Source organism: Bombyx mori, chromosome 12 (genome assembly GCF_030269925.1).
Source record: "Bombyx mori chromosome 12, ASM3026992v2".
NCBI lineage: Eukaryota > Metazoa > Arthropoda > Insecta > Lepidoptera > Bombycidae > Bombyx > Bombyx mori.
The window spans coordinates 7,982,646-8,054,734 of record NC_085118.1 but is presented as its reverse complement, the minus strand read 5'-3'; the positions used below and the strand labels follow the sequence as shown (position 1 = coordinate 8,054,734).

The window sequence follows — 72,089 nt, the reverse complement described above, 5'->3', positions numbered from 1 at the left end:
GTTTGATTTTCAAACTATTCAACATGGGTGTGCCGGATAGTCTCGTGCTCATCATACGGGACTTCTTGTCGAACCGCTCTTTTCGATATCGAGTCGAGGGAACCCGCTCCTCCCCACGACCTCTCACAGCTGGAGTCCCGCAAGGCTCTGTCCTCTCACCCCTCCTATTTAGCTTATTCGTTAACGATATTCCCCGGTCGCCGCCGACCCATTTAGCTTTATTCGCCGACGACACGACTGTTTACTATTCCAGTAGAAACAAGTCCCTAATCGCGAAGAAGCTTCAGAGCGCAGCCCTAGCCCTAGTACAGTGGTTCCGAAAATGGCGCATAGACATCAACCCAGCGAAAAGTACTGCGGTGCTCTTTCAGAGGGGAAGCTCCACACGGATTTCCTCCCGTATTAGGAGGAGGAATCTCACACCCTCGATTACTCTCTTTAGTCAATCCATACCCTGGGCCAGGAAGGTCAAGTACCTGGGCGTTACCCTGGATGCATCGATGACATTCCGCCCGCATATAAAATCAGTCCGTGACCGTGCCGCGTTTATTCTCGGTAGACTCTACCCCATGATTTGTAAGCGGAGTAAAATGTCCCTTCGGAACAAGGTGACACTTTACAAAACTTGCATAAGGCCCGTCATGACTTACGCGAGTGTGGTGTTCGCTCACGCGGCCCGCACGCACATAGACACCCTTCAATCTCTACAATCCCGCTTTTGCAGGTTAGCCGTCGGAGCTCCGTGGTTCGTGAGGAACGTTGACCTACACGACGACCTGGGCCTCGAATCTATACAGAAATACATGAAGTCAGCGTCGGAACGGTACTTCGATAAGGCTATGCGTCATGATAATCGCCTTATCGTAGCCGCCGCTGACTACTCCCCGAATCCTGATCATGCAGGAGCCAGTCACCGTCGACGCCCTAGACACGTCCTTACGGATCCATCAGATCCAATAACCTTCGCACTAGACGCCTTCAGCTCTAGGAGCAGGCTTAGGGACCTCGGTAACCGTACTCGTCGAACTCGACAAAGAGTTCGCCGTGCAACCTAACCCATGAATCAGCTCGCTGAGTTTCTCGCCGGATCTTCTCAGCGGGTCGCGATTCCGATCCGGTAGTAGATTCATTCGCGAAGCAGCTGCTCTTGAGCTGTTAGGTCTCCTTCGGAGGCGCTCGGGTAGCTGTTAGCAAATCCCACCCCTCCTGGCTGAGCCTTTGCTCGCCCACCTGTCCTGGTGAAACTGGAAAGGCCTCCGGGCCACCAGTAATCCTTCAATCATAAAAAAAAAAAAAAAAAAAAAAAAAAAAAAAAAAAAAAAAAAAAAAAAAAAAAAAAAAAAAAAAAAAAAAAAAAAAAAAAAAGTTAACATTAAAGTTTAGTCTACCGAGCCAAATCACATACTCGACGGAAGATCTTCTTTATGTTATTGCTCCCAAAAACCTCAACCTTCGATTTTCAAACATTTCTGGAAGCTATTGGAAACCCAAGAATATGCGCCAAATGTCACATAAATATTATGTAATGTTTTGTAAATTTTCATTTAAAGTTCACATTAAAACCTTGTGTGCATAAAACTATTATACTAAATCGAATAATAGAATTTAATAACAAACAAAGACCATGGATACAATAGAGTGAATAATGGTAAGACACCAGGTAAAAACTCACGCAATAAGAGCTCTCGAGCGGAATGGTCGGAACATTGTCGCATTAGTCATCAGAGTGTCGACTTGCTGACGTTTGGACAGGGCTGACAAATGATAGCTTTTATTGAATAATTATTGTGAAACTCGATGTCATGAAAAACGTAGCGAACGTATTTTATTATTGATTCCATCAAAATACAAGGGAGGTTAAACTTTTATATTTAGTATGCCTCTATATCTACACTATTATTACTATGACTATTAATCTATTTAGTTGCCTTATTACTTCAATTATTAATTATTTTATTATTATAATTAACTAGTTTATTTATTACATTTATCTTAGTTTTTCGGTTCCTGGTCGCAATAAATATCTTGTTTAAAGATATTTGGTATTCGGGTGTACGTGTACTTGTTCTTATCTCATATGTGGTTCCATTTTCATAACCCTCGACCTCCTAACACAAAATTAATTCTGCTTTTTGTCTTTCCCTGGCCTTTCTTGCATCCATATACAATGACAACACTGTTCGAGTAATGTACTTTTATCTCTTCTTATCACATGTTCAAAGCACACTACTACACATTAATCTCTCTCTCGGAGCGTGGTGTAGGATAGACGATCAAAACTTGTGTCCGAAGCGGAGAACTCTCTGCGACGAGTCTCCGAGTGGGGTGAATTGAACTTAGTCCAATTCAACCCGTTGAAGACACAAGTTTGCGCGTTCACTGCAAAAAGGGACCCTTTGTTAAGCCGCCACAATTCCAAGGAGTATCCCTGCAACGTTCCAAGAGTATTGGGATACTTAGGGTCGACATTTCGAGCGATGTCCAATTCCGGAGTTATTTGGAGGGCAAAACCAGGTTGGCGTCAAAAATACTGGGAGTCCGCAACAGAGCGAAGCAGTACTTCACGCCTGGAGAAAGACTTTTGCTTTACAAAACACAGGTCTGGCCTAGCGTGGAGTACCGCTCCCATCTCTGGGCCGGGCCTCCCAAATATCAGCTACTTCCATTTGACTCCATATAGAAGAGAGCCGTTCGGACTGTCGATAATCCCATTCTCACGGATCGTTCGGAACCTCTGGATCTGCGGGGGGACTTCAGTTCTCTCTGTATTTTGTACCTTATTTTCCATGGGGAATGCTCTCAGAAAATTTTTGAGATGAACCCACTATCTCCTTTTTACTATCGCACCGCCTTCCACTGGAGTAGAGTTCATCCATATTACCTGGAGCCACTACGTTCATCCACAGAGCCTTTTCAGAGATATTTTATGCCACATGCCATCCGACTTTGGAATGAGCTTCCCTCCACGGTGTTTCCCGAGCGCTACGACATGTCCTTCTTCAAACAAGATTTGTGGACAGTACTTAACGGTAGGCAGCGGACGTCGCAGCGACGTGCAGATAGCAACGTCGTCTGCGGATTCATCTATGCAGACGACGTTGCTATCTGCACCGAGAGCCGCACAGAGCTACGAGAGGCACTCCTGTTGTGGAAACAGCAGTTACAAGCCGGTGGCCTAATATTGAGTGTTGCGAAGACACATTACATGTCTTTTAATGACCCAGATCCAGGTGACAACAGTCCGATTTCCATTGACGGTCAACTTGTAAACATGTGCGATCAATACAAGTATCTGGGTACTATGATGCACAGATCTGGAAATTTAAAATGCAACATTCAACACCGAATAGCCGCAGCGTGGCTAAAATGGCGAGAAGTAAGTGGTGTCACCTGCGATAGGAGGATGCCCGTTAAGCTCAAGGGTATGATCTATAAGACTATAATAAGGCCTGTTCTTATGTATGGCAGCGAAACATGGGCGGCAACCAAAAGGAACGTACATACCATTCAAGTTGCTGAAATGAAAATGCTGAGGTGGATGTGCGGCGTGACTAGGCTCGATAAAATCCGCAACGAGTACGTGCGTGGAAGTCTAGGTGTACGGGACATCGCCGACAAGATGCAGGAGAGTAGGCTGAGATGGTATGGTCACGTGAAAAGGAAGCCACCTGACTACGTCGGAAATTTGGCGCTACTGCTCGACCTCCCCGGTCGAAGACCTAGAGGCAGACCCAAGACAAGGTGGAGGGACGTAGTGCTGAAGGACAAGAGAGAATGCAATGCTGCTGACGAGGATGTCGAAGACAGAGCGAAGTGGAGGAGTAAAGTCAGGAAAGCTGACCCCACCACCATGTGGGATAAATAGCTGGGAAGAGAGAGACTTAACGGTAGGCAGCGGCTTAGCTCTCTCTGGGGTTGCTGACGTCCATGGGCAACGGTATCCACTCATCATCAGGTGGGCCCCATCTGCCTACAAAGACAATTTTTTTTTTAATAAAAACTTATATTTCTAATTACATATATCAATAACGGAGGCCTATAACAGAGAAGGTATATTTCAGGAGTCAAATCCTCAAAAAATTCCTTTTCTTTTCCAAGTAAGCACACCTAACTTGTGCTCATGAACCAGTTCCACTCGGTCGAGGAATAACAATATGTTACCATAAGAAAACTCAGAAAATATATATAATTGTTCATATTTACTTATGGAGTGGTTTTCCACCACAAAGCGAATGTTTCAATGTTAAAGAATGGATAGCTATCAATGATGATGACAATGATTATAATATGATTCTACTACGAGTATCATATGCTATATTTACTATATAAACTATGTTAATATGAATCTAAGACTTCAAACTCATATTTCAATGTGGGGAATCCAATAAACGCATATCGTGTTGGCCATGAGCGGTTCCTGTACGTCAATTGTAACAAATGAAAAACAAATTACAGTTAAAATAAGAACTAAAATATCTTAAGTAATCCCCGATATTTTAATCAAAGAGGTTAAATCTCCTTGTAGTCTTCATGAATCCATAATTTACAATCTGTTTGAGCTTTACAAACCTTTCCTCTTTTACAAAGCCTAGCTAAACATAATCCTCATAATACATAAGTTAAATAAATAGTTATTATAATAAATATTTGTATATGGATTTCGCAAGACATAGATATAATTAAAACTACTTTTATGATTTAATCTCGTTTTATTAATTCCGACATTTTGAATACTTTACATATCCCAGGATAACGTTGTGTTTATTAGAAACAGTTCCTAATAGTTTCATTACGCTGATTGGAATTAATGTAGCGATGCACCGGTGTTCGAATCCCGCAGGCGGGTACCAATTTTTCTAATGAAATACGTACTTAACAAATGTTCACGATTGACTTTCGATGAAAAACACAGCTTAGCTATAAGCTCATACTGAATTCCACCATTTTACTGGTGGTAGGACCTCTTGTGAGTCCGCACGGGTAGGTACCACCGCCCCGCCTATTTCTGCCGTGAAGCAGTAATGCGTTTCGGTTTGAAGGGTGGGGCAGCCGTTGTGACCATACTGAGACCTTAGAACTATATCTCAAGGTGTGTGGCGCATTTTACATTGTAGATGTCTATGGGCTCCAGTAACCACTTAACACCAGGTGGGCTGTGAGCTTGTCCACACATCTAAGCAATAAGAAAAAAAAAAAAAATAAGAAATTCAATCACATAATATCGTATTTTATACGGCTATAAAGCTACGATGCAGAACTGCAGTAAATTCTCCGTAACAACAGACATATACATACCGCTACAGAAGCGTGTAGCATAATGGCTTCCAAAACTTCCAAGCTGCCGCCAAATGCAAAATGTTGATCAGTCTTGTTTTGAAATATATATGCACTATAATATCTTCTCGGTGGAAGTTGCATTAGTAAATGACGAGTTTTACTTGTGGAAGGAGGTAGTATTTTTATTTTGCTACATTTGGGGATTACGGACAGTCGAACCCGTTACCATTCACATGAGTCGTGGCTTTTTTTTTAATTGCTTAGATAGATGGACGAGCTCACAGCCCACCTGGTGTTAAGTGGTTACTGGAGCCCATAGACATCGACAACACAAATGCCGCCACCCACCCTGAGACGTGAGTTCTAAGGTCTCAGTATAGTTACAACGGCTGCTCCACCCTTCAAACCCAAAATGTCCTTCAAACTGAAAATGGCTGTCCAAAAATGACAAAAAGTTTTAAAATTAGATTGGGAATGTGATGATTGGATTTATGCTTATTTTTCTTATTTATTGCTGAGATGAGTGGACATGCTCAATGACTAGCTGATATTCACTGATAAGAAGAACCCGAGGATCATTCTCAGTGGCGTGCTTATGATAGGATAGGCAGCAGTGGACTTCTATAGGCTGATGATGATGATGATTCACTGATTAACTGAGTCCATAGAGATGAATAGCACCACCCACTTTAAGATTTAAAGTAAAAGTCGCAATTGTATTGCAAAACGTCTGTTTTCCACCTTTCAAAGGCATGACTGATTCGCGGCAGAAACAGGATGGTAATGGTGGCACCTGTCCGTTTGGCCTCACAATATGTCCTACCGCCCATAAACTTTAGATTATTAAAATTCAAAAGTGAATGCTTCAAAAGCGTGTTCCATTAAAACCAAAAGATACCACAAACCAGTGCTGTCTCCAAATTGCTTATTTTGACCCGGCATATTAATTATGCATGAGGATGCAAAGAGCTGAGGCTTCTGTCGCAAACTCCGCTCTGTAGCATGTAAAAAGATTATTATGAAGATAACGGTGTACTTAACGCTTGGAATAAGCGAGAACGTGGAGTTCAGCTTGAATAATATTACGAGTAATTATTAGGCTTTGAACTCGCTTGCGAACTTATGTAGTGTAAGTAATGTAATTAAGTACATAATTATCAGTAGCAGGTTATAAAAATCATTTAGACTGTCTAAATATAACAAAAATAATGCAATATATAACAATATAACTATAATAGCTAATATAAGAAGCTGAGAAGTGCGCGTTTGGGATGGTATAGACATGTGATGAGACGAAATGAAAATGAGGTTGGTAAGAAAATGTTAAGTATGAATGTGGAAGGATATAGAGGAAAGGGTAGACCTAAGAAGAAATTGATGGATTGCGTGAAAGACGATATGGGTAAGAGGGGAGTGAACGAAGAAATGGTATATGATAGAAGAGTATGGAAGGAGAAAATGTTGCGCCGACCCCAGGTAACTGGGAGAAGGGCAGGCTAATGATGATATAACAATATAACTATAATCCATAAATAACAATATAACTGCACTAATTACGCTTAGATTTAAGAAGTTAAATTAAGAAAAATGGAAATACAGATAAAATTGGATATTTCTCCTGTCTAAAAACTACATAATATATATTTCATCCCTCAATATAAATTTGCCTATCCATAATTTAGGTCACATATTTTAACACATTGACAGTCCCTATAAAAGCGTTCCGAAACACGCCATATGTCCAAGTTGATTATATATTTTTTGGCCATTATTCGATGCCCACTAATCGACTGATGCATTAAAAGTAACAAAATATAGTCGTTGACCCCGGATATACCCGTATACACCGAGCCGTACACGGACTTATGAATTAAATTACCGCGTACCCTTAACGTGTGCCACAGACTCATGAGTGTTCCAGTAGACGTATGTACGGTTAGTTTATTACCATATCGATGGTTCACTACCGCGGCAGACTACTTTTCTGCCAATACATACCCTCGAAGACACATAAATATGGCATAAAGATCTATAAGTTATGCTCTGCAGAAGGTTACACTGGGGGATACCAAATTTACAGTGGTCAAAGTGTGCAAGTTTTTGGTTTGGATACCTCCGGAAGTATAGTAGTAACATAGGCAGAAGGTCTACTTGATGAAGGTTGCTGCATTATAACTGACAACTACTACACGAGCATCCCTTTGGGAGAATTTTTACTTTCTCACAATATAGACCTACGTGGCACAGTCAATAAAAAGAAAAGAGGCTTACCGAAAGATGTGATGGATGCTAAACTGGCGATCGGTGAGATTGCTGTGAAACAAAATAATGAGAACGTGACAGTACTGAAATGGAGGGACAAAAGAGATGTTTGTACATTGTCGACTTACCACGGTAAAGAAATGTCTTTTACATCTGGACGTGTTCCAAAACTCAAGCCGAACATGATCCTAAGTTATAACAAAGGAAAAAAGGGTATAGATGCGGCTGATCAGATGACAAGCTACAACTCTGTTATTAGAAAAACCATTATGTATAAAAATGTTGCTACGATTATATATAACGAGATGCAACTTGGAAGGAGAGAAAAGCCAAGCATGCTGGCAGCACATAAAATCATTGTAAAAAGGTCTTACAACACGAACATGCACACCCAGTGAAATATGCTTTTTCAGCACGGGAAGAACACCGCAATCAAATGCAAGGTCATCAAGACCATTAGGATTATCAGAACCATCAGGATTACAAGCGCCATCATCAGGAAGACCGCTTTCTTTTAGTTCAAGTACGCCGCTGAGACACACATTTTTTGGAGTCTTTGGGCAAGAAAGGATCCTGATTCATCCGTAGACGATGCGTGGGATGCTACCAAAACCTCCTTGATGAAGGTCGACTTGTTCCATATGCACGGGCCAAAGCCAGAAGGTTATCAACGTAATGTAAAATTTGCAAAAAAGCATATTGCGTTGTTTGTTTTTTTAAACTTTACCAATAAAAATTTGTTTCTTTTTTTTAAGTTGTTTTATTTTATGTTGTTATCCCAAGAATTAAAAAATATATATACTTTTTTACTTTTTCCATTTATTAGATCCTTGGTCACAAGTCCACAAAGAAAACACTAACTAATTTAAACTAGTCCATGGTTCCAGGGAAGTAAAGAAACACATCGGCTCGTGTACCTCATAGGGAACACAACCTCGGCGCGTCGAACCGCTCACCGTGTACCCTATACGTAACATCGGACTGTTAACGTGTTAATTATTTATAAAACAAAATACCTTGCGTAGCGAATTTGCTAACTGTTTATTTACCGATCAACAAAAGTTTGTATTTTAATTTTGGTTATTTCCAAAAACTCCTAAAACAACACAATTGCTGCTTGTTTTTTTAATTAAACAAACCGCAGTTTGTTTATAAACGAAAACTTTTCATTCGTGAATATTTAAATCATACAAATTTACATTGTTTCGATTATTTCGTATAATTTTATGTTTCGGGTCAACTACGAGTATGTTAATAACTTTAGTGTTGAAATTTAAATTTAAACTTAATTTAAAAGTTCATAATTAAAAGTTTCAGGTATATTTTGCTATACATATAATAAATTTCGAAACTTTTGTTCTAGTACATATAAGAAAAAACCTTAAGTCGCTACCTTCATATTTGAAAGGTTGTAAATAAGTCGCGGCGTTCCTTATCGCTAATTACCAGAATTGTTATTTTATTATAATATATACATATCAATCAGCTTATTAACTAAATTGGTAGCTAATTAAAGCATAAGTCTAATTTTAATACTAATCACAAGTTTATTGATTTTATGTTCATCATCATCACTTTTTGATATTCTGTGCAGCAAGCACTAGGGTGAAAACTTTCTAAAATATTACGTACCATCAACAAAATAAGTTTTTATTTATTACGCCTATCGGTAGACGACCTCACGGACCACCTAATGTAAAGTGGTACCGTAGCCAATAGACATTAAGATGTGAATTTCGCCACCCACCTTGAGACATGAGGTCTAAGTCTCAATTGTAGTAAAACGGCTGTTCCGCCTTTAAATCTGAAACATGTGACTGCTTTGCGACAAAAATTTTGGGGGTTGATTGCTTCCCGCTTCCGTAGGTTTAACCCGCGATTCCCTACAAGTGACCCCTGGGTGGTGCAAAACGGGAGCCGAACACATAATCGGTGGTAGGACTTGTCCGACTGGCTGGCGACCACCCTCCAACTAGAGTCCGCCGCCAAATAGCCTAGCTGTGTTCCGGCGTGTGGGTTGGAGAGCCAGTTTTATTCCTTCCCTTTCCTCTTCCTTGTTCGGGGTGAATCTTGATGATGCCTGGAACATGCGGAGCAGACGTGCGTGCGAGCTCGCGGGACGTGATTGTTTGACGGGGGTATAGGGAGACCCAGTGAAACGGTGTTCGCCGCCGCCCGCCGGTCAGTTGGGGACCTGAACCCGGGTGTCTCTACTAAACTCCGCCCCGGGAAGCTGTCCCGCCAACCGGTGTAAAATCCTGCCGTGCGGTCGTCGTGCCGGAGTCGGAGACCGGAGTGGATCCCGGCGATCGCACGCAGGGTGGACTGGGGGCCCTTCCATGCCCTGCGTCAGTCTCTCACGCAACCCGTGGTCGAGCACGTACTGTGTTCCGCGCTTTATTCAGGTATCGTCATGATTTCGCTTCGAACTTCCTACCCCACCCATTCCCACTCTCCAAACAAAAAAAAATCAAACATGACAGTACAAAAAAGGAAAAGGGTTTTGTCGGCGATGCCCCATTCCACATTTAATGTGGATTTCAGCAATGTAAGGGGCCTACACAGCAACCTCGACGCCGTACACCACCATCTTGAGACGGCGCAGCCTGCCCTCCTTTTTCTGACGGAGACGCAGATATCTGCTCCGGATGATACTTCGTACCTTGAATACCCCGGCTACGTATTGGAGCACAACTTCCTGCGTAAAGCCGGGGTGTGTGTATTCGTCCGGGCTGATGTCTGTTGTCGCCGTCTACGAGGCCTCGAACAACGGGACCTGTCCCTCTTGTGGCTGCGCGTAGACCATGGGGGTTGTACCCGAGTCTACGCGTGCCTGTACAGGTCCCAGAGCAGTGATGCAGGTTCAGCTCTGATAGAGCATGTGCAAGAGGGGACTAGCCGCGTGCTTGAGCAGTACCCATCTGCGGAGGTGGTGGTTCTTGGAGATTTTAACGCTCACCACCAAGAGTGGTTGGGGTCCAGAACCACTGACCTACCGGGTCGGGCTGCTTACGATTTCGCCCTGGCCTACGGCCTCTCCCAGCTGGTGACACAGCCCACCCGTGTCCCAGATATTGAGGGGCACGAGCCTTCTCTGTTGGACCTTCTGCTGACCACCGATCCAGCCGGATACAGTGTAGTGGTCGACGCTCCGCTTGGATCGTCTGATCACTGCCTTATCCGTGCTGCCACACCACTCTCTCGTCCTAGTCGTCGAACGACGACCAGGTATCGAAGAGTTTGGCAGTATTTGTCAGCAGATTGGGATGGATTGCGTGAATTTTACGCATCCTACCCATGGGGGCGGTTCTGCTTTTCCTCTGCTGATCCTGACGTCTGTGCGGACCGTCTTAAAGACGTGGTGCTCCAGGGGATGGAATTGTTTATTCCCTCCTCTGAAGTGCCCGTTGGGGGTCGCAGCAGACCCTGGTATAACAATGCCAGCAGGGATGCTGCACACCTCAAGCGGTCCGCATACGTGGCATGGGATAATGCCAGGAGACGTCAGGACCCTAACATCTCAGAGGAAAGGCGGAAATATAACGCCGCTTCCAGGTCCTACAAGAAGGCTATTGCCAAGGCGAAGTCGGAGCACGTTGCTAGAGTTGGCGAGCGACTAAAGAGCTATCCCTCTGGGAGCCGTGCTTTTTGGTCGCTCGCCAAAGCCGCAGAAGGAAACTTTTGCAGGTCTAGTCTCCCACCACTGCGAAAGTCCGATGACAGTCTGGCCCATAGTGCGAAAGAGAAGGCTGACCTTCTGGTCAAACTCTTCGCCTCGAACTCGACCGTGGACGACGGGGGTGCCACACCACCGAACATCCCCCGGTGTGATAGTTCCCTGCCGGAGATCTGCTTTACACAGTGTGCAGTCAGGCGGGAACTCCGACTCCTGGACGTCCATAAGTCGAGTGGGCCAGACGGCATCCCCGCAGTGGTTCTGAAAACGTGCGCCCCTGAGCTGACGCCTGCGCTAACGCGTCTGTATCGCCTCTCTTATTGCGCTAACAGGGTTCCGTCTTCATGGAAGACCGCCCACGTCCACCCTATCCCCAAGAAGGGTGACCGGTCGGACCCATCGAGCTATAGGCCTATCGCGATAACTTCCTTGCTTTCCAAGGTGATGGAGCGAATAATAAATATACAACTCCTGAAGTATCTTGAAGATCGCCAGCTGATCAGTGACCGACAGTACGGTTTCCGTCACGGTCGCTCAGCTGGCGATCTTCTCGTATACCTTACTCACAGGTGGGCTGAAGCCTTGGAGAGCAAGGGCGAGGCTCTTGCTGTGAGCCTTGATATCGCGAAGGCCTTCGACAGGGTCTGGCATAGGGCACTTCTGTCGAAGCTACCATCTTACGGAATCCCCGAGGGTCTCTGCAAGTGGATCGCTAGCTTTTTGGATGGGCGGAGCATCATGGTCGTTGTAGACGGTGACTGCTCTGATACCATGACCATTAACGCTGGCGTTCCACAAGGTTCGGTGCTCTCCCCCACGCTTTTCATCCTGTATATCAATGACATGCTGTCTATTGATGGCATGCATTGCTATGCGGATGACAGCACGGGGGATGCGCGATATATCGGCCATCAGAGTCTCTCTCGGAGCGCGGTGCAAGAGAGACGATCTAAACTTGTGTCTGAAGTGGAGAACTCTCTGAGGCGAGTCTCCGAATGGGGTGAATTGAACTTGGTTCAATTCAACCCGATAAAGACACAAGTTTGCGCGTTCACTGCGAAGAAGGACCCCTTTGTCATGGCGCCGCAATTCCAAGGAGTATCCCTGCAACCTTCCGAGAGTATTGGGATACTTGGGGTCGAGATTTCGAGCGATGTCCAGTTTCGGAGTCATCTGGAAGGCAAAGCCAAGTTGGCGTCCAAAATGCTGGGAGTCCTCAACAGAGCGAAGCGGTACTTCACGCCTGGACAAAGGCTTTTGCTTTATAAAGCACAAGTCCGGCCTCGCGTGGAGTACTGCTCCCATCTCTGGGCCGGGGCTCCCAAATACCAGCTTCTTCCATTTGACTCCATACAGAGGAGGGCCGTTCGGATTGTCGATAATCCCATTCTCACGGATCGTTTGGAGCCTCTGGGTCTGCGGAGGGACTTCGGTTCCCTCTGCATTTTGTACCGTATGTTCCATGGGGAGTGCTCTGAGGAATTGTTCGAGATGATACCGGCATCTCGTTTTTACCATCGCACCGCCCGCCACCGGAGTAGAGTTCATCCATACTACCTGGAGCCACTGCGGTCATCCACAGTGCGTTTCCAGAGGTCTTTTTTGCCACGTACCATCCGGCTATGGAATGAGCTCCCCTCCACGGTGTTTCCCGAGCGCTATGACATGTCCTTCTTCAAACGAGGCTTGTGGAGAGTATTAAACGGTAGGCAGCGGCTTGGCTCTGCCCCTGGCATTGCTGAAGTCCATGGGCGACGGTAACCACTCACCATCAGGTGGGCCGTATGCTCGTCTGCCTACAAGGGCAATAAAAAAAAAAAAAAAAAGAAATAGGCAAGATGGTGGTATCTACCCGTGTTAAATATGGAGTAAATGTAAATAATTTTACTTCCAACTCATGTTTTCTCACGCTGTCATGTTTACGCGATCATAGACATATCTAAAGGAACGTAACGTTTGTATGAAATGAAAACATTGACTAATGTTGTATTCTATTTCCGCTATAATTACTACATTTTCGGTAGGCAGCGGCTTGGCTCTGCCCCTGGCATTGCTGAAGTCCATGGGCGACGGTAACCACTCACCATCAGGTGGGCCGTATGCTCGTCTGCCTACAAAGGCAATAAAAAAAATTTAAAAAAAATCGTGTTTCTATTTCCGCTGTAATTACTACATTACATATTAGATTACACGCGATTAATTAACATGAAAGATGAATTAGAAATTTTCACATTCCTGTCATATTTCACATCAGGAACACAATACGCCGCGTCTCACATTACATTAACGACGTGAAAGATGCCTCTAAATATGGAAGGAAAACATACTATGCGAAACAGAAAAAGAAATGAGGCAAAGAATAAAATAATAACACAATCGAATATTATCGCATCGTGACTAATGTGCTTACATAAATAAAGTTAATCTGGTGTATTAATGCATCACTGGGCGTGCCCAGTCACCCTTGATTCGTCACCCAGAAACCGAAGCAGGACACCAGTCAAGCGAGCCGTCACCCACATTGGCTTCCATTTAATTAATTTTAAACAATATCTAAAAGCAATGTTCTAACGCGATTTCAGACTTTAAAACAACTTTAACACAACTTGTTTTAGTTAACTAAAGCATAATAAACTTTGAAAACTATTGTTGTTCTTTTAGAAATTCAATCAGCGTTGAACGGTTCTCGATGTAAAAGATAATACTTAAGTGCTTTCAGCGATTTACAAATTATAATATTTTATTTCTAATGTCTATTCGAAAGTGCGTTTATTTAATAATGTTGTGTAACATTTCTTCACAATATAATATGTCTTCGTAACTTTATATACCCATTTTTTTTAAATATAATCCGTCTATAGATGCAAAAAACACTAAATAGTAAGTAGACAGAGGACGAAATCCCAAGAGATGTCGTACCAAATTCGACGATACCACGACAATACCACGATGCCCTTCAGGAAGCGAAGAATCGCAGCAGATGGAGGAAAATCTTACGAGAGAAAATGATAAAAACGGGGGAGTTATTACCCCCAAAAATGATGAAATCTATGCGAGAAGAAAGATTCTCAGTTTCAGATTCTGAGGGTCGGATCTCCATGATATACTTTTTTTAATTAAAATCGGATGCAATCTATACTAATATTATAAAGCTGAAGAGTTTGTTTTGAACGCGCTAATCTCAGGAACCACAGGTCCGATTTGAAAAATTCTTTCAATGTTAGATAGCCCATTAATCGAGAAAGGCTATATAACATCACGCTAAGACCAATACAAACGGAGCGCCAATAAAGAATGTTTCAAAATCGGAGTATTTTTACTTTTTGAGAGCTTCCGCTGCGTGCGCTGCGGAAACGGTTAAAGTTTCGCTAAAATAAATTATGAGAGAATTGTTCCCCTTTAAAGGATCTAAAAAAAGCGACATATGTCTATATATTAAGGTTGGCTTACTATAACATTTTTTATGTTAAACAAATTTGTTCTAAAATAAAGCATTATTTGTGAAGTATTCCACGCGGACGAAGTCGCGGGCAAAAGCTAGTGATTAATATTTCTATGCGTCCATTTCCAGGAAGAAGTTTCTTGACTCGAAAAATCTTTAAAATGCTTTCCAGAGGAGATTCCAAGAATGACGGAGAAAAAATTCACATGATTCTGTATATTTTTCACTAACGATTTTTGGAAAAGCTAATCCTATGTTTTGCATCTGAATTGTACATAATAATATAAATAAAAGCAAAGGACACTAGTTGTCCTATATCAATATTGTTACGATCACAAGGCGTCTAATAAAGACATATCGAAAAATACTGTTATATTAAAAACGTGACAAAAGATTGCATAATATGGACACACCCCAGTTACGTAGTAAGAAAATATTAATGCCTACATCCATAATACGTTCACTTCGTCTTCATAAGTCGGCCGCATACATACGACGCAATTTTTATTACGCCCACTATCTCTTCAAGAATTTACTAAACAAGGAGCAGCAATTTCCCGTTGCTAATTCATTGCTGTTATTAATCTTGCTCGTTTTGATCCTTTTTTCTTGTTGTGAATGTTGTAATGTTCGTATGTCAACCACTTTGTTCTCAATATTCGTTATGATGTTTTAACGTTTTGCAAAATTCGTCAAAACCTTTGTAGGAAATGGTTTAGTTTGGTCCTTGACATTGCTGTAATCTAAACCAAAAATTTACTCTAATAACATAACAAAATCTAATAGAGTTTTACTATAGTTTAAGCTTAAGATGCATAAAAAAATATTGAAAACCGTTCGGTATTGTGATATATTCTAAAAACACTGCTGTATTTTATTGTATGCAATGTTTATTTTATTCGAAATATTGGAAAATTTAATTTTGGGATATACTTGTTGGAGTTTACTCCTTAAGAATCGATTTACATATATAGGCCCGGGGTATGAAAATTATGGGGACCAAAATCGTACTAGAGAGTATAGCATGTCACACGAAATGCGTTATGCGCCTGATTGGCTCCTGATTGGCGCGCGCACGCATCACCATTGCCAGGTGATGCGTGCGCGCGCCAATCAGGAGCCAACGCGCGGCCGCGTTATCGCAGGTGACGCCGGGCTGCTGCGCCGGCAGTCCGCCACAAAGAATCGTACTGATCGCGCGTTTCTCTCATTATTGTATTTTCATATATTTGTTAGTCGTTTGTTTTGTGTCTCGTTAATTTGTTAATAATCTGTAGTGTATCGTGTTGTCGTAATATAGAACTATTTCTCGTATTGTTTCGTTTAATTTACCGACATCGTTTTGCTTGTGGCCGGACGCCGTTCGGGTTCGATTCCTGAACGTATCAACTGTTAGTGGGTTGATACCCGAATATAACCCGCTACAAATCATTTATTAATAAAGCTTATTAAATATAAACAATTCCTTCTATCAGTGAATGGACAACTTATATATTAATTGTAAAAGTGAATTATATAGACTTACTTAATTACCGCATCCACGTGTTCCGCAACTCCCGGATCATTCTCACTAGAATACGTAACTTCCATATTTTACTGTATTCAACTGACACAAATTTATATTTATAGCCAGTAAACTCCAGTCGTGCGTCGGAGCGGACACACACACTTTTTTTACTTTTAAATTTTAGTTTAATTTATATATTTTTTATTTTTTAATGAATTCTTTATTCTCGTGGCGATTAGCTGATAAGTGATATCCCATTGCATCGCGGTACCACAGATTCAATGTAGGTAGTATTATGTTAGTCAAGTAGTCCAAACTTAACATTCCCACAGTTTGTTACAGTACTGATACCATACATCAGAATCCTTGAATAGCCTCAGAATCTAGGCTATTTCTAAGGCATGTGCATACTGATTATTACTACCATAATGTACACTATAATATGTACATTCTTAAGTTTCTTTAAAGCAATAAAAGTCAATAATGTACACAGTGATTAAAATGTAAATAAAGCAAAACTGAATCAGGCCAGAGTAAATTAATTGAGTCGGGAGAGAAACCGCTAGAAATGTGCCGAACAGCTATATCTCTGACATCGCCCGTGATAAAATAAAAATTGTCTGATGAATTTTACAAAGCGAATTTTTTATTTATTATTTTCGTTTAGAGCGATCAAGTGTGTAAAGAAAGGAGGGTATTGGCAAAGATTGTTGGTATAAATCATTTTTCAATTCAATTTAAACGACACAGAGTGCTGTTGTTCCACGATATGGTGGCGAGAAAAGTAAGTATGGATTATTATGGACGTCCCCTCAATACCTTTTAAATCGTTCTTCCTTATTCAAAGTTTTTATATTTTATTATTTGAGTTATTGCGAGCGTATCTATGTTGATTCCGTTTTTTTATATTTTTTTTATTTATTTTTATTGCTTAGTACGGTGGACGAGCTCACAGCCCATCTGGTGTTTAGTGGTTACTGGAACCCATGGACATCTACAACGTAAATGCGCCACTCATCTTGAGATACAAGTTCTAAGGTCTCAGTATAGTCACAACGGCTGCCCCACCCTTCAAACCGAAACGCATTACTGCTTCACGGCAGAAATAGGCAGGGCGGTGGTACCTACCCGCGCGGACTCACAAGAGGTCCTACCACCAGTGTAAAACCGTTTTTGAATTATTGTTAATTCCTTTCAACGAAGCTGAATTACTTGTATAAAATAAACACATTCTCGATGTGACGGTGCAATTTTTTGGCAGGAGCAGTGCTTCGCAGTATCTACCACCGGATCGGAATCGCGACCCACTAAGAAGACCCGGTGAGAAACTCAGTGGGAACCAATCCATGGATTAGTTCGCTTATCGAACTCTTCGTCGTAATCGACGAATTCGACGAGGACGGGAACCGGGGCATGAAAAGCTTAAAAGCACCGAGTAGAACCCAGGCATCCGACAAGACATATTTCCAGTGACAGGGGCTTTGCGTTGTCCCTTTGCCTGGGTCAGATATGTAAAACATTGTGAAACAAGCTTAGACATAATATGGTAAACAAATCGCTTGGACATATTAGAGATTTTCTTGTTGCATGATGTACTTTTGACTGTGTGAAAATGTCTGATTTTGTACGAACTAAGCGTAATCTGAGGGAAGTATGACTTTTCTACTTTCGTTCGAAGAAAACCGCAGCTGAAGCGCTTGAGGAGTCCTGAAATGTTTACGGCAATGCTGCTCTGAACGAAACAATAAGCCGTGGTGTGTTCCGTAGCTTCTAAGTCGGTGATTTCAATGTATTGGGTTCCTTATGAGTTGAAGCCAAGAGATGTTGAGCGTCATATTTAATTTTCAGCCTGTGAACAACTGGTCCAGTAGTAAGAAAGAGCTTTCTGCATTGCATCACGGTTGATAAAAAATGGGTTTAATACATCCTGCAACCCAAAAAGAAAAAAAGCCTTTTTTAAATACGATGTTTAATATGGTAGTACATATTTACCAGAAACATCCACACTATTCTCAACATATAAAGCAATTTCGACTTGCAGTTTATCAAACTGAACATTTAAATGACCAAAGTCGGCGTCTACCAACGACTTGTTTGGTTGATGGGATGGCTCGTATTGCATTTGTTTGGATACAATAAATCTAATGCCAACTCCTTAAAGTGTTTTGCAGTATCGTCTGAGAAACCGATTTTATACATGGAATTGTTGCCAAGTGCATGTCCTCTATGGTCTTTAAGATTTTTTTCCATTCCTATTTTGATTTAATACGTAACTTTCAAATTTTGTTGTGTGGCAGTTACTTTACCAAAGTAAGTATATATATAAGCTACCGCTTATTTAATTATTATTTTTACATCCAGATATATTATACTTCAGTTTGAAGAAAGAACTATAAACTGGAACTCTAAACCGTAGCTTGAGATGAATATCATCCTACATACTATTCATTTCGGCAATTTTCTAGTTAATAATCACAGTTAAACATTTTAATTCAATGATCATCAATCCTTCTAAATGTAAACAATCACAATCATGAATTTCTCAACGCTACGGCTGCTGCACGCACCAAAGGACACCATTAAAACGATTAAAACGATCCATACGAACAAAATATATAATGGAGATAAATTGTTCTAAGTAGATTACTTTCAGACGTGAAGGAACATCTTAAGAGTTTTGTGATTGGGCATTGAGTTACAGGAATCTGTCTTTCGTGTTAATGTTTTTACTTTAATTTACTAATTCTTACTAATCAAATGATGTAATTAATCTAAATATACAATTATTTTATTGAGACACACACACAGATATGAAAATCGCCGATAGCTTGTAAACACAGGCACGAATAAAGAAATCAATTTGAAAGTTAAGATCATAAATATTTGCATTCTATTGCATGAAATTCGTTTCTAATTTAAGTTATACTTAACTTAAGTCTTAACCATAAATAATGGTTAAGAACATTATATATTCTAATAATTTTCAATTGCAAGAATGATGGACCCACTGGAAAAAAAAAACAAAATAAACTACCAGCTGTTTTCCATCGAATGTTATTAACGTTTTAAGAGATTAGTACATATTATCAATGAACGTATCACTTGGACCACAAAAAAATCTTTAAATATTAAATTACCGTACATTTTTGATAATGTTGCTATTACGTAATCAAGTATTGGTATTGTTCCTGCCATACCAACAATTTAGCTCAATGTATTACTCTAACAGCAGCAGACCCCGAATGTCATCTTAAATTCTATCTCACATCAAGAACGTCTGAATTTTATTGCGGCTGGTTAGTTCACGGATAATAACATTCAATTTTAGTGGAAGTATTTACGTGTCCCGCTAGGTCCCAACACTGACGATATTTATGGCGGTCTGTACCAGCCTTCCCAAATTGAAATACATTAATATTTTACCATAAACGCGACACTTTCATGCGGAACATAACGTTATCGTAATTGGATTCTTCCCTGAAAACAAAATATATGTTCGCATTGGGAACTGAGCACAGTGTACGTCATTGGGAACATCTAAAGTAAATAAGTAGATATTAAATATAAAGCTGCAAAGGGAAATGGTATATATTTATGTTACGTACTTCATATGAATTTTGTACAGGCAGAATTTTATTAAAAATTTTGACAAAAAGCTTCTTACCTGATCTGATGAGTATCTCTTGTTAACACTTCTAAATAAAAAAGATATACATAGATATGGATATAGGAATTTTACGAAACACTTTCATATTCTTCCTCAAAAAATTCAGTATCGTTTATAAAGTTAATTTATATGGTACACCAAATTTCGCGACATTTAAAGTTAGCTATCAATTCTTATTCATAATATTAAATATATTTTGTGAACAGAAGCTTTTTGAGACCTCCTTCACAGTTTCATAATAATATAGTATAAACGAATACTTAACAAAGAGTCCTAACAAGTTGTCTAATATGAATATAACATAGCTGAAAGAAGTTAAATCTTTATAAAAATGCTAGATGTTTTATCCTTTGTGCGCATATTCATTATATCATAAAATGATAGCCAATTTCTCAACCACGATTACACCTAGCCATTTAGAATAGTAGTACTTACGTGTCGAAAGCACATACTTATGAAATTGCGGCCACAGCTCTCTTTCCTTAATAAAAACTATAACCGTTTTATCAAAGAGAACTTTCCTCGCAAATGAGACTGCAAAGTATGAACATCGAACGAGTTTTGATCCATTTTAGTTGAAACCGAAAAGTTATATGTTCACGCAACTACTGAAATGTATCCATAAAGCTTAAAGAGATACTTAACGGTGACATTTATTCTTTATTTCTACATAAAGCACATTTTTCATATCATCGTTTATCTAAGCTCTTATGTATTATGTACCTTTTGGAAATTTCAAAATTTGACTACTGTTTTAATAGCCATACTATATATAGTCATAAACACTATAATTTAATAGGTCCTACCAAAATTTAAATAAGCTCCTCATATTTCGATTTTAAATGAGGTTCCAATAATAATAGTAATAAACAATGTATTATATATAGATAATTTCGAAAATTTAAAACTGGCTATAAAAGTCAAAACATTGACCTCTGCAGATCCCGACATTATGACTAGCTGAGAGTGACTACTTTTAAACTACTTTTACGGTTCAATCTCGTTTTTTTTATTGTTTTGCTATTCGCGAACGCTTCGGATATTTTATATTACCGAAAATTAAACTGTAACAATAATTTGAAGTCTTCGACTGATATCAGACTGTTATTGACTGATAGCAGAACTGACCATAATACTTTATCTACTGATACTTTCATTATATATTTTGTAATTTCCATTCAAAGTAAAATAAACAATTAATCATTTTTACAGACAGACATTATTTGCTGTACAGACTCCTTATCATTGTATTCGAGGGATCGAAAAGCTCACAGTCCAACTGATTTTAAGTTATTATTGGGGCCCCTGAATATTTTAAACCTAATCACTGAACCGATTAGAGACATGAGTTATATATTTCAGCTGTCATGTACAACAACTATACCGATCTTTAAGCATGAAACATATTATTATGTATATAGTATAGTAACATCAGGAAGAAGATAGGCAGAATAGTGTTACCTATCCTTTGGGGCTCGGAATACATTAGTAACAGTAAAAACAACTAATAACTTTTACTATTTTCCAAGAACAGGGAGTCAGCCAAAAAAACAGCGTCCAAATTTTAGTAACAAGCGAACCAGCAGTGTTATTGAATTGATTCTTACATTCTAAATTACAGACAAAACTTATTTATTTATTTGTTCAGGTGTAGGTATTTACTCAACAACTGTCTAAGATTATAAGAACAGAGCTTCACGTTAATCTGCAGATTATCTACTGAAGTTTTATATTGTATAGGAAAGGAGCTTAGTCTGAAACCAAATTACTGCATTCTAAATCTAAATGATAATTTAAAACGCTTTAAATATCCTCGGATTAGTTAAAACGCAATTATGAGATTGGATAACTGTTCTTTTCAAATTCAAATATTTGAGAAAAACTCAATTATTTTTAATCTGTATTTTTGAAATCAAATTCAGGCAATCCAATCGATCCAATCACCTTCAATATGAACAGTAGTATTCAAATCTAGTAAAGAACATACATATCCAAATTTCATCATTTTGTCAATAAAACTACATACATACCTACCTCAAAATTTGCCTCTTACAGTTCAATGTGCAAATATTTTTTTCGTATCATATAATAATAAAGGAAAAAATTAAATGAAAAAGATTTCTCTTAGCGAATAAAAATCAAGTTCTCACTGGTGCCTACACAAAAAAAAATCTTAATTTACGTCGACAAGAAACAACTTTTAACAACGAAGCTACTTACGAATATTTTAACGAAACACTCATTATCGAAGACATCTACATTCAAGCGTAACGTCTCAGAAATATTTCAGTTTTACGAGAGAATGGCGAAATATATTTTTTAAGGTCAAGCAGGTCCGCCGCGGAGGGCCATTAAATCACAATTAGAAGTAATGCGGGTGGATGCGTGAGAGAGACCGAGGGCTTAGCGAGACCGGGCTCTGACCAAAAGGCTTTGTTAGACTTACGCGCTTGTCTCCTAATACTTATATTTTAGCCCCCGATAACCATTACGAAGGTAATTTGTTTCTTATTAATAAAGAAACGATACCTAGGAGCGGTTCCCCGAGAGAATCAAGGAGATAAAATTTTATTGTTAACGGCCATAACAGTTAACCTACATATTTAGAGTAAGCGTGGGAGGTAGCAATTTTAGGAAATTACACGATACGTCGGACAATAGGGATGTCGGATATAGCTATCGTTTAGCTAGAAATCGTTTCGTTTATCAGTTGTGGTTTGTTTTTAGCTCGATTATCTGGAAAAGCATTTCCGATATGTGCCATACAAAGAAAACTTTAGTCGAGAATCGAACAGCATCGTATGTTTTTTTTTTTTATTGCTTAGATATGTGGACGAGCTCACAGCCCACCTGGTGTTAAGTGGTTACTGGAGCCCATAGACATCTACAACGTAAATGCGCCACACACCTTGAGATATAGTTCTAAGGACTCAGTATAGTCACAACGGCTGCCAGACCCTTCAAACCGAAACGCATTACTGCTTCACGGCAGAAATAGGCGGGGCGGTGGTACCCACCCGTGCGGACTCACAAGAGGTCCTACCACCAGTATTCCAAATGTTTATTTTATTTAGCGCTTATGACGAGGGTTGAAGGAAAAGTAAATTTTAGATAATTAAACAACAGAAAAGTAGGAAAGTCATGAAAGGTCAAATTCAGCGTAAATTACATCCTCATTTACTTTTCGATGAAAAGGAACGTTCAGCGGAATAATGATTGATTCCACCCCAACGTCTAACAGAAGTGGACGTGGGAGAGAATTAAATATCCGCTACTGAAGGGCTCGTTTGTTCTTTACAATCTCATTAAACGTAAAATACCTCAAACAGCGACCAATTCACCACGAAAATCTTATTATCCTACATTTTGAGATTCACAAAACCAAGCACAGCGTAAAAGAACTTACAAATGAAGCTACAAAGTATCTTAGAATTATAGAAAGCTTTAATTATTGAAAAAAAAAAAAACTATAAAAAAAGGTGCACGTATACATAATTATAAAATATTCTTTTCAGTTTTTATTTTTGCGGATTAGATGCAGGTACTATTTGTTATCACTTAAACTTACTTTTCATTTATGGCCTATGCAGCTAATAAAAATGACCAAACTATTTTATAATCTCAATTGGTAATTTCTGACGTTTTTGATAGCCATCATCCGTCACCATGATAGTTGTACAACAAATAAGTAACGTATAATATAATTCCATTCCTATTGTGAACAAAATCATTAATGTAATATAATTTTTTTTTATTGCTTTGATGTGTGGACGAGCTCACAGCCCACCTGGTGTTAATTGGTTACTGGAGCCCATAGACATCTACAACGTAAATGCGCCACCCACCTTGAGATATAAGTTGTAAGGTCTCAGTATAGTTACAACGGCTGCCCTACCCTTCAAACCGAAACGCATTACTGCTTCACGGCAGAAATAGGCAGGGCGGTGGTACCTACCCGTGCAGACTCACAAGAGGTCCTACCACCAGTAATTACGCAAATTATAATTTTGCGGGTTTGATTTCTACTACACGATGTTATTCCTTCACCGTGGAAGTCAATCGTGAACATTTAATTTTGTTAAGTACGTATTTCATTAGAAAAATTGGTACCCGCCTGCGGGATTCGAACACCGGTGCATCGCTCGATACGAATGCACCGAACGTCTTATCCTTTAGGCCACGACGACTTCGAATAATAAGGTTTTCAAGAATATTAAGACAGATTAGAACGTCATGTTTCGCCAACAAACTAAGCAGTTTAGCGAATGCTAAGTAAATAAATCTCAGTTGTGTATTTGCTATGATAGATCCAAAACACGAAACAAAATAAATAATAAAAACACGAGTATAAAAGAAGGAGAGTAAAGTACACTATGATTTATACACCAAAATAAACAAATGCAAAACATTAAATAGAAAAGACCAATGCACCGCCCATTTTCGCCAACAACGATCTCTTCCTGACAAACATCAGGTGGCCAAGAATCATTTCAGAAAAGAAATTAATCACGGTTCTGTCAAGAAACTTTAAATTTAAAATTAAATATATAAAGATTAACATCGTTTTAGATTTCTCAATAAACATTCTAGAGTCATTAACACTGAATATAATAATTGTTCATCTCGTCCGTATGGAGGAAAGCGTCGGGAAATTGGCGTGATTTTTCTGCTATATTTTTTTATCGCACGTACAATGTATATTGGTAATATTTTCATCACAAAATATTGAAAAACTTTAATACAAAATCACTGTTGTTTCAACGTAAGTGAATCGTAACATCTTCTGAAGTGAAAGTAAGCGCTTTACGAAAATACTTAAAATTAATTTTAAAGTACTTGTGATAGTACTTAGCCGGGAGTGTACTCAGCTTGGAAATAATGTATTATATTGCGAGGTGGTATATCACAGTGGCGACAGGTGTGCGAAGGCAATCCTCTTTCACCCGCCTCCAAGCTTTTCGACCCCAAAGGAACCCCTTTTAAGTAACATGACTTTTAACTTTGTGACCCATCTTTGCTTTGAAGTTTATAGACTTATCCAATTCTGGATTTATGCAAGGAATTCTCCTAACGTTTTTCTAATTTACTTCAAAATGAGATATGACGTTACTTGGGCAAAGGTAAAATATATGTTTTCTAATTTTTTCAAGGCTCGTTCACAGATTTGTGGTAACTGCAAGACAAATTGTCATTAGTATGTACTTTTACAATGTACGAAATGAAACGTCATGACAATTTAAGAAAGGAATCTTTCAAAATGTTTACTGCTTTAATATAACGAAAATGCAACATTTCTAATGTTTGTAAAAATATGTGCGTGTGTAATATTTGTGGGCAAATAAAACATCTTGTTCAATTAACCCAAATTAATTACTATCAAAAAAAAATTGACACGCAATTTGTCACAGTGCTATTTACTTGTAAATTTTTCGGGACGCTCCGCGGGCCGTTTATTATGCGAACCTCGTAACTATGTAAAATTGCTATCTCATAAATAAACAATCTTGGCTGGCAGAGAGTGGTGGCCCCCAGGCGTTTTATTTTATTCTGTGGACATATTTTCGGCGGCCATTTTCCATTGCCGATCAACCCTTTTGACAATTTATCGGGACATCACATTTTCATACAAGCGGGCACGAACTGCGCGCCCGCCTCATACATATTCAAATAACGGGCCTGTACAAAGCAGAAACACGCTGCGCCCCCGACGTGTTAGAATTACAAAAAAGCATACCGAATATGCCAACTGATAAACAATCTATATCGAGATAGCCTCGTTTGGGCCCTATTTGAATTTGTTATAAATTTATGTAAATAATTATCATAATTTATTGAACTATCGCCTAAGGTATAGAAATTACAAAGGTTACATGTCGTCTCCATCTCTCGATCAGTTTTGTTCTAATTTTTTTTTAGTATCGGGAATGAATTCGAAAATAAATCTAACGTATTCTAAGCTGCTTATTAGCAATAAAGATTAAGAGAATATACAATAATATTTAAAAAAAAACTAAGCTAGTAATAACAACTTTACAGTTCTAATAACATTGTTATTAAGCGTAGAACACATAAAAATGTTTCCAAATTTAAAAACCATATAGTTCCAATAAAATTTTTCGCCACAGCACTTTGTAAGTTAAACACCCATCGTACATGTCCGTTGCCGCAATAACTTTACAAAGTTGCTAAATATACGACTCCCATCGTCCCCTGGTGACGTAGAGTGGAGCATCATAAAAGTCTATAGCAGTTTTCCGAACGCTTAATGGACGCTTCTGAGTTGCGTGAAAACTGTTAGAACTTTTAGCGGCAACCGGTTTGAATTTCAGTCGTTATTTTTGTTTCGAAAGTTTGCGCTTCAGCCGATTTCACGTTATTTCAACTCTTGCTTTTATGGTGCGAAATAGGAACGCTTTGTTCGCCACAGCTGGAGGCGAACGGACAAACATTTCCCCGAAAAATAATATATACACAATTCATAACACTTCAGTTTTTTACTGGTGGTAGGACCTCTTGTGAGTCCGCGAGGATAGGTAGGTACCACCACCCTGCCTATTTCTGCCGTGAAGCAGTAATGCGTTTCGGCTTGAAGGGTGAGGCAGCCGTTGTAACTATACTTGAGACCTTAGAAATTATATCTCAAGGTGAGTGGCGCATTTACGTTGTAGATGTCTATGAGCTCCAGTGACCACTTGAAACCAGGTGGGCTGTCAGCTCGTCCACCCAACTAAGCAATAAAAAAAAATTGTAATCAGCATTAAATCTTATTATATTCAGAACCAAATTTAAAACAATTTTAATTCGAATTAACACTCATAGTCGTCATATGAATAAAAATTATTGGTTGCATTTATTTTATCTACAGATTAAATGTTCACGTGTTCACGTGATTCACGTGATGTTCACGTGATTGAATGACATTTAACTTAATATACATTTTTAGTCACGTAATTTGAAAGCTTACCAAACATTAACACGAATGAGACACCGAACAAATGTAGTGAAAATCGTAATTAAACAGTTATGTTTACAGCCATGTAATTTTTTAAAATATCCGAATAACTTAGATCACTTAAACGGCCGTCTGGTGTAGTGGTAAGTGACATGGTCACTACACAAGGGGGTCGCGGGTTCGTATCCCGCCAAGGGAAGATATTTGTATGATAATATAAATGTCTTTCCAGGGTTATGGGTGTATATTAAATATATGTATGTGTATAATAAAAATATTATATTTAATTCCGTTATCTGGTACTTGTAACACAAGTTCTTCACGAACTTAAACGTGGCGTGATTGTTAAAAAAAAAATCATTATATTATTATATAATAAAAAAAATAAGCTGCTTTTTTAAAATTAATAATAAAAACAAAGTGATCCAGGCTTTTATCTTGAATGAAATCGTCAATAACTGAGCTTACAAGAAAAAAGCCACACCTATAATTTTAATGAACGTGTTAATTACAGGGTGCTTGATTTCAGTGATTTTATTAGTTATGATTCATAGACAACAAAGTTTTATTAACAAAATATGTATTTCTAAAAATACCACATCACGAAAGTTTCCCGAAATTACAGGAAATTGGTAGGTACGGCTTCTGTGCACAAACAAAATCCAATACACATAACACATCAACAAGCAGTGAAATGTCTTCGTGCGGGAACAGATCTTGATCGTAAAAAAGATATTATCTTCGCGTCGCAATAAAAATTTTAACTTCTAAAATTTAACGATACCATGTCCAATAAAAAATAACCTTAACACTCTGTTGTGTTGAGTTTATGAGATACGTACATCTAATTTAAATTACACGTGATTTCAATCGAAAGCAAAAAGTTAAAATGTAAATAATGAATGGAAATAATGTTAAAATGGAAATAATAAAACTTATATCTCAAGGTGGGTGGCGCATTTACGTTGTTGATGTCTATGGGCTCCAGTAACCACTTAACACCAGGTGGGCTGTGAGTTCGTCCGCCCATCTAAGCAATAAAAAAATAATAAAAAAAAACTTTTTTCTAAATCAAGGCACCAAGCCATCACCCTGCCTTGATAGACAAAGAGCTCATGCCCGGGCAGAGTGGTTTGCCCCGAGGCCCAATCGGCACTCTTGTGAGAAGACGCGACAACCCGACAGAAGTGACACTACCATTACTGCTGCGAACACAAGTAGATACATTGGTACCAATCAGTGTATAAGTATCCAGTAAATTTTTCGCCAGCAGCGTTTTTGTGTCTCGTCTTAAAAAGCGGTTACAATAAAATATTGACTTCGACCTCGTGTGTCCTGATGAGTAGTAGAATTCACGTTGCGTTTAATGTCTATAGGTTGTAATAGCACCTCAAGACGAACTGATTCCTGTTCTGATCCACAAATATGTTTAAAAAAAAACGAATAATCTACAGAATGATCAGCTTCACTTTAGCATCTCATAGAAGACAATGACATATTACAGCATTAATTTTTACAGTCGTTGTGGCCTAACGGATAAGACGTTCGGTGCATTCGTGTGGAAGCGATGCACCGGTGTTCAAATCCCGCAGGCGGGTACCAATTTTTCTAATGAAATACGTACTCAACAAATGTTCACGATTGACTTCCACGGTGAAGGAATAACATCGTGTAATAAAAATCAAACCCGCAAAATTATAATTTGCGTAATCACTGGTGGTAGGACCTCTTGGGAGTCCGCACGGGTAGGTACCACCACCCCGCCTATTTCCGCCGTGAAGCAGTAATGCGTTTCGGTTCGAAGGGTGCGGTAGCCGTTGTAACTATACCTGAGATCTTAGAACTTATATCTCGAGGTGGGTGGCGCATTTACGTTGTAGATGTCTATGGGCTCCAGTAACCACTTAACACCAGGTGGGCTGTGAGTTCGTCCATCCATCTAAGCAATAAAAAAAAAATAAAAAAAACATATAAGTGATATGTAAATTTTCATTAAGCCCAACTATACAGCATCCGAATAAGTTTATCTATACTGGCGAGCGCTATCCACTCAAAATGATTAAACGTCGTAGTGGTAACACTCTGATACGATAAACATGATCGGAAGCACGGGGCTATTCGAGTTGTGTCCGACGGACATCCTCTACAGCTTTATCAGCTTCACTTTAGCATCTCATAGAAAACAATGACGTATAAGTAATATTTAAATTTTCATTAAGCCCAACTCTACAGCATCCGGATAAATTAATCTATACTGGCGAGCGTTATCCACTCAAAATGATTAAATGTCGTAGTGGTAACGCTCTGATACGATAAACATGATCGGAAGCACGGGGCTATTCGAGTTGTGTCCGACGGACATCCGCTCCGTGGGACGACACACCTCTAACTATGTAATAGATTTTCGATAAACGAACTTACGAGAACCTTCACAACTAATACACATTTTATATTTGGTCAGCTACTTTAAGTCATTGAGAATAATACTGGGTATTTCCAAAACATTTCATCTTTTACTACAGTGCTATTTATAGCCTATCATTTAGAATATCATGCAAATATCACAAGTTGCTTCTAGAATGCTTTTAGAAATAATAAATAAAAAGAAGTATATTATAAGTGTATTTTGTCATTTAAAATTATATTTTTTTTCTTTTCTAATCACTATAATATAATATTATTATGAATAAAAAAATATTGAATCAAGAAACTTTATATTATGTTTTTATTTAATCATAGATTTTCCTTTCAGTCCTTTCTATTCAAGCAAGTATAACTATAAACCGTGAAATATCCGATAAATTGGTCCTGCTTCGAAAATTAGAAACTATGCATACAAAGAAAACATTTACCTATCTTAGTTCAATCTCGATTGTATTATCCTCGGCAACTAGGCACTTTCCCATTTTACTATTCTCGAAGCTGTGTTATACCAAAATACAATTTTCGACTGACAATAAGAGCTCATACAATTTCTCAATTGCTTGGTTTGCTTATGGGATTCACAAATTGATAGAAAATTTCTGAAACCTTTCAAATTAGAATCTCCGTTTGGCTTAGAACCAACAGCAAAATTATGATTTCCGTAATTACTGGTGATAGGACCTCTTGTAAGTCCGCACGGGTAGGTACCACCGCCCTGCCTATTTTTGCCGTAAAGAGCAGTCATGCATTTCGGCTTAAAGGATGGGGCAGCCGTTGTAACTATACTGAGACCTTAGAACTCATATCTCACTGTGGGTGGCAGCATTTACCTTGTAGTACCTATTGTGTACCTATGTGCGCCGGTAACTTAACACCAGGTGGGCTGTGAGCTCGTCCACCCATCTATGCAATAAATAGAAAGCTAAATAATATTACTAATAATATTTATATTAATTACTGCATATAATTTAATACTACGACACCAAAAGTTAAAGGTCAGTTCCTATTTTTAGAAAAGTTTTTTTTTCTTCAAGTTGTTAATGTTCTGACCTTTATACTTTAAGTTTTCTATCAATTAATTAGAGAAGGCCTAAGCGAAAGTGATTGTTTTAATATATACCTTATTCATATTAGAAGCAAAATAACAATTTGAATAGTTGAAAACTTAGATCATCGTCTTTTTGCTTCGAATTAACACATAATATAAAGTCTGAAACACCGAACACTTTTAAAACAATTAGTTAACAATAACATTTCCGATAAATACTATTAAAACAGTATAGTTTGTGAAATGCTTAAAATGACTATGATAAATTTTCGGAAACTTTAATTGAGTACAATTAATGTTGTCCAAAAATGACTATCAAAATAACATACCGTTAAAAATATACGCTATAAATTTAAGCACAATCGAGCACAGGAATAAAATTAAAACGATTTCGTATGCACTGAATCATATAGTTCGGTATATCGGCCGTCCCCCGAGGATTTGGCAACCGATACACGACTGTGCACTTAGCCAGGCAGCGCCGGTCAGACCTATGTGTAATAAAACCCTTAACATCGTATGTCCATTGTTTGGTCAAATGCGATATTGTGTATTTCGTTACGTCTTTTACATTCGCCAACATTATTATTACGGTTTTATCATTTTCGCACCGATTGTCACGTGAAATCACATGTGGGGTGTGCCATTAATTTAACCAACACAAAACGAGTTTTGGCTCTGTTCCCTATTGTATTCAAAAATAAATCTTGTACGTATGTTTAGGAAGAATTTACGGTGTATATTTATAGTTGGCTTCGTCTGTGTTAACTTCACATTATACTGCCTGGTAGGAGACCTCTGCTCAGTAGTGAGATAAGAGGTAGCATATATTTTTACCAGGATTTCTAGATTCTCAGATTCAAACTATTGCTACAGCGTATTTCATCTAAATCGGTTCAGTGACTTGAACGTAAAAACGTAACACACAGACAGAGCCACTTACGTATTAATATTATTTGCTATGTAACATCTAACATAAAAGGAAAGATATAAAAGTGAATTCAAAATATATCTAGTTACCTTTTTTTTGTACTTTTGTACAAATCCCAATTTAAATAAACAAAGTCTATACTCTGCGCTAATCTCTACCAATTTGTGGAGGTATATGAAAATCCTTTCAGCAGTTTTGAAGATGTACGGGGGAACAAACAGATAGACCGACAGAATAAATATCAAAATATTGGTTTACATTCTTTGAGTTTTCTTTAGTTATCCTCATTTATAAAATACAAAGTATTTTAATAATTTTCTTCAATTAATCTACGTACTGGGTTCTGCTATTTTAAACCAGTGAATAGGAAACATACAAGGAAACACTCTAAATGAAACAAAATACGAAAATATAATCTTTGAAAATATTAAGTCCGAAAAAAGGCAAGCGGTTATTTTAACAATGTTTTATTAATTGCAAACATTAAAATTCCAACGATAGAACCTTTTTGTTAGATAACAGGAATCCTTCCAATGTCCATCGCATATAATTAAAAAAAAAACAGTCTTCCGTGCTCCATAATTGTCGTTCCGATTCAGCGATCCTTTCTTCGTTTTCCGAAAATACCGTTAATAGTAAATTATATATTCCAACGTCGTGCTTTCCCTATTACAAGGTACAAATACAAAGTGACAATCTAAAAACAAAACGCTTTTGAACGCCCGCCCCTGAAATTGAAACCGAATGTACTGTTCCATTTAATAACGCTGTTGATCTTTCGTTAATATTTAAATTCTTTCCGATTCAGCGATCCTTTCTTCGTTTTCCGAAAATACCGTTAATAGTAAATTATATATTCCAACGTCGTGCTTTCCCTATTACAAGGTACAAATACAAAGTGACAATCTAAAAACAAAACGCTTTTGAACGCCCGCCCCTGAAATTGAAACCGAATGTACTGTTCCATTTAATAACGCTGTTGATCTTTCGTTAATATTTAAATATGCAAACGACGTATTCTTAGAATTAGTTCATAACAATTTCTAGTAGTAATTATCCTATCATTTAAATTACCTACGAGTGTCTTCGCAGAGTCCTTGAATACTTTGGTCACATCGCACGAAAGGATGGTAGCAATCTCGAGAGGCTCATCGTGACTGGTAAAGTAGATGGGAAAAGACCTCGGGGGCGCAGCCCAATACGTTGGTCCGACCAGATCCGCACCGCTCTTGATTCCACGTTTCACAACGCCCTCCACACCGCCAGAGACAAGAATGGATGGAGAAAAATCGTGCGTGCGAAGGTGATACAAAAGGGTGGTCACGACCCTCAGCAATGAGGAATACGATGCAAGGAGGAGGAAATTACCTAAAAAAAATTTATTTATGAATATTATTCATCGTGCAGTATTTCAAATTATAGGGCAAGGGCTTATACTAAGATGGGTATTTTTTTTTTAAATCAAAGTGTCAAAAGTTATTGGCTGTTTTAAATGTGTCGCCCAGAATTTATGAATCTCATTGACAGTAATAATTTTACACAGGTTTAATTAACAAACGGAAAATTCATTACTTAGAAACATTATCGCTACAAAGTTTGTAGCTACTTAATTTTGATGTTAGAATTGCTAGTATTTATATATTATATTAGAATCGGTCATGTGCTGACGGAGTATTTGCTAAGTAATGTATGTTATTTATAAAACAGCTGTTAATCGCTTGTAAATAGCAAATATCTTGTCAATCATTGTATCACTAACCTTTGCTGTAAATTTCTTAATCAAAGAATCTGATTATCCTTAATCTTGAAGCTACTAATACTTTCTGCCATTAATTCTAGTAGTTTAACTTCCTCGTTAAACTTCCTCCAATTTCCAGATACTCTAAGAAAAGCTATTCATTAGTCCTCAACTAGTCCAGATAATCTTACAGCCTCCCTGAGCTTAAGCATTTAGATGTCAAGCATTTATTCCTAATGTTCTCCAACAGCAATATGAGCACATGATGCGCACAATAACAATGGAAAAATGACTTTCTAACCCAACAAACCACAACGTGTGATTGCTTCGTAACAGAAAAATATAAAGCGGTGGTACTTAAGCTCATAGCTTCTTTTTAATTACCGTGTTCGTTTATGGATGAAGCCATTCGTGAACACAACTTAGTACATTAGTAAGGAATGAAAAATAGCATTTGGGCATTTCTATAATTCCGTATAATTTTCAAGACAATCATGGTCAAACTTTAAATTTGCTTTTTTATGGATCAATAAAAATAGAGGTTAAACAACGGCGCTTAAAAAAAATCCTAATAATCAACAATCGATACATTAAATTGCAATGAATCTTGTTCGACAGTTAGAATAGATACATAGATAGAAACCTCTAGAACCAATCTTTTCCTCGTCAACGTCTGTCTGTCCGCTTGCGATAGAAGAAACCAGTGACCCAGTTTCATACGCCAGTTGCTTTCGTTTAAAACTAAGCGATAAAAAGCTCCCGAGTAATGTTTTGTGAAGCATACTCTTGTTGTGTTTTCAATTGAAAGTTCTGAATACATGAATGATATTTACCACGTTTCTTTCGGACCCTGTCACACTGTTGCTCAATGAAGAGTACTGCTAGAGGATGCTGACATGAAAAATACTGAGTTCCAATGCGTCAATTGCTGATTTAGTAATTTAAATTTGTAATAATACATAACGTCATCGAAAACTACTAGTACCTATAACAATACCACTACCAGTACTAATAAGTACTCGAGAGATCATAATGGGGAATACGATTTTGAATTATCTGTTTCTCGATACTAATTTGCCACTAAATTTTAGCATATATTGTATCACTAAAGTTGGAATAATTGCATTGGTTATACAACGACAAAACGCCCCGTAAAGCAATGGAGTTACAGTAGTTATTTGTTTCATATACAAAATATGCTGATAAATGTCACCGAGGGATAATTTAAAATTAATGTAGGTATACTTAATACCAAACTCTGAATAGTAACAAGGATTAAATATCTTATATAAGAATAACTTATAGGCTACTTTTCTCCAAGATATGTTTGTAATAAAATATTTACTGCGTGCAACTGACCAACCATAACCTAATTCATTACCTTCTCTCATATAAAATATTCATCGGAAAAACGCGTTCGAAAATTTTTACGTCCAAATAGAATTCTTAAAGTACCTCTAAAGCTATTTGTAAGACCGAACAGGAAATTTTTCATTAGAGCTCCGTGACCTCCGAATAATTTGCTATCCGCGCCGAATCGAAAATTACAATTGTTTCACTGTGCACACAGAACAAAACGGAAACTTGGCGCACAATAAAGAAAGCTTAATGTGACGGTTCTGTTTTCTTGTCACGTTTTTTCGTCGTTTAAACGTCCCTCCGACAAATGGCTCGGAACATAACTACATCGACACGACCTAACGTCTAATAAGAAGTACAAAACGAATGCGAAGCTTGCTTTAAATAAAGGCAAATTTATCTGTGACTGTAAGGATGCGACCCTTTGTGTATTTTCTAACACAGGTTAATATCGCATCCTATTGATAGTAGTAGTTGTAAAACGTGAATAGCATCACCTACATTCGTCTGTCATTGTAATTTCGTTAAATTCAGCAAATAAATGTACAACAAACTGCCTTTTATTTATTAGCAATCTAAGGTTCGAAATCTTTTGTAGCTTATTCTATTGTAATATATCATTTTCTATGGCTCAATACGTTTCAACTATCATTTCCTTTGAAGAAAGCACGGCATTCATTCCAATCTATTCCTTAAGCCTTCTTGTTATTTTCTGTCCTCGATCCAGACGTCTTTGGGTGGAGTGAATCTCCAAAATTGCAATCACGCAAATTGAAAATTAATGGACCGCGAAATCCAATTTTGCATTAGTGATCCAAAGCTTTCTGGAAGCTGAAAAATCTAGTTTAGATTATACTGTTTTATTATGTTGATTTTACGAGTGGCTCCATGGCGTTTTGTTATCAAAAGAGCGCGCTTCAATATTTGCCTTCATTTTATTTTAACACGAAACTTATTTCCAATTTATCGACTTTAATTATGCTAATCACAATTGAATGTGAACGAATTATGAATATTCAACATCGTTATTTAGAAGACGGACTTAAAATAGATAATATTGATAAGAACTACTTTATTGAATATTTTTGGTTGTGATCAAATGTTTTTATCCAAATGACGTGGGTGACCCAACAAACGTAGACATTTTGATGTCCTTTTATTCCTAGAACTTCAAATTGAAAATAATAAGACAATTCGTTTTTGTTACAGCACAGAGTCGGTTGTTATAGAGATAGCATAGTATACTAAATTCTAGTATGTAATATTTTACCAAAAAAAAAACCGAATGTCAAACTATACATGTCTCTGTGGAGTGAATAGTGATAGTAATAGGTAATAGTGATACAACCTGCTCTTCAAGCTGCAACCTTTTCATCCTACTTTCTTCCATCTCTATTCTGTATGTAATAGTGACCGAACTTTGAAATATGTAATAAAAGCACCAATTATACTGAAAAACGGCTATGCCCCTATTTTAGGTGGCCTGTTTGGTGCTGCATATTTTATATAAGGACAATGTTGGCCCCTATCTATACGGTCTTCAATGACCCGCTGACGGAGAGGCCTGCTGGCCGAAGACGAGATTCTCCGTCTCGTACGAGTAGGGTCACGGAGAAGGATGCGTTGCTCGTAACATACATCATCTTCACCTTACCTCACCTGAGGGACATTGGCTGTAGTGTGAAAGTCGTTTTAGTCGGTTCAACTTTAACATACTCCGCCTACCACCCAACGCATAGACGGAAGTCCGCCAATTTTACTCTTGACACAATAAAAGCTTTTTTTTTACTCACCGTGTCACACTCTTATTAACCACATTGTGCTATGTTGGTAAAAAGCGATTCAAAAGAATTGATAAGAGTATGAGTGCACCAGGCGTCATACATATTACGCCAAGGATGCCTATCGTAATTTTAATATAAAAAAAATCTTGACGCTTTGCAACCCAACCTTAAATAAAGATCAATGTCACCCTAGTTAACAGTTTTTCATATTAAATAACTGTCAATTAGTTTATTTCTAGTGACAGAGCGATGGTAGGTATACAGGGGTTTCAAAGATGGGAGTGACTTCGAAATCAGGTCAAATGATGGGCGGCGCCTTTGTGCTGTTGACGGCCTGCTGTGACCACTTAAAACCAGATCTGACGTTGAGCTCGCTTACTTATACAGAACCATAAAAAACCATTACGAGACTCATACTGACTCCCTGGTGCAATAGTTAGCGCCCCTGACTGGTGCGCCGAGAGTCGTGGATTCGACTCTCACATCGGGCAAACATTCGTGTGACAAAAAGTTTTTTTTTGCCTTTTGTCTGAGTTTTATATTGTTACACGCTGGGGTTCGGGATAAATAAAATTTCACCAAAGTACCACTAAAAACTGTATTCAACACTTAGAACACTTAAAACATTCAACAAACACTTTAAAACTCTTAATTCGCTTCTTCCGCTTCGCATCAAGTGATCCGTTCGTTGTTTCACTTAGAGTAGTTCCGATTACAACTTTATTATATATTCCACTCTATACTCCGCTATATACTCCAATATTCCACACATCTCTAGTATTGTGTTTCCGCTATGTGACAATAGATGGCATTGTACTTCTCGAGCGTTCTAGGTGCTATTAGGTTCTTCGATATTCGTTCGACTAATCGACGATAGATGGCGTTACCGGCGTAACAATATTTATATATTTAAACGTATATGAGTATCTATATCAGTCTCCTAATTTGGAGCCGGATGACCTTGCATGATTTATTCCACTTATAATTATTGTTAGGTTGCCCAAATCAATAGATTTGATTATCAAATTTGAAAGACTTTATAAAAATAATGAACCTTCATCATTATGTGTCTTGACTAAAAGCCAGTTTCTCAAAATTAAAGACATCACGACATCACTTTAAGACGGTCCTTCGCGCACATACCGTTTCGTGAAATGTATCGTTTACGCCGAGTTATCTTCGTTTCGGATGTCCGTATACGTTTCAGTTCGTTACATGTGCAATACACTTACAAGTAAACGGCCATTCGTCGGACATTTGATCACTTTATCCCGGATACTCTGGCGATGGCAACTTAGAACTTTGTTGACATTATCTATACATATAAATAAAATTGTAGTGTCTGTTCGTAATATTGAAATAACCGCTTTTTACTACATGCATATGAATGTATATACGGTACATACACACCAATATAACATTTTTTACAATTTTTGTCTGTCTGTCTGCCGGTCTGTCTGTTCCGGCTAATCTCTGGAACGGCTGGACCGATTTTGTCGGGACTTTCACTGATAGGTAGCTGATGATATAAGGAGTAACTTAGGCTACTTTTCTTTAGACTAGCTTCGCCCCGCGGCGTCACCCGCAGTTATTGTTGTACCGCGCGCAACATGGCGGGCTTCGCCTATCAATAATGAAATTTAATGTTTCCGAAGCGAAGCGAGGGCGGGTCGCTAGTTCTACAGTAAATTTAATAATGTTTTTACTTCGATTTTCATATTTGATGTAAATAACAGTGAGTATACTTTCAAATTATTACCTTAAATTAAACTATCCATCTATATTAATGCCCCACCGAACGTGGTCTCGCCTTGTCGCGGCGGTGGGGCTTAAGTGTGCACCCCGATACCGTGGAGCAGCGTTGTCTGCACAGGGGTGCCGCGAACTAAGAAGACTGCACACCGTGTTCCCGTTTCCCACCTTTGCTAGACAAAGGGTGCGTGAAGAGGGAGAGGGCTCCCTTCTGGAGCCCTCTTGGAGCTACGCCATGTCCCCGGCGGCTCTCTGGCTGCTAAAGGGGAAGGCCCTCCAGAGGGGGGTACCGGTACGCCGGCGTGGCCACAACGTGGTCAGACGGGTGGGTCTGTCAGTAATGGTAGACCCACGTGGATGAGAAGTGAACCGGAGGGCACTCCCTTCCGGTCGCTGGTCGCCATGTCCCCGGCTGCCTCTTGGCGGCTACAGGGGAAGACCCTCCAGAGGGGGGTACCGGTTTACCGGCATGGCTTCGTAGAAGCATACCGTAATCCCTACCGAGTAGGAGACGGGGGCCGCTGCCTAGCAGGGGCCGCGAGGATGCGAACTTCTATAAAAAATGCCCTAATCTTAAGCTTGTGACGTGCCCGGTGATGAGATGAGTGGCTGGAGGGAGTCCAGTCGTGAGGGCCGTCCCAGGGGACCGACCCCTGGTTAAATATCAAAGGAAAAACACAAATGATGGCAGACTTAACAAAAAAATTACCCCAGGAGGGTACCCCCCCAGGTGGAGAATCCCTCCGTGCTTCCACCTCGGTGGGAGCACGCTGCCCCGCGTATTCTGGGGGGGGCAAAGCATGCCACGATGAAGGGGGCTGTGCGACGGGCAGCGGAAAACCCGTCGAACCGAGGTGTGCCAGCGCTGGCTCGACGCGTTCTGCGCTCGTCAGCGCAGTTGATCCGAAAGGGACAGCCGCCAAGAAGATCAGGCGGAAGAGGAAATCCTGGCGAGTTTCCTCTCGTGAGGGGGTAGGGGAGCCAGCATCGTCCTCTGGTGCGGATGCCCCGCCGGAGAAAGTGCTGGTAGTCTCCGATGCAGCATCTGCTGCGGAGGAGATGCCGCCCCCTAAAGGAAGACCCGCCCGTAGAAGGGGCGCGCCGTCACCGGCGCCATCATCAGTGTCGATGTCTGTCGCCTCACTGGACGGGCAGACGATGGAGGAGGAAGAGGGTGGCCTTCAGGACCCTGCCTTGGTCATAGATAGGGCCATGAAGACCATCAAAACATATGCGGCCAACGGCACCAAGACCAAAGCCGCTGGCCGTAAACTGCGAGAAGTGGTCTCGCAAGTCTCGAAGGTTCTGCCTTCGGTTGCTTCTGCCAATGACCAGGTAGTGCAGCTGATGGCGGAGAATTCGAGGCTTCGAGCACAGCTTCAAGCACAGCAGCAGCCCAATGATGGCGCAGCGACGCCTTAGGTCGCTGGAGCCCCTCGAGGTCCCCGTCCCCCGGCGCTGACTGGCGACCGATGGCCTGTGCTGCCGCCACCGCGTGTGGCACAGCAGAGGCCGCGTCTCCCGTCGCCGCGCTCTAGGGAGACGACCGCCGCCGAGCGACAGCAAGCACTCGCGGGGCCACGGATGTTGGCTCCGCTACAACCAACAAACTTCAGCCTGGAAGAGGTCATCAGCCGCACCATCCAGGCTGTAATAGAAAGGCTGGGCGGCAGGTTGGCGGCTCTCGAGGCGAAAGTCTCTACCTCGGCTGACGCTAGGCGGCCGGCGGTGTCGGGTGCTTTGGCCGCTCGTCCTGCTCCCGTACGGGCTCCGGTCACCAGGTCGGGCCCGGGACGGGATAGAACCAAGCGAGGGGGTCGCGCTAACGCGAAGCCCTCACTACAAGCACCCCAGTCCCGTCCGCTGCCTCCGCCCCCGTCAGATATGGATGAGGGGTGGAACGTGGTGGCCCGGCGGGGTACCAAAAAGGCCCCACCGGCAGTTCCTCAAACGATTAGAGCGCCGGCGGCCATGGTGGCTCAGGGTGCACCCCAACAGGGTCGAGCGCCTGTAGCCGCCAAGAAAAACAAGAAGAAAAAGAAGTTGCCGCGCGCGCCTCGGTCGACGGCAGTGGTTCTTACCCTACTGCCAGCCGCTGAAGCCAAGGGCATGACATACAGAGATGTCATTGCCCGGGCGCGTGCGGCAGTTGACCTGGGCGAGATCGGGGCGGAGGAGGAGGGCCTCCGCTGCAGGCAGACGGCCAACGGGGCCAAGCTGCTAGAATGTCCTGGTGCCGATAGTTCCGGCATCGTGGAGCGTCTGGCGGCGAAGCTCCGTATGGTCCTGCCTGAGGAGGAGGTACGGGTGCACAGGCCGGTAAAAATGGCCGAATTAAGAGTGACCGGCCTGGACGACTGCACCACCAGGGATGAGGTGACGGCGGCCGTCGCTGCCCAGGGCAAATGCGCACTGGAAAATGTAACAGTAGGCGAGCCGCGCCGCGGTTATACCGGGGCCAGCTCGGTGTGGGTGCGTTGCCCGGTGGAAGCGGCCGCCTCTCTGGCTGCTCCTCCTCCCGGGAGACCTTCGGGAAATCCGGGCATGCTGCGCGTGGGCTGGATAGCGGCCCGCGTGCACTTGCTTGAACCACGCGCCTGGCGACACGGCCTCGCCAGGTGCACCAGCTCGGTTGACCGCAGTGGTCTGTGTTTCCGCTGCGGCCAGCCGGGACATAAAGCGGCGTCCTGCACGGCTGCCCCGCATTGCGCTCTGTGTGCTGCGGCCGGGCGCACGGCAAGCCACCGAACGGGAGGCAAGGCGTGCTTTTCGTCCGGTAATAATACCGAACGCAACCGGCGCCGCAAGTCAAAGCGTCGGCAAAACAGAAGGTTGGCCAGAGGAGCACTGGCCAACGCTGTAATCCCCGCTGCGGCGCCGGTGCCGGAGGGCGGGGGCAGTGGTGAAGGGGAGGGGGCGATGGATGTAGTCCAACATTAATGGACCGCACCTATCGCTTCCTCCAAGGAAATCTGAACCACTCTGCCAGAGCTCAGGACATGCTGTCTCAGAGCATGGCGGAGTGGTCCATAGATGTGGCTGTGGTCGCCGAGCCGTACTTCGTTCCCCCGGCAAATGATTGCTGGTTTGGGGACGATGGCGGCCTGGCGGCCATAGTCATAAGAAGAGACGCGGCGATCCCCCCCCTGGCGATGGTGACCAGGGGCCAAGGTTTCGTCGCGGTGCAGTTGGAAGGGACCGTCGTGATCGGGGCGTACTTCTCTCCAAACAGGCCTACTGTCGAGTTCGGGCATTTCCTGGACGGGATCGGGGCGATTGCTCGCCGTCTCGCTCCCCGTCCAGTGATTCTCGCGGGGGACCTCAATGCGAAGTCTGTCGCATGGGGCTCCCCCCGCTCGGACGCTCGTGGTAGGCTGATGGAGAGGTGGGCGAACGTGACCGGCCTCTGTTTGTTGAATAGAGGTTCGGTTGCGACGTGCGTGCGGTGGCAGGGCGAGTCTATTGTGGACGTTACGTTTGCGAGCCCGGCCATCGCGCGCCGTATCCGCGACTGGAGGGTCTTGGAGGGGGCGGAGACACTGTCAGATCACCGATATATTCGGTTTGATCTCTCCGCCCGCTCCGCAGTCGCGGACGTCCACAGGGACCACCCCCATGGTGCGTCTCGGTCATTCCCCAAGTGGGCACTGAAGCGCCTGAATAAGGAGCTCCTGATGGAAGCCTCTATGGTGGCGGCGTGGGCGCCCATGCGTCCACACCCGGTCGAGGTCGAGGGCGAGGCAGGGTGGTTCCGGGACACGATGTGTCGCATTTGTGATGCGTCGATGCCCCGGATCGGCCCTCGACTTCCTGATCGCCAGGCGTACTGGTGGTCGCCCGAAATTGCGCAACTCCGCGTGGAGTGCGTTCGGGCGAGGCGCGAGTGCGCCAGGCATCGCCGCCGCCGCCTGCCGCGACGCAATGATCCGGTTGCATTCGCGGCGGAAGAGGTCCGGCTGCACGGCGCATTTCGCGTCGCGCAGAGGGCATTGCAGCTGGCCATCAGAAGAGCCAAGAACACATGGAGGGTCTCTTGGAGACGCTGGATGAGGATCCGTGGGGGCGGCCCTATCATATGGTGCGCAATAAAATGCGCCCATGGGCCCCCCCGATCACGGAGCGTCTCCAGCCTCAGCAGCTGCGGGACATCGTCTCGGCGCTGTTCCCGCAGGAGCGGGAGGGATTTATCGCTCCCGCTATGGACGCGCCGCCGGAATACGACGGTGAAGTCCCTGCTGAGGTGCCCCATATAACGGGGGCGGAGCTCCGTGTGGCCGTACGCAAAATGTGCGCGAAGGACACTGCACCCGGCCCGGACGGCGTCCATGGTCGGGTTTGGGGCTTGGCTCTTGGTGCCCTGGGGGACCGACTCTTGAGGCTTTACAACTCCTGCCTCGAGTCGGGACGGTTTCCTTCATCGTGGAGGACGGGCAGACTCGTGCTGTTGAGAAAGGAGGGGCGCCCGGCGGATACCGCCGCCGGGTACCGTCCCATCGTGTTGCTGGATGAGGTGGGCAAGCTGCTGGAACGTATTCTGGCGGCCCGCATCATCCAGCATCTGGCCGGGGTGGGACCCGATCTGTCGGCGGAACAGTATGGCTTCCGAGAGGGCCGCTCAACCGTAGACGCGATCCTTCGCGTGCGGGCCCTCTCGGAGGAGGCCGTCTCCAGGGGCGGGGTGGCCCTGGCGGTATCACTCGATATCGCCAATGCGTTCAACACCCTGCCCTGGTCCGTGATAGGGGGGGCGCTGGAAAGACACGGAGTGCCCCCCTACCTTCGCCGGCTGGTGGGTTCCTACTTAGAGGACAGATCGGTCACGTGTACCGGACATGATGGGATCGTGCACCGATTCCCGGTCGTGCGCGGTGTTCCACAGGGGTCGGTGCTCGGCCCTCTTTTGTGGAATATCGGGTATGACTGGGTGCTAAGAGGTGCCCTCCTCCCGGGCCTGAGTGTAATCTGCTACGCAGACGACACGTTGGTCGTGGCCCGGGGGGGGAGTTTTGCTGAGTCTGCCCGTCTTGCTACCGTTGGGGTGGCGCATGTCGTCGGCAAAATCAGGAGATTGGGCCTCGACGTGGCACTCAGTAAATCCGAGGCCATGTGGTTCCACAGGCCCCGGAGAGTGCCACCTATCGATGCTCATATCGTGGTTGGAGGCGTCCGTATTGGGGTCGGGGTGCAGTTGAAGTACCTCGGCCTCATTCTAGACAGTCGTTGGACCTTCCGTGCTCACTTTCAGAATCTGGTCCCTCGTTTGTTGGGGGTGGCCGGCGCGTTAAGCCGGCTTCTGCCCAACGTCGGGGGGCCTGACCAGGTGACGCGCCGTCTCTATACAGGGGTGGTGCGGTCAATGGCCCTATACGGGGCGCCCGTGTGGGGCCAGTCCCTGGCCGTGGGGGTAGCAAAGTTGCTGCAACGGCCGCAACGCACCATCGCGGTCAGGGTCATCCGCGGCTATCGCACCATCTCCTTCGAGGCGGCGTGTGTACTGGCTGGGACGCCGCCTTGGGTTCTGGAAGCGGAGGCGCTCGCCGCTGACTATCAGTGGCGGGCTGACCTTCGTGCCCGGGGCGTGGCGCGCCCCAGCCCCAGTGTGGTCAGAGCGCGGAGGGCCCAATCTCGGCGGTCCGTGCTGGAATCATGGTCCAGGCGGCTGGCCGATCCTTCGGCTGGTCGTAGGACCGTCGAGGCGATTCGCCCAGTCCTTGTGGACTGGGTGAATCGTGACAGAGGACGCCTCACTTTCCGGCTCACGCAGGTGCTCACTGGGCATGGTTGCTTCGGTGAGTTCCTGCACCGGATCGGAGCCGAGCCGACGGCAGAGTGCCACCATTGTGGTTGCGACTTGGACACGGCAGAGCACACGCTCGTTGCCTGCCCCGCATGGGAGGGGTGGCGCCGTGTCCTCGTCGCAAAAATAGGAAACGACTTGTCGTTGCCGAGTGTTGTGGCATCGATGCTCGGCGACGACGAGTCGTGGAAGGCGATGCTCGACTTCTGCGAGTGCACCATCTCGCAGAAGGAGGCGGCGGGGCGCGTGAGAGACGCGCAAGCCCGCCGCCGTCGAGCGGGGGCCAGGGAGGCGGATATCGCCCAAGCCCTGGCCCTCTAAGTGTTTCGGGTCCCCTTTACACGTCGGTCTGGGGACCAGCAAAGGGGGCCTAAGAAGACGACGTGCAAGCTGCTCTGCACGCGTTTTACGCAAGAGCATCCGGGTGATGGAAGGCCGGCTATCCTCGACCCACGCTGGTTTTGACCCAGCGGGGTATTCCGTAGGATAACCCATTCTAACCGGCGCCATCTAGGCGGGCTCCGGATAGCCTGCCGACCGAGAGGGCTGGTGGTCGTGGCGCCGACGACCACCGGTCCGGCGTCCCGAGGGGGAGGGTGATGGGAGAGATGTGCTCCGCACTAAACGCTTCACTTTCCCCCCTTTGCCTTTTCATGGGTTCTGTCTCATGCGAGGTTTGGACGTTGGTTGTTGAGCGACAGGAGGTTTTAGTCAGTTCGACTCTGACATGCTCCGCCCTTCACCCCCAGGGGAGGGCGGAAGTCCGGCGATTTCCTCCTGACCAAAAAAAAAAAAAAAAAAATCTATATTAATGAACTAAAATCGATATAAATATATTCGAAACAAATTTCGATACAATGATTACCTACACGCCTACATACATATGTATATTATTTCAATTGGATTTAATTGTCTACCTTCCCATCTTAAAATAAAGGAGTTGTCCGTATTTCGAATTGGAATATATTTAGTACAAATTTTCCTACTAAGAAAGAGGCTATTATTGTATTCGTGTATTTAAATATACTTTTATTGTTATAAAAATATGTATTTTATGCTAACTAAATTCATGTTTTCATTGTATTTTTATTACAAAGCTGTTAATATAATGATAAATCTACTCGTGATATTTAGTAAAAACAAACTTTTTAATGTAAATAAAATAGATATTTATATTGGTATATGGAATGATTTAGACCTAAATTGCTAAACAAATAGAATATAGTCTAAGCATATTGTCTAAGTATAGTATAGTATATATAGTATAGTCTATAGATAGTCTAAATCTATAGTATAATATATTATTATAGTCTATAGAATATAGTCTAAATATTTACATCCAAGAGCATACGAGATCTAGAAATCGAACGCTTGCAAATTATTTATTTACTTTGAGCTCTTTATCCGATTGTTGTCAGCAAAACAGTTGTAGTTGACGTTCCCAATCAAATAAGGGTATAAGATAATATTGGATGTAGGAAGCTTTTTGATGCTTATAATATAACGGTGTAATATATAGAAAATATCCTAATATTTTTTTCTATTTCTGGAAATATCAAATTAGAGTCGCAAAGCGTGCAATCGATATACAGATAAGATAATCATTGGGGCATTGCGATCGATTTTCGATTACAATTTGTTTTGCGTTGAATTTTACCCTAATGTCTAAAGTTGGGTCGACAATTATCTTATAAGTACTGTCTAAGAGCTATAACTGCGGTCAAATACCGAATGTATACTGAGTTATTTTCTTCTAACTACCCACTAAAACTACCTAGCTACCAGCTAATTATTAATGTTTCTTTTTAAGATTCTAAGATAATCTAATCTAACCTAAGCACAAACTTACTAAAAGACAAGGCAAGCTTACTTCAAGCCAATTGTAAAACAACTCGAAAAATCCTTTGAAAATTAATTTAGCAAGCACGCGTTACGTTTTACCGAACTCGTATATATTATACATAATTTACTTGGATAAACGAAATAAAAACGGAGGAAAATTCAATACAAACAAACGAAGTCCGCACAGGTAATTAGCGACTGGCGATAAGCACAAAAAATATGATATCCGTTGAATAACGTGCTCTGAACCCCGATAAATTCACGGCATCGAACCGAAACGGGCCGATTGCTTCTACTTGATTATTCCATTAGGCAAACAGATGAATCATTGGTAAAATTATGCAGAATCACCAACTCTGTTTCAAATCGCTATTAATACTCGTGAGAAAAGATGACTGGACTGGACTTCACCCGGGTCTCTAAGCTTATAGAACCCCCCCTTATCTTTTTAATGTAACGCTCCATTCAAAAACATTCCTTCGAACCGTGGAGTCGCTGAAAACGATTTTTTTTAATTTCATTAATCAAAGCCGTCCATTGTTTTTCACTTATTCCTTTATGCTTTTTTTTTTAATCGAATCGGACGAAAAGAGGAAATGGTGAATTCTGTTGGCAATAACAGGTTTTTTTTTCTATGAAGAGATGAAGTTGTTTTCCATATCGTATAGAATCCGGTACGTGTATTAAAATATATTTTTGTTTTGTTGGCCTATGAAGTTCAACGTCCTAAAAAGACTTGGAGGGACTATGCGATATAGCTATAGAGGATATCCGAGAGAAAGGTGTGAGCACAGAGGTGTCGTATGATAGGCCTGAATGAAAAAAGAAGACAATATGCTGCACCAGCCCCACATGATGGGATAAAGGCAGGAAGAAAAATAGTTTCTATAAATTGCACCTAGAAAATAAAGTTCATGAATATTTCGTTTTGATTTTTCATCCAGCTATTTTTTGCTTTTGAAAACAAGTATGGCTATTTAACACCGTCCTGTTCATTTTCTCTGCGTTATTTGAAATTAAAAAAAGAAATTAGATTACAAAAACTGGCTGCCGGTGTTTTTTTTTTTGAAGACGTTCTAGACACGCTTTCGTGAATAAAACTAGTGCCTGTCTACTAATTTAAATCTCAGTGGCATCCCTCGTTATCATAACACATGGCTTTTTATCGTGTAGCCAACGTTTCCAAAGAAGGGTAAGCGGTCAACGCGCATTTATGGACACCATCTACAAAATTGTGGTTGTTAAAAAATCTGACTAAAACATAAGAAACAAAATGAAGAAAACAATTTAAAATAACATATTTCCACTAAAACTTCCATTTACTCAACTATAGAACTCGATATGTGGCTTTAGTACAAATATTATAAATACACACCAAAACACAGCAGGGAAGTTAACACCTTATTACAAGCTGTGCAGCGCAGTCTCCAGATATCCATAATTAAATTCTAGTTACGAAGTGAGGACGCTGCGGCGCAGAGTAGGATCCTTCCAGAAACGAAATTTAACAATTCAACCAAAAGTTTCGAACTGGTATTGTGAAACCACAGTTACCATTGATATTGTGTGTTTCGAGAACATTATTTACTATTCCGCGTACTTGTTGTAGTCACGTATTTCTTCGTTTCCGGGACTGATGAAACAAGATCTTAGGGTGATTTTGTTGATTGTGCAACGGTTCTATGTGTAGTCGAAAAAAGTATTCTCTTGAACCTTTGATTTGTTTTATTTAATACTTTAGATGGGCAGACCCGCTCAATTTGTTAAAAGTTTACCGGAACCAATTGATAACACAAAGTCTATAGTCACTAAAATGTAGAAATAAGAATTGAAAGATAATAAAAAGAAATTCTAGGAGCGGATTTTAAGATTCTCAGATTTGTATAATACAATTAAATTATCGGCTTCTTTTGCAAAGAAATTCACATACTTGCGATGCAATTTTTGAAATGACTTTAATGAGTGTAGAGAACACTTCTTCACGTCTTCTATTACTTTTAATTGATATAACAATAGTTCGTTTACACATCACAGAGTTTTCAAATTCCGTGATGAATGTACCGACACCAAAAAAATACTTATAATTTTTTATAATACAGATTGTGATTACAAATTTACAATTTTTATTACCTTTCTTTCTTATTACCGATTATACTTTATCTTCAAAACATTCTATTATATTTCAAAATACAAAATGTTAGGGTTCAATCATATTATAATGAACTTAGTTTAATTATTATTGTCAGGTTTATTAACCTAGTTCGTAGTATGTACTTATATAATAGCAACTGGATAAACGCATAAAGGTTAACGACTGTGGCTCGGTAACTAAACGAGTTTGTAACGACTTCTTGATTTAAGATGCATCTACATCGTTCGAATTTTTCACATTTTAACTGACTAAATAATTATTAGAAAAATACGGGTTTTTCTATATATGATTGTGGAAATTACAGCTTGTGACAGCTGATATTGAGCACTGATATGAAATGACCTAGAAATGTCCTTCAGTAATCGTAATATGAACGTAAGAGATATAAAATATATACCTACTAATGAAAACCCAATTACGACCCGTGCAATGCTCACAATTGCACACATTAGATCAGTCTTTCTCAAAGTGGGCGATAACGCCCCCTGGGGGGCGTTTGAAACCTAGAGGGGGGCGTTAAGGGGCCCAGAAAAAAATGGGGGGCGTTGATGTGGGTTAGGGGGGCGCTGTAAAATTTGTAATTTCGTTTACTTAATTTACCCATTACCGTCCAATGTCAAATAGTAAAGTAAGCCTAAACAGCTCACTTATTGTAAACATTGCTTACTATTTTATTTCTATATAATAATAGGTTGGGGAAAAAGTTTCTTCGCATTTTTTAAGAACATTCACAACATTTTTTAATATAGTTTATTCGCATTTAAGTAAAGTATGTCGGTACCATTTTGTTCGATAACTTTTTGCCATCTTGTAGGTAGGGATATGATCCCGTTGCTATAGAAAATTTGGGGCTTCTGATCAAAATACCGCGACAATTGGTTTTGGCAGTCCTCTCGTGATGTTAACCTGACACTGCCTAAAGCGTTCTGAAGAGACCGAAACAGGTAGAAATCTGAAGGTGCAAGGTAACACCTCCCAGCCAAGCTCTCTTAATTTTTGCTGAGTGGCTAAAGATGTGTGAGGTCTAGCGTTATCGTGATGAAAAACCACACCCCTTCTGTTGATTAATTCCGGCCGCTCTCTCTCAACTTCTTGCTTTAATCTCGTCATTTGTTCGCAGTAGAGTTCAGAATCGATGGTCCTGCCTGGTGGTAACAGCTCATAATGTATAATGCTCTTCCAATCCCACCACACACACAGCATCACCTTGTTGCGAGTTAACCCGAGTTTTGCCAGAGTCTTTGAAGCCTAACCGGCCTTTGACCACAACCTTTCTCGTACGTTCTTGTCGTACGTGATCCACTTTTCATCACTAGTTATCAGCTTCTTCAAAAATGGTTCGGTTTCATTACGTCGTAATAAAGAATCACAAATGAGTACGCGGCTCATTAGGTTTCTTTCAGTGAGCTTTTTTGTGTACCCAGATTTTTTCAAATGCGCCATAACTATTTTGTGGTCAATTCCCAGTTCTTCAGTTACGTCGTAACTAATGATATGCCGATCTTGCCCCACTTTTTCAAAAATGGCATCGATTTTATCCGTAATAGGGCGACCAGAGCGACGTGCATTTTTGACATCAAAATTTTCGGATTGAAAACGCTTAAACCAAATTTGTGCTACTCTCACAGACACTGCACTAGGTGCATAAACATCGCAATATTTTTTCACAGCTGGCGTTGCTTTTTTACTTTTTTTGTAGTAAAATTTTAAAATGTATCGAATATCTTCATTAGATTCACTCATCTTGACAGTACGAAAAATAAGTAAAATCACACATCTTCCTAATTTTAATTTGGAATTATCTTCTTTCGAACTTAAACTTTTAATGATACCAAAACCAGCCAGATACAAATAGTATAGCCAAGGAGATTTTATTACAAGTTCATACATTTTTAAGCTATTGCATAGCTTTTATCGCGGGCCTTGAGCGCGACGACCGAATCATGAAATTCCGTAACGAAAAAAACCTAACATCCCTCACTCCGCCTACCATGTAGCTCGCGTTCAACACATTCACACGTTGCGCTTGTGTAGTGTTTGTGAATAAGCGCGTGGCGTGACGTCACACTGCATGCGCATCATGAAAAGTCTGCCATCTCTCTCTCGCGCGGTTTAGCTTATGAGTATGAAGGCGACAGTTAAGGTTTTGCCTTTATTAAGGTTTAATATAGCGTGGTCTTGTTTTATTATTGTTTTAATATTAAATTATCATTGTCTAATTATAATGTCATAAGTTGATAAAAAATGCAATAGCTATACCGCCGCAGTTCCCGAGTGCCACACGTTTTTTTTTTGTCAAGAGGAAATCACTGGACTTCCGCCCTTCACTGGGGATGGAGGGCGGGGCATGTCGGAGTCGAACCGACTAAAACCTCTTGTCGCTCAACAACCAGCATCCAAACCTCGCATGAGACAGAGCTCATGAAAAGGCAAAGGAGGGAAAGTAAAGCGTTTAGTGCGGAGCACATCTCTCCCATCACCCTCCCCCTCGGGACGCTGGACTGGTGGTCGTCGGCGCCACAACCACCAGCCCTCTCGGTCGGCAGGCTGTCCGAAGCCCGCCTAGATGGCGCCGGTTAGAATGGTCTATCCTACGGAATACCCCGCTGGGTCAGAACCAGCGTGGGTTAAGGATAGCCGGCCTTCCATCACCCGGATGCTCATGCTTAAAACGTGTGCAGATCAGCTTGCACATCGTCTTTTTAGGCCCCCTTCGCCGGTCCCCAGGCCGAAATGTGAGGGAGATCCGAAACACTTAGAGGGCCAGGGCTTGGGCGAGATTCGCCTCCCTGGACCCCGCTCGATGGCGGCGGGCCTGTGCATCTCTCACGCGCCCCGCCGCCTCCTTCTGCGAGATGGTGCACTCGCAGAAGTCGAGCATCGCCTTTCACGACTCGTCGTCACCGAGCATCGATGCCAGAACAGTCGTTTCCTATTTTTGCGACTAGGACACGCCGCCGCCCCTCCCATGCGGGGCAGGCGACGAGCGTATGCTCTGCCGTGTCCAAGTCGCAACCACAATGGTGGCACTCTGCCGTCGGCTCGGCTCCGATCCGGTGCAGGAACTCACCGAAGCAACCATGCCCAGTGAGTACCTGCGTGATCCGGAAAGTGAGGCGTCCTCTGTCACGATTTACCCAATTCACAAGAACCGGGCGAATCGCCTCGACGGTCCTACGACCAGCCGAAGGATCGACCAGCCGCCTGGACCATGACTCCAGCACGGACCGCCGAGATTGGGCCCTCCGCGCTCTGACCACACCGGGGCTGGGACGCGCCACGCCCCGGGCACGAAGGTTAGCCCGCCACTGTTAGTCAGCGGCGGACGCCTCCGCCTCCAGGACCCAAGGCGGCGTCCCAGCCAGTACACACGCCGCCTCGAAAGAGATGGTGCGATAACCACGGATGATCCTGACCGCGATGGTGCGTTGCGGCTGTTGCAGCAACTTCGCTACCCCCAAGGCCAGTGACTGGCCCCACGCGGGCGCCTCGTATAAGGCGCGTCACCTGGTCAGGCCCCCCGATGTTGGGAAGAAGCCGGCTTAACACGCCGGCCACTCCCAACAAACGAGGGACCTGATTCTGAAAGTGAACACGGAAGGTCCAACGACTGTCCAGAATGAGGCCGAGGTACTTCAACTGCACCCCGACCCGATACGGACGCCTCCAACCACGATATGGGCATCGACAGGTGGCACTCTCCGCGACCTGTGGAACCATATGGCCTCGGTTTTACTGAGTGTCACGTCGAGGCCTAATCTCCTGATTTTGCCGATGACATGCGCGCGCCGCCCCAGCGGTGGCAATACGAGAAAACTCAGCAAAACTCCCCCCGGGACATGACCAGCGTCGTCTGCGTAACAGATTAGGCTTAGGCTCGGGAGGAGGGCACCTCTCAGTACCCAGTCATACCCGATATTCCACAAAAGGGGGCCTAGCACCGACCCCTGTGGAACACCGCGCACGACCGGGAACCTGTGCACGATTCCACCGTGCTCAGTACACGTGACCGATCTGTCCTCCAAGTAGGAAGCCACCAGTCGGCGAAGGTAGGGGGCACTCCGTGTCTTACCAGGGGCATTTTTTAAATAAAAGAACACTTATTGCGGCATAAATATTATTATGCTGTCGCGACACTTTTTGTGAATAATAATGTTTTTTACAAAGTCGTAGTACATTATTTTATTCTATCATCAATAGTTTTCGTAGGGCACGCGACGTAAATAATATTTTAGGTAAATTTTTTTTACACCTTGGGTTATTGGAGTTTTAGTAAGGATACCTAATTTTTTTCAAAAAAGAATATAGCCTATGTCACTCGGGAATAGTGAAGCTTCCAAATAGTGAAAGAATTTTTCAAATCGGTTTAGTAGTTTCGGAGCCTATTGAATACAAACAAACAAATCTTTCTTCTTTATAATATTAGTATAGATATTAATTATTACAAACGCTGACTTAGGCGGCGGTTTTTATTTGAACCAGTTCTAAATTATAAACTAAAATTCTATGAAAAATCACCCATATTTATCTATAATACGAAATGATATTAATTTATTTTTCGTAGTTTCCTTCCTTCTTGCGTCGATAATCCTCAGTGCTGAGGGTCGTGGCCTCCTTTAATAACTTTCTCCTGCATCATCTTGCGCCATTCCTGCCTGTCCTCGGCTGTGTGGATAGCAACGTGGACTGAGGTATTGAGAGTGGAGCGTATTTGGTCCAACCAGCGCATTGGATTTCTGCCTCTGTGCCTTCTCCCGCATACCTTGCCTGTTACCAGCAGCTTTTCCATATTGTCACCTCTCTTTCTGGCGATATGTCCAAAGATCTCGAAACTCCTCCGCGCGCATGTAGTGCGGAGGTGCATTGGAATATTGAGCTCGGTAAGAATGGATTCGTTGGTTCTGTGTTCTGTCCAACGAATCCCGAGCATTTTCCTCCAGCACCACATCTCAAACGCGTCGATACGTTGGCGGTCGGCTTTCTTGAGGATCCAAGTCTCTGCGCCGTAGAGAAAAATGCCACCCAAACACGGTCCATTTGGGACATAGCTCTCTTTGCCATACTGATTCGATTCGTCTTCTGAGGTCTTTTTCGGAGGATCCATTACTAGCTATGACGGAGCCCAGATAAATGAAATCCTCTACGACTTCCAGGTTTAGCTTATTCGTACTTTAATAAGTTATTATTGTTAGTAGTATTATTTACTAGTCGAAATATAAATTTTTAATTATCTTATGATGAGAATCTTATATTAATGAGAAAGATATTCAACAAAAATAGTTTCGTTCTAATAAATTAGCATAGTAATAGTACAGTGAACTAGCAATTTATTTTGGTAATTCTGAATTTAAAAAAACATATTGATGAGAAGAATTCATTTTTACTTTGCAAATTTGTAAATAGAGGCTCTGTAGCAATGTACGGACATATAATAATATGAAGAAACAATAATAGCATCTACAAATATATATGTACTACGTGGTACTACATTTACTAAAATTAATACAACATTTATTAATTAAATTAATGGAATTGTGGTTTTAAAGTTTTAGGGGTGTATAAAAAATGGGGGGCGCTGAAAAATAATTGATTTTCAAAGGGGGCGGTAAAAGAAATAAGTTTGATAATCACTGCATTAGATGAAAAAATCCATACCTTAAGACTGTTTGCGTGGTGTTGATACTCGTAATACTACCAAATCTGAAGTCGTCGTGGCCTAAAGGATAAGATCCCGGTGCATTCGTGTCGGTCGATGCGACTATGCTGGTGTTGGAATCCCGCAGGCGGGTACTAATTTTTCCTACGAAATATGTACTTAACAAATTTTTACGAATGACTTCCACAGCGAAGGAACAAAATCGTGTAAAACAAAACACACAAATATAAAATTTGCATTATTACTGTTAGTGGGGCATCTTATGAGCCCGCAAGCGTGGGTACCACTACTCTCTGGCTATTAGTGGCGTGAATCAGAAATGTGTTTCGATTTGAAGGATGTACTGTAACAGACGTTGTACTCTAAAACTTGAAGGAGGTTGGTGGCATTTACATTATTTGTTGTCTATTGGCTCGCCATGTAAGTAATAAAAAGACAAACACTAATTTCCATTGTACTAAAAATGAACCTGATATATCTAAACTACCTTTTATACCGACTTCGATTGATCCTCTTCTTTTTGCGCTAAATAAAATCGCGGAGGTATGATTCGAATTGAACCGTGCCAGAAATGTTCACGAAAAATTGTTGAAAATGTGTTGCCGTCAAAGCTGCCGAGATATCACTCTGCGGCCTGAACACATGACACGATGATCCGGCGTTTCAACCTCTCGGTGTAAATACAAAAGGTAGCAAAAATACAGTAAAATTTACACACACACACACACATTTTTCTCACGTAAAATAGTCGAACCACGTTGTAGACCACAAGCGATACTTTTGTTTGGTCATGAACAACTTCTATTTCGTTTAGTTGCAAACCAACACTCATTAAGCATCGACCTCATCTCTTGAAGCAATCTTGATCTTGACTTACGTGTTCTTCTCGCTTTATCATCATCCAATACTCATTCCCAACCTGCGCCACAGAAATCAGTAGGAATTATATATTGTGTAGATTTCGACTCTTCTAATTTACCTTATATCTCGCGCCTTTTGTAAGTTCTATCCGGGGCCCCCGCAGCTTACCGTTTCCCGGTTTCACTCCGAAAACTACATAATACCAGGTTAGATTTTTACTCATGTCAACAAAAAAAGAAACCACAGATTTTCTCATTAAAGCGACAATAAAAATAATTTAAATAGAACTTGAATGCATTCGTATTTCCAACATTTGCATCGACGATCACAAAGCCAAATTGGTCACCAAGCCACCAAAGCTTGATGGAAAATTTTCATTTGTTATAGAGACTTGACTTTTTCATTAGAACATTATATTGAATTTTATTAATAACGTAACAAAAATCAGTCTACGAAGTCTCGCATGCGGTATCGAATATTTATGTAGTAGGCTTAAACGTCACTATTTCCATTCTGAAATGTTGGCTCAAACTCCCAGAGCCAGGGGCTCAAGTGATCCGTCAGAATATTTGAATATTTTAACGTTGACGCTCAGCCGCTAAAATAAAAACATGAATTTATGGAAATACGATTATTTTTTCATCAGTTGACAGCCCTATGTGAAAATGTCGTTACGTCACTAAGCCCCGATGAGTAACCCTTTGATGAATTTTAACAGTCTTTAACCCACCAACAAAGGGAATGAACAAAATTTTCGTTTCATATCAACATTTATAAAAATGAAAAAATATACTATTTTCTGGTTTCCTTTGCGTCATACACATGACTATACACTATGTATTATTATACATATACTCGTGTATATACTCAATAATAAAAATTCAACTCAAATAATCGATACCTCAAGATTTAGATTTAATTTTATATATTTCTTCTTTTGTTTTCTATATTTCGTCTATACAGCTGGGTTTTTTTTCTATTATATAGTAACACTGCAGCTAGTCAATAGCTACTAGGCAAAAAGAAAATAAAATTTTCACGAAGAAAATGTTACTCTTTTGAAACTTTCTTTTTCTTTGCTTTTATATGCGAAGATTGAACGCACACTTTGATAATAAAGCTCTTTTTAGAAGTAGCCATATATAACGTATAGTTCAATGCAGAATAGAAATGAAATATTGCTACTATGTTTATTTTACTTTCGTGTAATGAATTCGCTTATTTTTATTAACTGACACTAGATATAACTATGGAGAAAAACGTTAATTAAGTCTCAAAAACAACCACATACAAACTCATGCGAAATATAATTAAAGCTTTATTTATATTTCGAATTCTTTACAGTTTTCGTAGTTCACGGACGACCCTCTTTAATTCTTCGTCAGTCGTCCGTAAGGTATTCTAAATTTTCGGAAATAATATAATGACAATAATAAACAAGAGATTAAGCCGTACCAGTAATTTTAATTATATCTACTTCTAGTGAATGTTGAATTAAATATGTACTATCATGTTGTGTATAATACATATTATTTTCGTTAATCTAATTTTAAAATAAACAAAGTTTCTATTTCGGTGTTTCGTAGTTAACTACTGCGTGAGTTTGCGGGGCGAAAACAATTTGAACACCGCCAGGCCCAGACCACTTTTATGTTGAGCCGTACGTGGACAGAATCCAAACCACAGGGGGCATTAATGCTGCAATGGTCATATTGCGCAAGTGTGAACTCGCGGCAACTGGCAACAACAGACTGCACTTATGCACCTGGGCTCTACTGAAATTTTTTTAGTAAATAATTGCTAAATGATTCAATGAGTACCTACCATATAAGTAATGTTTAAATTTCAATTGCTGACTATGTTAAGATTCAGTAGTTCACTGTATAATTATAACGACTTTTTTTTTTAATATTGAATTAAATATTATGTAAATTATATTTTTTTCCTCTAGGTCGACGTTTTGTTTAATATAATTTAATGTAAAAAATAACTAACGAAAACATTCAAAATAAGACTTTTTACTGACGGTGAATAAATAAAAGCGCGCCATTATGATTGAAAGAGTTACACACTAGCAACACGAATGCAAATCTCATAATATGTGAATAACTAGTGTGCGGGCGTATTGTGAGCCCCACATATCAGTACCAATATCTTGACTATTTCTACCGCGAAGCTAACATATATGTATTTTCTGATTTAGAAGAAATGTGTGCCTACTGTGCCTAGTATTAATTTTTGAGACTCCCTTTGTTATCTGATATCCGATCATATTAACTTCAACTATAATTTTCAGAGAATTGTAAAGTTTAGTCACAATAATGAGAAGAACCAATTACATACATTACTGTTTTTAATTACTATAGAAGGTTCAGGTTGCAGTTTTTTTAATTTTAATTTTTTTATTACTTCTGTGTGTGGACGAGCTCTCGGCCCACCTGGTGTTAAGTGGTTACCGGAGCCTATAGACATCTACAACATAAATACCGCCACCCACCTTGAGATATGAGTTCCAAGTCTCAGTTTTTACAGTATTTTACCTGATGCAGATGACGTTGAATCGATAAACTGTACCGTGCCGTTTAAGTCAATCGCATCAGACTAACAAAAACTATTGGTTTCATATTATCGTCTTCTCGCATTAAAGCTATATAATCTCAAAACTTTCTAATTTTACAGGAGAGTGTTTTAAAAGTTTAACATGTGATATTTTTAATATTAATCATCTTTGCAACATTTAGTTTTTATTTTTTACCAGTTACATTATCTGTCTTATAAAGTAAGATAAAATTTTGTATTAATTTTGTTAATTGTAGTCAAAATTTAGGTAAACTAAAAAAAAAAACTAAAACTAAACTACGCTCTTTTGACTATTTTTCTTTTGACTTTTGAATATTTTTGGAAATTGTACAATTTTAATGCAAAAAGACGATATGTCCATACTAATACATAATACCAACAATGTCAATTTAACAACATACATTCATTGAATAATAACAGCCATGATCGAAACATGTAGAAGAACAGAAATGGCCGATAGAGATTTTGTGGGCAGAGCCGACAGTGATGCAGTGTTAAAATTGAACATATGAAACCGTCGGCGTCTAAAGCGACATGATCGACGAGTTCTAATGAAACATGTATTGAAGACATGAGATTCCACTGGGTTTTGATTGTAGTTTTGATTATTTTGTTTGGTCAACTATTATTAGATTTATTATTATAGCAGTACAAAACAATTAAACCCTACTAGGAATATACGTGAATTATTTTGTTAGTAACACTAGTACATAAACGCGTTACATGCTGATTCATCATCAGCATCATCATCAACAGCCCACAGTCGTCCACTGCTGGACATAGGCCTCTCCCAATCTACACCACTGAGCCCGGTCTGCGGCTCTCCTCATCCACTTCTTGCCGGCCACCGTGCGGAGGTCATCGCACCATCTAGCCAGGGGGCTAGATGGTGCGATTGTTACACGCAAATAGGTACTTAAAATAAATCAGTAATAATTCGCTTATTCAAATGCTAACTAACTAAGGGTACTTTAAATGAGCCTTATACGATCATAAATTGAACCTAAAATAACACTATTACATAAAGTTGCAAAACAAAAATATGTGTACAAACATTGAGTTGTGTATAAGCCTAATTTCAAATATTCATATTTGAACCATGTTTACATAATGTTCGAATACTGTGTGTGGTATTTAAGTTTTAGTATTTAACTTAGTATATTTTGTAGATCAATAGGTTTATACAAGTGGCTGTTTTGGGCTTAGGAATAATATTTCTCCAAAAGTTATAAAATATGGGCATATCGTGAATATTAAAATTTAAAATAAAAAAGTTAAAAGCCAACATGAGACTACCAACACCATCAAATTCGACATTGATTAAAATGGACACTTGAATTTTTTTTCTTTCAAAAAGTCATAATATATGTACTTTGTCAATCATTGCCACCAACATTCCGCAATTATCTTAATCACTTTCACAGAAAAAGTTACCAAAACCTGATTTTATTTTTAAATTACGTTTTTCTAGAACATTTCTGACACCATCATGAAATAAACAAATCAAAGAATTCGACATTACAAAGGCAAATAACCTACATCAGATAAAAGGGTATAACTTTCAGTCATAAATGAAATCTTTGGAGGAAATTACAGAATACATCTATTTAGTCCAGAAAAGAAACTGTCAGACATCAACAAGGAAGTTTTGTAACATTATCAACTCATCTAGAAGTGACAGACATTTTATTGATGAAATTGGAGAAAGTAAAGATAAAAGACGTCTCGGTAAATGAAGTTAAGGCTCCTCATGTGGAAATGTAAGGGGAATTGTGTACGAAAATAATTATTCAAAACACGTTTTATATTCGCGGGTTTCTCGCGTCAAAAATACTGAGTACTTATTCCCTATCTGTCAGTAGTACTTTATTTCTATGTTGCAAACTTGGTTGTAGTATCTGAACAATAGATTATATTATATTTTTGAGAATATGCAGATATCATTTGTGAAGGTTATTTCACGGTCTGCAGTACAATATATCTGGGATTTTCCGATCTCCTTGCCATTTCAGTGTTGAATCAGACTTTATGAGAAATTAAAAACCCAATCATCAATTAATATTTGAATAAAATACTTAGTTGTATTAGGTGGTTTTAAATAGGTAGACAAGCTTTGCGCTTACGGCCAAGCTATTGATAGGTGATTCCGGGAGCCTATAAAGATCACTACAAATGTCAGAGATACAAGAAACTAATATAAACTAAATTAAGTTAATTTGTACTCGCAATCGTAATCTAGCTAATAATGTTGTCTTTTTTCATTTCATGTACAGTTGTCTCAGGACACACTTGAGCTATGAGGGTTTCTGAGCGGTTAGCCTTATTAACTCCCAAATTTCTCCCTGATTTAACTAGTAGTAGAGCATATGATCAACTTACACACCTGAGGATGAAGATCTTTCTCTTTATTTCTGCCACAAAGAAATCGGACATTCAAGTTGCAAAACTATGGAGATTTCGATCATTAAAAAGGGTTGCAGTATTTCCTTTTAATGTTACCAGATGGGCCGTGAGCTCCTCCACCTATTTAGGAAATAAAAAAAAATAAAAAAGTAACAACAAAAGATTTGGTGGATCGGGAGATCGTAAAAATAACTGAAAACTCGCAAAACATATTGCACAAGCATTGTGACTAGTACTATGTGATTAGGCAATATTTTTTTATCGATAATCCATTTTAACAGAGTGTTGGTAATCTTACTAGTAGTAATGCGTCCGATATGCCCACACGTGTAGGTGAGTAATGCGTTCCGTTGTACTATGACTGAGACTTGCTGGCATTAACACTGTCTATGGTACATAATATGAGGCGGGCTGTGAGCTCGTTCACTCTTATAAGGAATAAATATAAGTCCTGCATCGTGGGATTAGTTTACGACCACGTGTCAAATACCTTTACCTACAAGTATTGATAGTTGGCACTGAAATTGAAAGCCAAGTATTGACGCATCGCTCGATACTAAAACGTGTATCTTACCCGTTGCACTCGCTACTCGGATTTCAGTTCTCCTCGGATACGGTATAATAATTTTATAACCAAAAACGTATTTAGTTAACAGGACCTATATTTAGTCATCGACACGCACAGGGACCACAATTCTGATTATTATTAAGCGCAATTCACACCTTCTAGCCTATGTAGAGAAAAAAAAAAGTTCATTTGTTTTATTTTTTTTATTGCTCCCGTAGACATACGAGTATACAGCCCACTGGTTTTTACTGGTGGTAGGACCTCTTGTGAGTCCGCGCGGGTAGGTAAAACCGCCCTGCCTATTTCTGTCGTGAAGCAGTAATGCGTTTCGGTCTGAAGGGTAGGGCAGTCGTTGTAACTATACTGAGATCTTAGAACTTATATCTCAAGGTGGGTGGTGCATTTACGTTGTAGAAGTCTATAGGCTCCAGTAACCACTTAAAAACAGGTGGGCTGTGAACTCGTCCAGCCATCTAAACAATAAGAAATTTAAAAAAACCTAATGGTGAGTGGTTACGTCGCCCATAGACGTCAGCAATGCCAGGCGCAGACCTAAGCCGCTGCATACCGAGCCAAGCCGCTGCCTAACGACTAGATTTTACCAGCATTCACTCATTGATCGAAATCATTGGCATCACAAGATTTTCAATCATTTTATGTATTAATACATTTTCTCTTTGGATTTTTTGTTGAATTCTGAAAAATAATAGGCCTTTACCTATAAAGTAGCCGTTTTATAATACTGGCCATTTTAATTTATTTATGAATCACTAACAGTAAATTCAAAATTCAAATGACTTACATATATTTTAAAACTATGATATTCTATTTTCAAATTCAGTAATTTATTTATTATTTAGCGTTTTGTTTTCACTACATTTATATCGTTTTCATCAAAGAGGGACTCGTCTCCCTCTATCATTAAAAACACGAGTAATTTTGCAATACGAGTTCTGTCCGCGGTACCAATGCCGCACAAACGGCTCACAACATTAATGACGTGTATGAAGTGAACACTACAAACAAAAGCACGACTGGTTATTGGCTTGGACGCTTACAACACGGTTTTTTTATTTAAAAAATTAAAGACGTTAGTGGAAGCTGACAATACTCAATCTACCGCTGATAGTAGCAGCTATCAACGTTAGCATCAACACAATATTGGTATGTTAGCGTTAAATTGGCAAGTTAAGCTGAGCGATCGTCAGCGTAACGAACGGGTTAAGGTATACGAGTATACATTTGTAATCAAAAATTAATTCTTTTTGATAATCGTAAACGGTCATCACGCTTGTTGATTAGACCTTGGTTCAGCACCTAGACAGTGCCACTACACACTACCATACACACTACCAGCACTAGACCACCAAACAGTCACGTTTGGTGGACTAGTGGTCTGGCTCTAGCTCTCGGGTATCAAAATTCAATATCCCGAGAGCTAGTATAAAATATCGTTAAAGAATTTTTTGGCCCCCGGACACCTGACTGCTTCAAGAAGGACATTGAAAATTACCACTACCACTGGCAGAAATGCATCGATATCATAGGTATAAAATTTAATTGATAAAAAAAAATACTTTAACTAAATATGTGTATACTAAACGGATTTTTGGTAGTTAAATACCATATAATGCGTTCAGGTACTTCTAAATAATGAATATTGATAACATTTAAACTCATCAATAGCTATGTACAGAAATCAAAAAAGAAGAAGATTGTATTTAACTTTGTTTTCTTAACCTTTTTAAAAAGTAAATAACTACTGCCGAGATTTATTTACAAACATTCTAACGTCATTAATTTAAATTCTTAGTATCATAGTAATATAACATATTCCGATAGAGGCACCCGTCACGCGCGGACGTGCTCATCGACCACTCGATCGCCCGGCCTTTGTTCGCCCGGCTTTTGTTAGCCCGGCCATTGTTCGCGCGGCCTGTGTTCGTGGTACATCTGCCGACTAAGTGCTCTTCCTGGAAGTTTTTATTTGTTTTGTTTCCTTTTGTTATTTCTGTGTTCGTGGTACATCTGCCGACAAACTGTCTTCCTGGAAGTGTTTAATTGTTTTGTTTCTTTTTGTTATTTCCATTTTGTTGTGATTTTTCTTTGTCCTGCAGTAATCGTGCCGCATCGCCACCTGTGTTCAATAGAACCGCTCAGGTCCGAGAAGTTGGGGCCTCGCCGCAAGGCGAGTGTTTTCTAAGACCCAGGGTAGCCCCACCTGGGCACGTAGACATCATGGACGCTGTATTTGCGGAATTTCTCCGGCTTCGCTACCCAAAGCTCACTTCCGAGTTTCAGGCCTTCAAGGCCGATCACACTGCGAGCCCTCTCGTGGACTCCACCGAGCTCGCTGCTCCTGCGTCGCCTGTACCTGCGTGCAAAGCTTCTGCATCGAGCACCGCAGCCTCCGTCGTGCCTGCCGTTCCCGCGTCGCCTATACTGGCGAGTAAAACTGCTGCGTCGTCCGCCGTGGTCACCGTTCCAGCAGCGCGATCATCCGCGGCCTCCGTCGCGCCGTCCAAAACACCTACTCGTAGGTCACCTGCGCCCGCCTCCTCGTCCTCCGACTCTGACTCGGAGATGGAGGTCGACCTCGCTCCCGCCTCATCGACGGATGGATTCACCCTGGTGCAAAAGGGTAAGAAGCGTGCCGCGGAGTCTCGAGCTCCCGCGGCCGCTAAAATTAGCAAAGCCGCGAACGCGTCGCGCCCCCGCCCTCAGACTCCCGTTGCGCCTCCAGCCCGTGCCACTCCGTCGCCGCGTCCGGTGGCACAAAATAAAGCCCAGACCCCTCCCCCGGTAATCCTTCAAGAGAAGGCAGCTTGGGAACGAGTTTCCCTGGCCCTTAAGGCCAAAAATATCAATTTTACGAATGCCCGTAATCTCGCGAACGGCATTCAAATTAAGGTTCGAACATCCGACGACCATAGGGCCCTCTCTTCTTACCTCCGTAAGGAGCGTATAAGTTTCCACACATATACGCTCCAGGAGGAGCGCGAACTCCGTGCCGTTATACGTGGCATCCCTAAAGAGTTAGATGTAGAGCTCGTCAAGGCCGACCTTCTCGAACAAGGCCTACCGGTTAACTCCGTACACCGCATGCACACAGGCCGCGGAAGGGAGCCATATAATATGGTTCTCGTCGCCCTCCAGCCTACCCCCGAGGGTAAGCAAATATTCAACATCCGAACGGTCTGTAGCCTTTCCGGAATCGCAGTCGAAACCCCACACAAGAAAGGCACACCTAGCCAGTGCCATAACTGCCAATTATACGGGCATTCTTCCCGTAACTGTCACGCGCGCCCCCGATGCGTCAAGTGCTTAGGCGATCACGCCACGGCCCTATGCACTCGCGATCAAAAAACCGCGACAGAACCGCCTAGCTGCGTCCTGTGTCGAACACAGGGTCACCCCGCAAATTACCGCGGATGCCCCCGAGCCCCGAAAATAAATCGCCGCGTCGCCCGCCAAAACCGCCTCCGAGCTTCCGGCCCAGACATCAAAGCCTCGGCACCCTCTGTGTCGCAGGCTAAGCCAGCGTTCGTTCCGGCGCCGGTGCCCAGTGTCTCGGCCTGGGCGAAACCGCTGCCGTACATGAACACGGCTACAACTCCCTCCTCCGCGATTCGTCCCGCCCCCGCGACTCGTCCCTCTCCCGCGACTTGCCCTCCAACCGCGTCCGACAATCTCGCTTTAGCGATCGACTTCTTTCAGTCGATCAACTTTGATCGCGTTAATGCTTTGGGCGACGCCATCCGCGCCGCCTCCACTGCACAACACTTTATCGCCGTTGTGCAAGAATACGCCGACGTATACGCGTCATTAAATACGTACGTCCTCCCCTCACTCCGCCGGTAATCAATGGCGTATATAAGTAGAATAAAGCCCCTATCCGTAACGATAGGATTTTTTAACGCTTACGGTCTCGCAAATCAGCGTGATCAGGTTTCTGACTTTTTGCGTGACCATCAAATTGATATCTTTTTAGTGCAGGAGACCCTACTTAAGCCCGCGCGCCGTGACCCTAAAATCGCGAACTATAACATGGTCAGGAACGACAGGCTCTCTGCTCGTGGTGGTGGTACCGTCATTTACTATAGAAGAGCCCTGCATTGCGTCCCACTCGATCCTCCCGCGCTCGCTAATATCGAAGCATCAGTGTGCCGAATCTCACTGACGGGACACGCGCCGATCGTTATCGCGTCCGTTTATCTTCCACCGGATAAGATCGTTCTAAGCAGTGATATCGAGGCGCTGCTCGGCATGGGGAGCTCTGTCATTCTGGCGGGCGACCTAAATTGTAAACACATTAGGTGGAACTCACACACCACAACCCCGAATGGCAGGCGGCTTGACGCGTTAGTCGATAATCTCGCCTTCGATATCGTCGCTCCGCTAATCCCGACTCACTACCCGCTAAATATCGCGCATCGCCCGGATATACTCGACATAGCGTTATTAAAAAACGTAACTCTGCGCTTACACTCGATCGAAGTAGTTTCAGAGTTAGATTCAGACCACCGTCCCGTCGTTATGAAGCTCGGTCGCGCTCCCGATTCCGTTCCCGTCACGAGGACTGTGGTGGATTGGCACACGCTGGGCATCAGCCTGGCTGAATCTGATCCACCATCGCTACCGTTTAGCCCGGACTCTACCCCGTCTCCTCAGGATACCGCTGAAGCCATAGACATCTTAACGTCACACATCACCTCGACATTAGATAGGTCATCGAAACAAGTTGTAGCGGAGGACTTCCTTCACCGCTTCAAATTGTCCGACGATATTAGGGAACTCCTTAGAGCTAAGAACGCCTCGATACGCGCCTACGACAGGTATCCTACCGCGGAAAATCGTATTCGAATGCGTGCCCTACAACGCGACGTAAAGTCTCGCATCGCCGAAGTCCGAGATGCCAGATGGTCTGATTTCTTAGAAGGACTCGCGCCCTCCCAAAGGTCTTACTACCGCTTAGCTCGTACTCTCAAATCGGATACGGTAGTAACTATGCCCCCCCTCGTAGGCCCCTCAGGCCGACTCACGGCGTTCGATGATGACGAAAAAGCAGAGCTGCTGGCCGATACATTGCAAACCCAGTGCACGCCCAGCACTCAATCCGTGGACCCTGTGCATGTAGAATTAGTAGACAGTGAGGTAGAACGCAGAGCCTCCTTGCCACCCTCTGATGTGTTACCACCCGTCACCCTGATGGAAGTTAAAGACTTGATCAAAGACCTACGTCCTCGCAAGGCTCCCGGTTCCGACGGTATATCCAACCGCGTTATTAAACTTCTACCCGTCCAACTCATCGTGATGTTGGCATCTATTTTCAATGCCGCTATGGCGAACTGTATCTTTCCCGCGGTGTGGAAAGAAGCGGACGTTATCGGCATACATAAACCCGGTAAACCAAAAAATCATCCGACGAGCTACCGCCCGATTAGCCTCCTCATGTCTCTAGGCAAACTGTATGAGCGTCTGCTCTACAAACGCCTCAGAGACTTCGTCTCATCCAAGGGCATTCTCATCGATGAACAATTCGGATTCCGTACAAATCACTCATGCGTTCAACAGGTGCACCGCCTCACGGAGCACATTCTTGTGGGGCTTAATCGACCAAAACCGTTATACACGGGAGCTCTCTTCTTCGACGTCGCAAAAGCGTTCGACAAAGTCTGGCACAACGGTTTGATTTTCAAACTATTCAACATGGGTGTGCCGGATAGTCTCGTGCTCATCATACGGGACTTTTTGTCGAACCGCTCTTTTCGATATCGAGTCGAGGGAACCCGCTCCTCCCCACGACCTCTCACAGCTGGAGTCCCGCAAGGCTCTGTCCTCTCACCCCTCCTATTTAGCTTATTCGTTAACGATATTCCCCGGTCGCCGCCGACCCATTTAGCTTTATTCGCCGACGACACGACTGTTTACTATTCCAGTAGAAACAAGTCCCTAATCGCGAAGAAGCTTCAGAGCGCAGCCCTAGCCCTAGGACAGTGGTTCCGAAAATGGCGCATAGACATCAACCCAGCGAAAAGTACTGCGGTGCTCTTTCAGAGGGGAAGCTCCACACGGATTTCCTCCCGTATTAGGAGGAGGAATCTCACACCCCCGATTACTCTCTTTAGTCAATCCATACCCTGGGCCAGGAAGGTCAAGTACCTGGGCGTTACCCTGGATGCATCGATGACATTCCGCCCGCATATAAAATCAGTCCGTGACCGTGCCGCGTTTATTCTCGGTAGACTCTACCCCATGATTTGTAAGCGGAGTAAAATGTCCCTTCGGAACAAGGTGACACTTTACAAAACTTGCATAAGGCCCGTCATGACTTACGCGAGTGTGGTGTTCGCTCACGCGGCCCGCACGCACATAGACACCCTTCAATCTCTACAATCCCGCTTTTGCAGGTTAGCCGTCGGAGCTCCGTGGTTCGTGAGGAACGTTGACCTACACGACGACCTGGGCCTCGAATCTATACAGAAATACATGAAGTCAGCGTCGGAACGGTATTTCGATAAGGCTATGCGTCATGATAATCGCCTTATCGTAGCCGCCGCTGACTACTCCCCGAATCCTGATCATGCAGGAGCCAGTCACCGTCGACGCCCTAGACACGTCCTTACGGATCCATCAGATCCAATAACCTTCGCACTAGACGCCTTCAGCTCTAGGAGCAGGCTTAGGGACCTCGGTAACCGTACTCGTCGAACTCGACAAAGAGTTCGCCGTGCAACCTAACCCATGAATCAGCTCGCTGAGTTTCTCGCCGGATCTTCTCAGCGGGTCGCGATTCCGATCCGGTAGTAGATTCATTCGCGGAGCAGCTGCTCTTGAGCTGTTAGGTCTCCTTCGGAGGCGCTCGGGTAGCTGTTAGCAAATCCCACCCCTCCTGGCTGAGCCTTTGCTCGCCCACCTGTCCTGGTGAAACTGGAAAGGCCTCCGGGCCACCAGTAATCCTTCAATCATAAAAAAAAAAAATAAAAAAAAAAAAAAAAAAAAAAAAAGTAATATAACACATATAAAATATTTGTAGTAACTACTTACCACGTACAAAATTCAAACCCTAAAGCAGATAGTTTCCGCTAACTTTAATCTTCTCGCAAACTTGGTGTACCTAAAAACGGTGTAATCTTGTTTACTTCGGGATACACATATTGCAATTAATTATACGAAATGAAAGTTTTAATCAAACGTGTTTATAAAGTACGGTGTTAGAGGATAGCTCTAAAAGTTATTACAGAGTAACTCAGGTCGTAACGCGGTCGGTTACTCGTGTTCGTACTGTCCCCCGTTTTGTTTATTAATGAGTCCCTTGGTACACCGAAGACACCATCTGAGATTTTCAACCTTACCACCTGTTATTAAGGGCTGTTAATTGAAGCAATATTGATATTAAAAGCTAATGAGCTTAACAGTAATCCCTGATTTAACGCGGAGGGGATATTTATTGCATCGGCACCGTGTAATTTTGATGTTTACTCCTTATTACGAGAGCTCCGAACGAAATTGCCCGTTTAAAATTCAGAATTTAAGCATCACCTTAAACCACCACAAAGGAGCGGCACACCAACGTAAAGAACAGTCTTAAAATTTCATAATTTCTAGAGGCAATAAATCACGAGGGTCTTTATTATTAACCCTGTCAGATCAACCTGTGAACAAAATAAACAGGCACTGCTAACGTTTCGTATTTGCGGAACGAAATTGCCCGCACACATTCATAAGCAGCTTATAAAATTATAATACAACGAAATCCTGTGCGCCCGCTTTGAGCTCGCTGTGAGCCCGTGACATGTTAGGGAAACTTTGGCAATGCGAATTTTTATGAGTGTCGCCTCCAGACGACACGCCGGGGACTCGGTGGCTTTTGAAACGACTGGCAGTCAAAGAGAAATGGAGATTTCCCAGTTACAAATGTGGAAGCAGTAGGTGAAGGCTGTATTTCTTCGCGGATTACTTTCTCGAAAGCGCACTTGTAACGCGCGTGCCGGAATTTTTATTACTCGCGGTTCCCAGCGGTACAGTTTCGTGACAGAGATACATTCGGATCATTATGTTTTGCAGCCAACCAGCGCAATTCCTAGAAATATGACTTAAAATAAATAAAATACAGGTTTACAGAGATCCTGTTAAATTTTACAACAATATCGAGAAAAACGTATGCAAGAGTTAGGCTTGTCTTTTGCGCAAATTTGTTTAACTGTTCCTTAAGATTGCATATCATAAAAAAATTAAAATGTAAGGTAATTTTCTTTTTAACTTAAGGTAAGTTAAAAAAGTGGCAGTGAGACATACATATATGGAGTACAGCAAGCAATTAATGGAGCAGACGAATTCTTGGTGACCGGCAAAGGTGGAGCAATGATTTGCGACGGATGTCTACCAGAAATGGACGAAGAGAGTCGAAGACTGAGCTCATATGCGAAAATTTAAAGAGGCTCTTGTCTAACAGTGGACGACTGTAGGCTGATGATGATATGTGTATCAGATGCAGTGTGCAGAATACTGAACTTTTCAAAGTTCTAATATAGTATCTTCTTCTTTTTATTGGCACAGATGGTCACCAGACTTCATAGAATACCTTGTCGTTCAAAGTGACCTTGTGTTGGCAAAGTAGAAGGCACCAGACCGCGTGAAAGGTTGCCTATACGATGGACCGACCAAATCAAGTTGGCAGTTGGTGGTTGTTTGCATGAGTGTACCAAGCTCACCACGAACCGGGAGAAGCGGCGATTACTCGTCAGGCGCATCTACCCATAGAAATAATACTGAATGAAGACCACGACCGCTCTGACAAGAGTGATACGACAAAGGTAGGACCAAAGGCCACGGCGCCGCCTATTCTGAACTGAGACAGAGGCGAATAAGGACAGTTGGAAGACATAATATATAAAAAATTAAACAAAAATAGACTTTTTTAACACATAAGTTGTATTAAATCAGCTGCTGAAATAAAGACAAATATTATTGTAGGTTAGTTTTTATCTTCCGATATCGCACAACCTAGCATCAAACTACAAAATATAAGTAGAATAGAACGAATCTTATCTATTGAACTACGGAATATACAAACTGAGTAGAATCCGCATGAAACAGATGAAAATTTCTACAAGCTATTCAATTCTAACGTAGAAGTAGAATAATAATAACGTTTCAAACACAAATATTCGAGTTTCACACACCTTCATAAATGGAATATATAATGCTAGCTTGCTACACTGTATTTTAATAACGCAAATCATAACGTGAAAAATAAAAACGGGGTACTCAATATTCAATAACAAAGTTTCGCAAAGGCACCTTTAATAAAAAGTAGACGCTGTGAAGTTGTTACGTAGCAACTGGCAACACAGCCGGGGAGCTTGTTTTATTAAAGCTTGATGAAAACTTTACATCATCATATTTTCTGGATCGTTCACCTAAATTAAAGGTAATTTATATCCCAATGTACACAGGCGGTGCCTGTTTGAGCTTTATTAAACAAATAAAGTTGTGAATTGTTCGATACATAAACAAACGTGTAGACAATTTTAAACTTTGTTATTTACGACCGCCAAAAGACGACTGGCAACAAAATATAATAGAATTTTATCTGTGGATGTTCGGATGTTATCGGTTTTGGTAATTCAAGTTAGTTTCAAGGCACGTCTGTTATTAAGGCGCTCTCGAATTGCAAGATAAACAAATTGTAAAATATTAAAAGAATTTGATGATTAATTTGCGTTAATATTTATTACCTTATATTTATTAACCCTAGGGTACAAACTAAGAATGTTATAAAAATTAAGTACATACATATATTAAATTTTCGTCTAGAATTTATTCCGTTATATAATCCATTTCGTTTAACTAATGATGACGTCATGGATAAGATGTCTGGTGAACTCATATAGAGCCATGCAACTTTGCCAGAGCACAAATGCCGCAGACAGAAACCTATTTTTCTAATGAAATTACTCAACACATGTTTCATGATAAAAGAATAAAACATTTATTCTTTAGTATAATAGTATATTATAATAATAATAGTAATTTCAAATTATATGTAAACGGTATACCTATATCTATTTATGTATAATGTATATATTTTCTATAATAATGTATTGCCAATAGTACACCGCAACATACCTGTTATATCTTTATCTTTTCCATAATTTCTATAAATTAAACGGTTTTCTGGAATAGATCGCTTTTAGCGATAAGACCGCCTATTGTACAAATTTTAATTTAACTTCTTCTTTACTGTTTTTTTAATGTTACTTATATTTTGGTGTGCAATAAAGTGCATTATCTCTTCTCTCTCTCTCTCTCTCCCTAAAATACAAAATGCAATTAAAATCAGATCTGCAACAAATATAATTTGCGTAATTACTAGTAGTAGGGCTTCTTGTGAATCCGTACGGGTGGGTCCTAGCATCCTGTCTACTTCTGACGCGAAGCAGTCATAAGTTCCGCTTAGAATGGTAGGACAGTGACGGCATTACGTAGTGAGGCCTATGGACTCCTGTGACCACTTTACATCTAATGAATCATAAGCTCGTTCACTCTCGTCACTCGTCTATGCAATTTAAAAGAATAATCAAATTTTTATGTCAAAATTCAAAGAACTGCATAAAATGATGTCATTCAACTTTAAAATTTACGTTAAGTTATACTGTATCTCAAATAAAAAAGGTCGCATTCAAATTTGGCCAAGTTAAAAAACTTAATTAACACTGATTGATAGTACGCAGAATCCGCAATCAAAAGTTTGGCTTTGTACCAAAAATATCATACGAATCTAGTGTAACCCTTATAATGTTCAGAGTAGCGTGAAATTAAAAATATAAATATCGTGAGACACCGCAGCAGGCAGTAATCCGAGCAGGAATTGCCAGCTCCCGGATAATAATCATACACCCACGCTCTCATTATAGTACTAACAATATCGCTAGTACAGTTCCCGGGACGCTCAAAATCATGTCATCATTTATATCTCACCGACAGCTTTCACGTGCGCGTATTCAAAAGAATAATAATGTGCGATATTTTTTTTAAACGCAACGTTATGTATTTTCTCTAAGCTATGCAATAAACATGTGATTCCGATAATAACTAAGTAAGAAGGCTTAGGAATATCTATAACATTGAGAAAGAGAGGGAGTATTTTTTTTATTGCTTTATGGGTGGACGAGCTCACAACCCACCCAATGTTAAGTGGTTACTGGAGCCTATAGACATCCACAACGTAAATGCGCCACCCACCTTGAGTTATAAGTTCTAAGGTCTCAGTATAGTTACAACGGCTACCCCACCCTTCAAGCCGAAAAGCATTATTGCTTCACCACAGAAATAGGCAGGGTGGTGGTACCTACCCGTGCGGACTCACAAGAGGTCCTACCACCAGTATTTTACTCCACATCAAAACATAATTAACATTGGAAAAGCAACAGTATTGTATAATTTGTGGAAGGTATAAAAAAGTATTCTTAAGAATATGTGTAAAGGTTTGGTCTATTCTGATAGATCTTTCTGAATATTTTTGACAATAGCGATAAAAACGCCTATTATACAAATATTGCTAAAAACGATCTCTTCCAAACAATGTTGGCATCTAGGGAAATTTTGAAAAAAAAACGACAGGTATGTTGCGGAATACTATTAAATATCAACAATGTTCAGAGAACTATCAAAAATGACCAAACTTTTGCATATATTCTTAAATAATAAAGAAAAACAAACACATATATACAATAAATTTATACCTACAATAAACATATAAATCATAATCTTCTTTGTTTATTAAGAAGCCTATAGTTGTAACGGCAATTTGTACCTGAAGGCAATTAAACAACTAAATAAATCATTAGAAATTAATACAGCGTCTCGTGTACAGGCTAATAAATGACACCATTTATCATGATGTATTAGAACGGTATGCTAGCAACACTGCAGGTGAGATTAAGACGCCGTGTGAACAATTCTGGTCTCTTGATTTATATTATGCACTCCGTCCTAGGCCCGCGGCGCACAACTTTAATATGAATCCGGGTACACTCTGCATACGTCACCGTGCTCATTATTATGAGAGCGTCACCGCTTTGCGGAGAACCAACTCCGTAGATGAAGTGAATGGATTAATTAAGCCGTGTGGTTGTGATTTTCTTTATATTTATATAACTATTGTTCCGCTTGCTTGATTTATACTTGATTAAATTTATTTATTTTGACATTTTTTTTTCCTACAAACCTTAGTGATACAAGACACACATCATGTTCCCTGTGGGCGACGCAGTGCATGTACCGGCCGAAACACCCATGGACGGTGAGCACTTGCGTCAACCGGATGGTGAGGCGCCCTCGATCGCAATTAACTCAATCCGCGAGAATCGGGCGGACTGCCTCGACGGTCCATAAGCCGGGCATCAG

The 72,089-nt window shown here is 41.4% G+C and overlaps 1 protein-coding gene and 1 long non-coding RNA gene across 2 annotated transcripts; one reads left to right on the top strand and one right to left on the bottom strand.

Annotated features, from left to right (window-relative positions):
* Positions 1-3,092: 3,092 nt before the first annotated feature.
* Positions 3,093-3,978, top strand: LOC134199839 (uncharacterized). The gene has a single exon (XM_062671428.1). It carries the CDS (start codon positions 3,206-3,208, stop codon positions 3,863-3,865), a length of 660 nt encoding a protein of 219 aa, XP_062527412.1. The 5' UTR covers positions 3,093-3,205; the 3' UTR covers positions 3,866-3,978.
* Positions 3,979-31,637: 27,659 nt separating this feature from the next.
* Positions 31,638-53,566, bottom strand: LOC134199893 (uncharacterized). Its single transcript, XR_009974561.1, has 3 exons — positions 53,266-53,566; positions 32,946-33,068; positions 31,638-32,554 (listed from the first exon to the last, which is right to left on the bottom strand). It is a non-coding gene; the product is annotated as an uncharacterized LOC134199893 (long non-coding RNA).
* Positions 53,567-72,089: the final 18,523 nt, after the last annotated feature.

Bases quoted from the DNA above. Each gene is read 5' to 3' on its own strand.
- LOC134199839 (XM_062671428.1), top strand. From the start codon at position 3,206: ATGTCTTTTAATGACCCAGATCCAGGTGACAACAGTCCGATTTCCATT.